General features: G+C 51.9%; 21 protein-coding genes across 21 annotated transcripts in view; 11 read left to right on the forward strand and 10 right to left on the reverse strand.

The window, feature by feature from the left end:
- Positions 1-1,564, forward strand: part of VTN31DRAFT_4628 (uncharacterized protein) — a gene marked incomplete at both ends in the record, with an annotated part of 2,423 nt that extends 859 nt beyond the window's left edge. Inside the window, 2 exons of the mRNA XM_069405037.1 lie at positions 1-891; positions 952-1,564. The exon at positions 1-891 is cut by the window's left edge and continues 163 nt beyond it. Coding sequence (XP_069260141.1) covers positions 1-891; positions 952-1,564 — 1,504 coding nt within the window. The remainder of the gene's footprint in view (positions 892-951) is intronic.
- Positions 1,565-2,418: 854 nt separating this feature from the next.
- Positions 2,419-4,534, reverse strand: VTN31DRAFT_4629 (uncharacterized protein; the record flags this gene model as incomplete). The annotated part of the gene is made up of 5 exons (XM_069405038.1): positions 2,419-3,701; positions 3,761-3,872; positions 3,929-4,119; positions 4,174-4,411; positions 4,490-4,534. 5 exons carry the CDS (start codon positions 4,532-4,534, stop codon positions 2,419-2,421), a joined length of 1,869 nt encoding a protein of 622 aa, XP_069260142.1.
- An 857-nt stretch (positions 4,535-5,391) lies between these two features.
- On the reverse strand, positions 5,392-6,199 carry VTN31DRAFT_4630 (40S ribosomal protein uS17; the record flags this gene model as incomplete). Its single annotated transcript, XM_069405040.1, has 3 exons — positions 5,392-5,460; positions 5,520-5,758; positions 6,025-6,199. 3 exons carry the CDS (start codon positions 6,197-6,199, stop codon positions 5,392-5,394), a joined length of 483 nt encoding a protein of 160 aa, XP_069260143.1.
- Positions 6,200-6,607: 408 nt separating this feature from the next.
- On the forward strand, positions 6,608-11,281 carry VTN31DRAFT_4631 (uncharacterized protein; the record flags this gene model as incomplete). The annotated part of the gene is made up of 4 exons (XM_069405041.1): positions 6,608-6,832; positions 6,888-9,749; positions 9,806-10,427; positions 10,488-11,281. 4 exons carry the CDS (start codon positions 6,608-6,610, stop codon positions 11,279-11,281), a joined length of 4,503 nt encoding a protein of 1,500 aa, XP_069260144.1.
- Positions 11,282-11,479: 198 nt separating this feature from the next.
- VTN31DRAFT_4632 (uncharacterized protein) lies at positions 11,480-12,659 on the reverse strand (the record flags this gene model as incomplete). The annotated part of the gene is made up of 4 exons (XM_069405042.1): positions 11,480-12,002; positions 12,055-12,142; positions 12,223-12,492; positions 12,563-12,659. The coding sequence occupies 4 exons, from the start codon at positions 12,657-12,659 to the stop codon at positions 11,480-11,482; spliced, it is 978 nt and encodes a 325-aa protein (XP_069260145.1).
- Positions 12,660-14,531: 1,872 nt separating this feature from the next.
- On the forward strand, positions 14,532-15,882 carry VTN31DRAFT_4633 (uncharacterized protein; the record flags this gene model as incomplete). The annotated part of the gene is made up of 2 exons (XM_069405043.1): positions 14,532-14,850; positions 15,296-15,882. The coding sequence occupies 2 exons, from the start codon at positions 14,532-14,534 to the stop codon at positions 15,880-15,882; spliced, it is 906 nt and encodes a 301-aa protein (XP_069260146.1).
- Positions 15,883-16,548: 666 nt separating this feature from the next.
- On the reverse strand, positions 16,549-17,871 carry VTN31DRAFT_4634 (uncharacterized protein; the record flags this gene model as incomplete). Its single annotated transcript, XM_069405044.1, has 4 exons — positions 16,549-17,192; positions 17,247-17,430; positions 17,495-17,628; positions 17,754-17,871. The coding sequence occupies 4 exons, from the start codon at positions 17,869-17,871 to the stop codon at positions 16,549-16,551; spliced, it is 1,080 nt and encodes a 359-aa protein (XP_069260147.1).
- Positions 17,872-21,185: 3,314 nt separating this feature from the next.
- On the forward strand, positions 21,186-21,644 carry VTN31DRAFT_4635 (uncharacterized protein; the record flags this gene model as incomplete). The annotated part of the gene is made up of 1 exon (XM_069405045.1): positions 21,186-21,644. The coding sequence occupies one exon, from the start codon at positions 21,186-21,188 to the stop codon at positions 21,642-21,644; it is 459 nt and encodes a 152-aa protein (XP_069260148.1).
- A 562-nt stretch (positions 21,645-22,206) lies between these two features.
- Positions 22,207-25,578, reverse strand: VTN31DRAFT_4636 (uncharacterized protein; the record flags this gene model as incomplete). The annotated part of the gene is made up of 1 exon (XM_069405046.1): positions 22,207-25,578. The coding sequence occupies one exon, from the start codon at positions 25,576-25,578 to the stop codon at positions 22,207-22,209; it is 3,372 nt and encodes a 1,123-aa protein (XP_069260149.1).
- A 318-nt stretch (positions 25,579-25,896) lies between these two features.
- On the forward strand, positions 25,897-29,488 carry VTN31DRAFT_4637 (uncharacterized protein; the record flags this gene model as incomplete). The annotated part of the gene is made up of 3 exons (XM_069405047.1): positions 25,897-25,914; positions 25,967-28,705; positions 28,757-29,488. The coding sequence occupies 3 exons, from the start codon at positions 25,897-25,899 to the stop codon at positions 29,486-29,488; spliced, it is 3,489 nt and encodes a 1,162-aa protein (XP_069260150.1).
- A 987-nt stretch (positions 29,489-30,475) lies between these two features.
- VTN31DRAFT_4638 (uncharacterized protein) lies at positions 30,476-31,584 on the forward strand (the record flags this gene model as incomplete). The annotated part of the gene is made up of 3 exons (XM_069405048.1): positions 30,476-30,613; positions 30,670-31,128; positions 31,186-31,584. The coding sequence occupies 3 exons, from the start codon at positions 30,476-30,478 to the stop codon at positions 31,582-31,584; spliced, it is 996 nt and encodes a 331-aa protein (XP_069260151.1).
- Positions 31,585-32,926: 1,342 nt separating this feature from the next.
- On the forward strand, positions 32,927-34,564 carry VTN31DRAFT_4639 (uncharacterized protein; the record flags this gene model as incomplete). Its single annotated transcript, XM_069405049.1, has 3 exons — positions 32,927-33,236; positions 33,321-33,638; positions 33,717-34,564. The coding sequence occupies 3 exons, from the start codon at positions 32,927-32,929 to the stop codon at positions 34,562-34,564; spliced, it is 1,476 nt and encodes a 491-aa protein (XP_069260152.1).
- Positions 34,565-35,259: 695 nt separating this feature from the next.
- Positions 35,260-36,323, forward strand: VTN31DRAFT_4640 (uncharacterized protein; the record flags this gene model as incomplete). Its single annotated transcript, XM_069405051.1, has 3 exons — positions 35,260-35,371; positions 35,439-35,936; positions 36,004-36,323. 3 exons carry the CDS (start codon positions 35,260-35,262, stop codon positions 36,321-36,323), a joined length of 930 nt encoding a protein of 309 aa, XP_069260153.1.
- A 252-nt stretch (positions 36,324-36,575) lies between these two features.
- On the reverse strand, positions 36,576-38,873 carry VTN31DRAFT_4641 (uncharacterized protein; the record flags this gene model as incomplete). The annotated part of the gene is made up of 1 exon (XM_069405052.1): positions 36,576-38,873. The coding sequence occupies one exon, from the start codon at positions 38,871-38,873 to the stop codon at positions 36,576-36,578; it is 2,298 nt and encodes a 765-aa protein (XP_069260154.1).
- A 23-nt stretch (positions 38,874-38,896) lies between these two features.
- Positions 38,897-41,624, reverse strand: VTN31DRAFT_4642 (uncharacterized protein; the record flags this gene model as incomplete). The annotated part of the gene is made up of 10 exons (XM_069405053.1): positions 38,897-38,900; positions 38,975-39,030; positions 39,094-39,259; positions 39,467-39,496; positions 40,180-40,524; positions 40,592-40,622; positions 40,681-40,748; positions 40,822-40,939; positions 40,996-41,377; positions 41,439-41,624. The coding sequence occupies 10 exons, from the start codon at positions 41,622-41,624 to the stop codon at positions 38,897-38,899; spliced, it is 1,386 nt and encodes a 461-aa protein (XP_069260155.1).
- Positions 41,625-48,178: 6,554 nt separating this feature from the next.
- Positions 48,179-48,718, reverse strand: VTN31DRAFT_4643 (uncharacterized protein; the record flags this gene model as incomplete). Its single annotated transcript, XM_069405054.1, has 1 exon — positions 48,179-48,718. The coding sequence occupies one exon, from the start codon at positions 48,716-48,718 to the stop codon at positions 48,179-48,181; it is 540 nt and encodes a 179-aa protein (XP_069260156.1).
- A 2,036-nt stretch (positions 48,719-50,754) lies between these two features.
- Positions 50,755-52,254, forward strand: VTN31DRAFT_4644 (uncharacterized protein; the record flags this gene model as incomplete). Its single annotated transcript, XM_069405055.1, has 5 exons — positions 50,755-51,009; positions 51,068-51,194; positions 51,255-51,378; positions 51,433-51,881; positions 51,941-52,254. The coding sequence occupies 5 exons, from the start codon at positions 50,755-50,757 to the stop codon at positions 52,252-52,254; spliced, it is 1,269 nt and encodes a 422-aa protein (XP_069260157.1).
- A 1,442-nt stretch (positions 52,255-53,696) lies between these two features.
- Positions 53,697-55,180, forward strand: VTN31DRAFT_4645 (uncharacterized protein; the record flags this gene model as incomplete). Its single annotated transcript, XM_069405056.1, has 2 exons — positions 53,697-54,972; positions 55,059-55,180. The coding sequence occupies 2 exons, from the start codon at positions 53,697-53,699 to the stop codon at positions 55,178-55,180; spliced, it is 1,398 nt and encodes a 465-aa protein (XP_069260158.1).
- A 257-nt stretch (positions 55,181-55,437) lies between these two features.
- On the reverse strand, positions 55,438-56,007 carry VTN31DRAFT_4646 (uncharacterized protein; the record flags this gene model as incomplete). Its single annotated transcript, XM_069405057.1, has 4 exons — positions 55,438-55,579; positions 55,790-55,832; positions 55,887-55,926; positions 56,002-56,007. 4 exons carry the CDS (start codon positions 56,005-56,007, stop codon positions 55,438-55,440), a joined length of 231 nt encoding a protein of 76 aa, XP_069260159.1.
- Positions 56,008-62,719: 6,712 nt separating this feature from the next.
- VTN31DRAFT_4647 (uncharacterized protein) lies at positions 62,720-64,742 on the forward strand (the record flags this gene model as incomplete). The annotated part of the gene is made up of 8 exons (XM_069405058.1): positions 62,720-62,837; positions 62,916-62,960; positions 63,021-63,067; positions 63,125-63,205; positions 63,265-63,386; positions 63,455-64,288; positions 64,351-64,432; positions 64,494-64,742. The coding sequence occupies 8 exons, from the start codon at positions 62,720-62,722 to the stop codon at positions 64,740-64,742; spliced, it is 1,578 nt and encodes a 525-aa protein (XP_069260160.1).
- A 1,386-nt stretch (positions 64,743-66,128) lies between these two features.
- The window catches only part of VTN31DRAFT_4648 (uncharacterized protein), a gene marked incomplete at both ends in the record, with an annotated part of 7,536 nt that continues 6,509 nt past the window's right edge, over positions 66,129-67,155 (reverse strand). The window contains 2 exons of the mRNA XM_069405059.1: positions 66,129-66,270; positions 66,328-67,155. The exon at positions 66,328-67,155 is cut by the window's right edge and continues 6,509 nt beyond it. Coding sequence (XP_069260161.1) covers positions 66,129-66,270; positions 66,328-67,155 — 970 coding nt within the window. The remainder of the gene's footprint in view (positions 66,271-66,327) is intronic.

The raw sequence follows: 67,155 nt of genomic DNA on the forward strand, positions 1-67,155 counted from the left end.
TTCGAAGATGGATCTCCCGGCTCGACGGATACCGTCGAGCAGCCCTGCACCTGATCCGGCACGGTCTCAGCCGGGGCCCAGCGGTTCCTCCGCTCACATTGTTTCACCGGCCCCATCCACGCCGGGCACACCCAGGACAATGAATCTACCCATGGATCCTCCTCCTGTGACCCATAGTAGACGCTCGTCATTTGGGTCATCTCCGTCCATTCGCCGCTCGGCGTCGCCGGCCCCGTCGTTGCCGTTGCCAGCTGTGAAGCCGATGGAGGTGTCATCTCCGAGTCTTACTGGCGGGTTGGGTGCCAGAAATGCCAATCTCTATGCAAACGAGACCTTTACATCCTTTTTCCGTCGTCTCACTTTTGCGCCTGATGGCAGTCTGCTCTTTACTCCTGCGGGACAGTATAAATCGACCCATGTCTCTCCCACTGACTCCTCCAAGACGATCGACGAAGTCGTCAACACCGTTTACATATATACCCGCGCGGGCTTCGGCAAGCCGCCCATCGCTCATCTCCCCGGTCACAAGAAGCCATCTGTTGCCGTTAGATGCTCGCCTGTTTATTATACTTTGCGGTCAGGGACCCGTCCGACCAGTCATATTACTCTGGACACAACTGGAGGAGATTCTTTCCACTCATTACCGGAACCTGTGGTCAATACCCCCACAAACGTGACGAGCCATCCTCCAACACCGAGTGATGCGTCCAAGCCGCAGCCGTCATCGAAAGTGGAGGCGGAAGCTGCCCCTACTCCGGCTTTTGCCCTGCCTTACCGGATAGTTTATGCTGTCGCGACCCAGGATGCGGTGTTTGTGTATGATACACAGCAACAAACGCCGTTGTGCGTCGTGAGCAATCTGCATTTTGCCACTTTTACTGACTTGACATGGTGAGTAACCAATGTCTTTAAGAGAAAGAAAAAAAAACCCACTCGCTGATGATACGATAGGTCTACGGATGGCCTGACCCTCATCATGAGTTCCTCGGACGGCTTTTGCTCGACCTTGGCGTTTTCTCCAGGGGAACTGGGCCAGCCGTATGTTCCATCTGCAACTGCACCGCAGGGACACGTGCCTGGGTCAGACGCGCAGCCAGCGCAAGCCTCGCCCAAGCCGACACCTGCGCAACCCGCAACCCCTGCCGTAGTCAAAGGACCAACCGCGACGCCGGCTAGGCAGAGCGTCGGGTCTCGATCCAGCAGTAACGACACCGAAGTGGTCAATAATCCGACACCCATTATGGGATCCGTCCCGCTCGTGACGGCGACCAACTCCGCTCAGCCGCAGACACTGCCTCTGACAACGCCACCTGAGACGCCGCTGCAGGCCGGCGTGTCTCATAGCACGGCCAGCTCCGTCAGCAGCGTCCTTGGCAAGCGAGACCTCGGTGGGATGGCCAGCGAATCCGAAAAAGAGGATACCAAGGGAGAAGAAAAAACTCGGGACAACAACAAGCAACAAGAGGGCAATGAATCCCAGCAACAAGAACAAGAACAGCAACAACAGCAGCCAACGAAGAAGAGGCGGATCGCGCCGACTCTGATATCGGGACCTCCCTCATAGCAGGTGATTGAGACCGCCCCGGCGGTGCAGCGAGCTAGGCTGATCTGTGGTAAACCTCCTGCGGACTCGCTACAGCCTGCTCTTTGCTTCTTGTGTAAAATGATTCAGAGATAGCAAGCAAGGTGTACGTCTTTCTCTCTCTCTCTCTCTGTGGGTGTTGGCTGCTCTTTGGTGCGTTCCGGGTGACTGATTATTGCTTCTTGCTGTCTGAGCTGGTGTTCTTGCTTTTTGAATTGGATGTCTGTTGGGTAGTATTATGACTCTTATTGGTTAATAGCTTTGATGATTGCATGGATGGAGAATTCGACGAGTTGGAGTGATGTTTTAAGCCAATATGTTGTTTTTTTTTTTTATAGCAATAGGTTATTGGTGTAGCATCGCGATATGTTCTCTCACCTTGGTGTCTTGCTTGACTGTAAACTCAATTGTCAACAACGTTAGGGAGATCTTACACAGCACGATAGGTACTGCAGTAGTCAGTACCCAATATGGATATATACTCCGTACACTTCGGCTGTTTCCGCGCCATTGTATATATATACTCGGAGTGCACCGATCGACTTGCATATATGAAGACGATGCGTATCAATCCTATGCAAGGCAAGGAGGACCATTATGATTACATCTCGACTTGTCTAGTTAAACTAGTTCTAGATGAACAAGATGCAACCCATCATCAAGCGCCCGCTGGAACACAACAAGTCAGAGACAGGAGAAATAAGAAAAGTAGAAGAAAAAAAAAGAAAGTACAAATAATATCAACTCGAAGATGATCAGATGCATATGTGTGTGTGTGTATGTTGTGCGTACAGAAGAAAAAACAAGAAAGGAACTGGAGGAGGAAGCAGATGCGACTACGACGTCATCCCTGGTCGAGGAAACACCGGCACCGTCTCCAGTTGCTCCAAGCCCCCCATCGTGCCTTGTTGTCCGCTTACATGCCATCCTTGACCCGTCTGTTGGTTGATGAATGCGCTCTGTCGGAACGGGTTCGTGCTGCCCGTCGGATTCGGGCGCAGCGGTTGCAGTCCCGTCGACGCGGTGGTGGCCGGCTGCTTCGCGGGTTGGGTATTGCGAGCAAAAGGGTTGGTTCCTGTGCGCTGCGGCTGTAAGGGCTGTGTGCCCTGGTGTTGCGTCATCGATTCGCCCATCCCAGCTGTCGCTGGCCGCTGCGGTACCATCGACAGACGCTTCGCAAAGGGGTTCGTGCTCTGACGCGACAGTGGACGGGCGGGGGCGGTCTGATTCTGGCCAATGCCCGTAGTGTTCGCCACCAGCATTGACTGTCGGAAAGGGTTCGTGGACTGCTGCGGAGACAACCCATTGGCTGGGGTCCCAGACGGCTGGAAAGGCGAGGCGCCGTTTTGAACCCCGGGAGACAGTGTATTCTGGAAAGTGTACGATTGCGGCCCATAGCCACCAAACCCTGCTCCAGTCGGTGTGGCTTGCAAGGGTTGCGGCTGAGGCTGGGATTGACCAAACGGAAACCCTCCCTGCTGCGGTTGCTGCTGACCGAACGGGCCGTTGAATCCTGTCTGCTGGGGAACGAAACCGGTTTGTGCTGGAAATCCAGTCGGCTGTGACACAAACCCAGTCTGTTGGGGCTGGAACATCGGTTGCGCAAAGTTGGGTTGTGAGAAGTTGGGTTGTGAGAAGTTGGGCTGTGAGAAGTTGGGTTGCTGCTGCGGCGGCTGCTGTGGCTGCGGTGCCAGCGGCTGCTGATTTTGCTCGATGGACTCGAAAAAGTCAATCAAATCCCCAGTTGGTTTCTTGGTCTCCGCCTGAGGCGCGGAGTTCTCCGATGTTTTGGCCGGTTCGGCCGGCTTGGAAGCATTGCTAGAGGATTTGGTTGGTGTCGAGGAATCACCCCCTTTGCTCGCCTTCCTGGCTTTGGCTTCTTTCTGAATCCGGTACTCTCTTCGACGGAGTTCAAAGTCTGGATCATTCAGGTCGTCCTCCAGAAGCTGAGCGAGGTCCGTTGAAGCGTGTTTCAAGTTGGGGATCTCCAAGCGCGTCGCGTACTCAAAGTGGCGAGCTACACCGAGAAATTTCACCACCTCATCCGTCAACGACGTAAACGTTTTATAGATGTTCAAAGCTCGTTCGCTGTCTGGCCGAGACATCTCGAAGTAGTGTTCTACATCCTCTGCGTCAGCGCCTGCCCGCGAGGTACACGAGGAGTTGATCAACACCCACCCAATACGTTGATTGTCCCCTCGTTCATCACCGAGTAGAGCGTGAGCAGGTCCAATGTAAGCAGGCGGAAGGCGCACAGGGTTATCTCGTTCTCCACCTCATCGGTGACGAGCTAGAAACTGTTAACCGATCTTCTCTCCTGCGGGAAACGGGTCTACGTCAACGAACATTGCAGCGTACTAGCGCCTTGATCTGCTTCTGCACGGCTTCCGTCTCCCGCAACAGGCCCTTGTCGACCGTGAGGCGCTTCAGCCGACCGGGGCCGTTGCGAACATAGTCCACACGGGTATCTCTGAAGCCCTTAATCCGGGCATTGAAATAATCGGCGTAGCGACGGATATTCTGTCCCTGCGTTTGAACTGAAAGACCATCAGCATGTGCCGGGGGGAACTCGCAAGTAGAGTAGAGTTCACCTTCAGAGAAGCCGCTGATCGCAACCATTCGTGGATTGGCAGCAAGAAACTCAAGGGTCGCATTTGGCGCGCCCTCTCGAATCATCAAGTGCAGCACGATCAGCGCCTTGAAGACGATCGTCCATGTTGAATCGCGCAGTCGGAACTGGAGGGTGCGAAAAATCTCCGCCACGCCCGCCTCACCGCTGTGTGTCGCGAGGAGAATATGCTCGATGTATTTGGCCTTGGGGGGTGCCAACTACTCGCCGCAATCATCGGTCAGCCTGCTTTCATGCCGGAGCTGCACGGCGCAAGCGGGAATTCGAAGCACACTCACTTTAACCTTGGTCGCCCCCTTTACCGACTTCTCAAAGTTGGTCATTGTGCACGCTCACGGCCAGCGGAGGTTCGACGAATCGCTACGGTTGTGACCAGAAAGCGGGCGACAGGGGCATCGAGCGCCCATCGCACAATTGATTTTTTGTCGCTGGGAGGGGTATTCGCGGACGGAGTATTACTGAGTTGGGCCAGCGGCGGTCATGGTCAGTACTCGGGCGCCATTGAAAATTGGAGTGTGGCGGCGGGTTTCGAAGGGAGAGGGCGTAGATCGCGGAATAGAAACCGACAGGTACTCCAGATTGACTATAAAGACCACAAGGACTCCCTTGCGGGGAGAAGACGAAAATGAGTCGAGAGTTGGTGATCTGATCGACTTTACGTATGGAGTTGGAGTCTGATTCGCTCTTAGTGGCCTGTGTTCAATCTTAGGTAGCGTCCAGCATATCAACGTGGCGGCTCACACGTGCTGTCAACAACGACAGCTATGTAGAAGCTTGATCTCAGCACATTATCTATCGCTGTTCTTACTGGTAGTCGAAAGAATCGAATTCTACGAGCGACGAGCCAAGCGGTGCCTGGTGATCCCATTCAAAGCACTTCAAACCAGTTCAATGTTAGGCATCGATCCTCGACTCTACAGTCTCGATGAGATTCAAACCCTGCGAGGATATCCTTGAAAACATGACGCCTCCTGTATCGAACTGAGTCTGAGTACAGTCTACAGAATGTACTGGAGAGAGTAGAGCCTGTCTTTCTCAGGGGAATCCTAATGCTTTTCGGAAGGCAAAACTACAGTAAATAGTTGCATTCATGAAAACTGAGCTTTTGCCATGAAAAATTCCATTTCTAGAGTCCCATAAGATCCCAGATCCGCCTTCCCGCCTTTCACCCAAGAGACGTCTAGAACTTGTTGAAGGCCTTGACAGCCTTGCCTGTGCGCGGCAGGACACGCAGGACGTTGAAGCGGACCTATTTATCGACATATCAGTAAACGCCCGTATCGAGGACATGGCCTAGATATCACGTACGGTCTTGCTGAGAGGGCGGCACTGGCCAACGACAACCATGTCACCTTCCTCGACACGGAAGGCCGGCGAGACGTGCGCAGCCAGGTTCTTGTGTCGCTTCTCATATCGGTCGTACTTGGGGACGTAGTGGAGGTAGTCACGGCGGACAATGATCGTACGGTGCATCTTGGTGGACACAACCTTGCCGGTCAAGATACGACCGCGGATCGAAACCATACCAGTGAAGGGGCACTTCTTGTCTAGGTTGAATTAGCATCGGATTTTATCACTGTCTCGGGAGAATTGGGACGTAGCAGGTGATCTGAGACCGGAACCGTGTAGCCCAACGATTCACTCCCGAGATTATCATGAGAGTCATTTCGAGGGAATCGAGAAAAGCTCAAGACGTCTCACTTCCGGCTCAAACTGCGCTCTCCGACAAGTCGTCTCTGACACGGCTCGCGATCCCAAGTCACTGCGGCGCATCCAACCCCGGACACAAAGCTCAAATCTGGGCCATCCATACCAATGTAGCTCCCCTCAATGGCAGTCTTGGGAGTCCGGAAACCCAGACCGACATCCTTGTACCATCGTCGGCCCTTGCCCGCCTTGCGGCTCTTGGTCTTGACCTTCGAGTTCAGGAAGATGTGAGGCTGCTTCTGGAACGCACGTTCCGACTGGACGGTCAACTCGGTCGCCATGGCTGCCAAATCTCGGTGCCGACAACTGCGAGAACGGGGTCGAGCTAAGAGTGAGGCAGCTGTCGAATTCGAAGGTCGACGACGTCGGGACTCACGGCGGGAAAAGAAATTGTTGCGGAGACTGCAGGCTTGGATATTCAGTTGTGGGAAGTTGTGCGATGGACACGCTAGTCCTTATTGGGATTAGCGCGACTCGGCTAGGGCTAGTCCGCTTTGTTTACATCTTGCGGGTCGAGAGACGCGCCAAGTATGACATCGAGCTCCTCAATCCATGCCATGACGCGAAAGAATTTTGTTTTCTTGCACAGTATCTTCAAATCTATTACACTGGCTCTTCTTTGAATGAATATTCAACTCAACGATTACTTACCGCGGCGCTACGTCTTCGCCGCGTAACGACCGGTCGCAATGGCCTCGCGGGATCCCGCAAGAGTGCGCTCTCGACGCTCGATTGCCCATGTGCCCAAAGCTGGTGCGGCAGCGGACAAAGAGGACTCGGCAACAGAGGGTAGTTCAATCCCGGGGGCTCCGGGTGTGGGCAAATCCGGGACCAAGGAGAAGAAGTCTCGCAGCAAGAGTCTCGGCCCCGGCGGTTTAGATGCGCTGCAAAACTCGAATGGCAATAGGCGCAAGGTACGTTGCAATCCGCTTTGGGAGGTCGCATTGCATACTTACAGGGACAAATTAGTCAACCGCCGCTGTTCCGCTCAAGTCCATTCTGAAGCCCAGTATTCCGCTCTCGCCACCAAGACAAATCCCGACCTACGATGAGGCGCGCAGGCGCAATGCGAATCGGAGCCCGTCTCGAGGAACAACGGGAAATGGCGCACATGGACAGGCCGGAGAAGGAACGTTGATTGATTTCTCGTCGCCGTCGAAACCTCCGGTGACGGGTACCGATCGCTTGGACAACCCCTTCGACAATTTCAACGCGGTCTCTCCTCTTCGCGATGCCAAAGAACGTGAAGAGCGCGAGCGCAGGGAGCGCGAAAGGCAGGCTATCCTAGAACAAAGGGAAGCGCGCCGCAAGTCCATGGCTAACCGACGCGTTTCATTTGCGCCGGAAGCAACCCTGCATACTTGGAATGTGGTTGAACTGAACGAAGATTCCACTTCGTCGTCGGTGTCAAATTCGACAAGGCGTGCATCTTTAACAGGTTCCACGCGTGGTGTGCGAGATTCTCCCTCGTCTGCTGGGTCAGAAGAGGATTCGGACACTGCATTTTCTCCTGTGCGCTACGGCGCCCAAGACATGTCGTCGAGTCCTTTCAGCGGAAGCTCAGTAGATGATAGTGAGACACAGAGCCCTGCTCGGGAATCAGGCAATGACGCAGGATCTGATATGGATACCGATCTTGACGGGGAAAGCACTGCTATGAGCCTCGACGATGTCACGGCACGGACAACCGGGTCGAATGCCTCGGACGGTAACAGTACAGATTCTAGTACTCGTCTCAATAGGGCGCTGGAGCAAGCGGCTCGTCATGCAGGGACGCGGGGCATTGATTTCGATGAAAACGGGGAGGCGCCCATGGAGATCGCGGATCAAGAGATCACTGGGGCCTTCAAACCTTGGATCACCAAAGGCCAAAGAATTAGTTTCGACATGGAGGACATAAGCGCTCTGCATGACCAAGAGAACATCAACCCGGTTCAGTCCCCAAGCAAGAGAAACTCGATTTCGGGAAGGAGTGATCATGAAGACGACGAATTCAATGAGGACGAGGAACTCAGTATGGACATCACCAATGCCGTTGGTCGCATTCTGGCCAACCGGGCAAATGCTGCGACGGATCGTCGCAAGTCCACTTCAGAACAGTCAGTTTACGACGAGAAAACTATGGAACTGACCAATGTCGTTGGGGGCATTGCCGCAGTAGGCTCACCCGCCAAATCTGACGCTGGTACGAGCGAGGTCAATGAGAACGAGGAGATGACTATGGAATTTACCTCCGTTGTCGGCCGCGGTGTCCTCAGCAACCATCCCTCAGCTGCTCCATCCAACGACGCCAACAATGGGAAGGATGGCGATAAGCAGCAAAAGGGCCGCAATTTCTCCGAGTGGGCCACCGATGATGATGATGGGGATGTAATGGATATGGAAATTACCGGAGCTGTTGGCGGCATCCTGTCCCCGATCGCAGAGAGAACGGAAGAGTCGCAGGATGAGCATACCGCGGGCATGGATTTCACGACCGCGATGGGCAGAATTCTGCCACCTACCAGCAACAAGCGAGGGACGCAGCTGGAAGATCCTGGCTCCGATGCGGCTCAGTCGATGAGCTCTCCATTCCGAGAGAATGTATCGCCGTCGCCGTCTCGACCGACTACATCGCCTCGTACGGCGGCAGTAGCCTCTGAAACTGGCAGTCCAAGCTTGGCTGAAGTTAGGACGCAACGACCAGAGAGAATCTCCGGTGTGCAATCACCGGCAGTCCGACTCACGCCCTCGCGACGGACTACCCAGGAGAAACCTGTGACTCCGTCAAAGCAAGTGACCCCTCGGCGCTCTCGCCCTGCCACACCTAGCAAGACGCCCCCGTCAAACAACGCTGCCCTAAAGAGCGCGTCGCCAAGGTCAATACGGCAGAAGAGTCAAGCCTCGCCGAACAAGGACCAGACGCCACGACGCCGGAGTCTCTTCGAAACCGACGCACAGACTGGTCAATTGACACCAACCGTGTTCTTTCCGAGAGCACGCCGGCCCTCGGGCCTTGGAGTTGACAAGGAAGGCCTCGGTTCGCCGAAGGTCGCCGCCATCTTGGATCGTCGCCGTTCAATTGGGGAAGATGCAAATGAATTTGTTCCCCAGGAACAGCCTCTAAGGCAATTACGTTTCGATGATCCCCTGAAACTTCAGGAGGAGGTTGACCGGGAACGTCAGGAAGAAGAGAACCGTCAAGGCAGGCATGTCGTTTCCGGAAACAATGATCAAGATACTACTTCCAACCTAAGGGAATTGATATCGAGTTTGACTCCCAAGAAGAAAAAAGTGGGCAACAGAAAAAGCCTACATGTCGGGACAGCCAAGGGCATACTGGGAAAGCGACCTGTTGAGCTTGACCAGTCCGATGATGATGACGACGAGCCTAAACGTTTGCGAGGTCGTCCTGCGAGTCCTGTGAAGAACGTCAAGCTTCCTGCACCGCCGTCGGTGGATGAGACGGTGGGGCGAAGAAATGCCGTCAGCAAGCCTGATCTATCCCCAGGAAAGATGGGTAGCTTAAGCCCGCGGCGGAATCTGGTTGCCCAGCAGACGAGTCCGTCGAAGAGTATTGAGCCTCCGAGCGGTACTCCTGCGGAGGCGCCACGGGATGAAGAGATGGAAGAGGGAGAATCCGACTGGGAGCCGATCACTTTGCAGGATTTCTTGAATATGACAAACATTCACTTCATGGAACTCGACACAACCAAGCGGCGTCACACGACTGCGCCGGGGGCTGACCAGAACTCGAAACGGTCCAGCCAGACTTCTAGTGGGGAGATCAGCCTAGAAGACTGTGTTGCGGCTGGGCTTTGCACAGTGCCAGTGTTTGAGTTGTATCAACATGTGAGTGTTGAAACTACCTTGAACATGAATTGTTGCTAACTGTCGTGATATTCCAGTCTTGCCGTGAGCTGAAGTCTTATATCTCAGAAGGAAGGCAAATTATTCGTTCGATTGAAACCGAGACCTACAACGATAACCCGCCGTTGTTCCGTGAATATGTGACTGCGCGACCTGATATTCGAGTGTTGATGGACAATCAGTTCCGCAACGTTAAGACGCACGCCAGACTTCTCAGCAAGGCCATGTGGTATGAGTGGCGCATGAAGCTTCTTGACGGACTCAAAGAGGGACTGGACCGTCACGCCGAGGAGGTCAAAGCCGATGACGCGGCTCTCAGCAAGCAGGAAAAGTTACTCGATGCCGTTGTTCCCGGCCTTGTGGAGAAGCATGCCGCGCTGGAGTCAGAAGCAAAGAAGTTGCAGGAGGTAGTCGACGAATTCGAGAATTGCGATCAGGAAGAACTGCGCCAGGCCCGCGGACGACTTGCTGCGGTTGACGCGGAGATCGCCGCGAAGAAGCAGCAACTTCAGGCGATGCAACAGGAGTATCAAGAGAAAGTTGACACGCTTGAAGCTGGAGCGAAACGAAAGGCCGAGCTTATGAACCAAATCAGCGAGGCGGAGCGCATTCAGGAAGAGTGCCGAGGATGGAGCTTAAAAGAAGTTAAGGCGCTGAAAGGTAAGTTGGTGGTGCCCCGTTTCACTAGCCAACGACTGCTAACCTCGATTTTTTTATTAGATTCTGTGTGCAAGCTCGAGCAGCAGACGGGATGGTCGATCATCTCGGCCCAGAACTCGTCACCGGAGTCTCCCGCTGGACCCGTTCTGACCCTGCTGTATAAGGACGAGTTGCAGTCGCGGATCTATCCAAAGCTGTTCAGGATTTCCATGTCCGTTGACAATGTCACTCCGTTTGAACTCACATACTCGCCACGGAATCGAGGCTCGTCATCCGCACCATCCTCGCCCACGCTTGCGAAATCGCTCATCCTGTCCCATCTCCGCAAGGGCATTGCGACGATTCAGCCATCTTCCGTGTCACTCAAGCAAGTTTTGCGCTTCGTGTCCGCAGGCTGGGACCTAGCCCACCGCTTGGAAGAGGAGATCCGTGCCCTGGACTTTAGCGGCGTCACGCGGTGCAATCTCACGGACGGTCCCGATGCCGGGGCATGTCTACGTGCAAGATGCATGCTCATTGGGCCGATCCAATCGGGAGAATCGCAAATAGCTCGCATCGACGTGGACTTTCAGGTGACGCCTCGGACCGGCACCTTAGGTACGGGATTGGAAAATCTGGAGCTGGAAGCGGACGTGACCTGCACCAAAGTCTATGGCTTCGGCAACGACGTTTCCCGCACGAAGGGCTTGACGGAGGCTCAGATGCGGGACATGATCCTTCGGGGACTGGGTGCGAACTCTACGGGGAAGAAGCAGAGAAGGACTGGTGAATTGTTCCGTGTTCCTGCTGGTTTTGGACAGGGGATCTGGAGCCGTTCTGTTCGGGGGCTGACTGAGAGCATCTTTGTATCTTGAAACTCTTTGGCATGATGCTTCTTGCGGGGGCGATTGTTACGGATGGCGTCGTGGATTGATTTTCTGCAGTTACAGGGTTTGGGGATGGGCGTTAGGGTGGACATCTGTTCCATGAATTCAGTCCTGCATCTTCAGTGCAATTGTGTATACACACAAAGTAATCGAGCCTGCTTGATATTTATTTCACATGCTCTCTAACTATACGCTCTTTCTGCTATACGCCCTCTCCGACCCCGCACTCCGTTCAGGATACAAAATCGCATTCTTGGACGTTGCGCAGTTCGTCGCGCTCCCCGAGGGGTGAACCGGCCGACTATGCAAGTCCTGCGGTCGCCCCAGTACATGCATATAATACCACGCCTCGGTCAGCACGGTAAACCCATCATCCTTGGAGCCCTTTCCGGCCTCCGTCTCGTTGAACCGCGGCCCCGAACACCCAAGGTAAGGCGTGGCGCCGGACTGGCGCCGCAGCGCGCGCTGGATGTGCTTAAGCGAGTAGCGGGTCGAGTTCGAGGGCCGGATCCCAGCCCGCGCCAGCCAGTCGTAGGTCGGATAGCGGCGGAAGTAGGCCACGGTCGTGGTGAAGTAGTCGAGGACGTCTTCGTATTCCACCCGCTGGGGGCCGTAGCAGGGGAGATCGAAGGTGGAGAAGCAGGTGGCGTGCTTGGAGAACTCATGGGCCCAAAGTTCGTGGTTGGGAGCGTTGAGGTTGACCCAGTATCTGCGTCTGGTTAATTGATTTTTTTTTTTTTTGACGGTGCTGAAAAACTTACTTGTTCATCCAATCAAGGAGGTCGTGGGCGCCAAACGGTTCGATCAGCTTGTCAATGGACGGGCCGGTGTATGGCGGAACGGGGGTGCCTACGATCTCATACATCAGCCCTAACCAACCTTGCTCTTTGACGCAGCCAAAACAATCATGGGTAGCAAATGAAACAAACCATCAGGTTTCCCCGTCGTAGTATTCGGCCACGGAACCGGATCATACTGGCGGTTCAGATCACAGTACTGCGTGTACGACCCATTGCAAAAATCCGGCCATAAGCCATGCACCGTCCAGCTGTTCTTCGGCAGCAACTGGCCCTGGTCCTCCAGACCCGTGTGGGTGTCCCAGAACTGCGTGATGAGAACCAGCCCGCCAAACGTCTCCGAACAGCAGGTATCGACCTTGTTTGGGGTTGCTCTCTTCGAGCAGGACCATACAGGTTCATCTGGGGGGTTCACCGTCAGCCGTGAATGGATTTGGGCAAAAGCATAGTATCTGTGAAGTATAGTACGGACCTAGAACGCAGGAATGATTGAGGTTGCTCTGGCCATAGAGAGAGGCAGCCACTGGACTGCCCAGGAGGGCTGCGATCACAATGGCTGAGGAAAACATTCTTCCTGCAAGAAGACAATTGCCTCGGTGCTCACCATGTTTTTTAAGAGCTTGATCCCACGGGTTAAATATATGCGGAGGAACTGGCAATGGTCACATCGCGTGTTGACTTGATAGAAGAGCCATGTGCGCAGATCATTGGTGGTACAGGAACGGTTCCTAGATTGTTCCCCACACTTGCTTAAGGAAGTACCGAGACTAGCCATGATTGGCTGACTCGACACCTAACACATTCTTGGCATAATCACGTGGCATGCACGTGACATAAGGAAACGACCAAACGCGCGGCTGGCAAATGCCATGAACCCGCGAGGAGAGTAAGGACGATTCGGATGCTTTTCGAAGAGCGTACAAGTACGTACAGAGCTCTTAGCATGCTGCGACTTAGCTCCCGACGCAGCCAAGGCCTGGTGAGTAGTATGAGTACAGTACTGTATGACGATTTCTGGTTGAAGGTTGAGGACCGATCGAATCGACACAAAAAATTCGGCGCAACTCTCACTGACCTAGTATGAATTAGGGCTTGCTGTCCTTTTGGAACCGGGAATGCTGGAGTCGATGAACCTGGACTGTCAGCCCGAGCTTATATCAAGCCACCTATCGTGGCTCAAAGTGGCAGTCTGGGATTGCTGGATGTCTTCTGAAACGCTGGTTGAATGAAGCCTGAGAGTCTGATGATTCCTGTCCTCGCTCCAGAAGCGACGCCGCTCGTTATGCTGCACACCAGAGGATGTTCCCATTCCTTCACGGGGGAATTGCCGGCGGTACTATATCGTGGCTTGATGGTGCGACGGAGAAGCTCAAGTAACGAAGGGCGTGTTCGAAATCACGGACCTTTCGCCCGGCTTCGTTCTCCAGTTCAGATTCTTCAGCACATTGCCGCGATAGCGCCTGGCCCTCATGGCCAGGTTACTTCTCGACCAGAAAATTGAATGCATGCCCCTTCATATACTGTACCAGGGCATAATCAGGGTCAAGTTTTGTCAGACACTGGAGCATTCTCCAGCGAATAGTCTACACAACAGCGCTTGTCATGCCTTTAAAGCGTACCACTGGATGACGGAAATGCGAGTCAAGGGCAAGACGCCCATCCCCGTCAAAACAGACGTTGTTGGCAATCCCTGCGAAAAAAAAAAAAGTCGACGCTTTTCACAGTCTATTGCGTTTGTCGGCAGAAATCCACAACCCCAGTACGCAGGGATCATGGCGGCCACATTGTACCAGCCAGTCAGGTCGAGCAGCGTGTCGCATCTTGCAGGATCTCCATCGAGCAGGAACGCGGTTCTATGCTCCAAGACGACAACTGGCGGGAATTCATCGCGGATCATGCCCAAGCTTTACCAATGGCCTCCCCGTTCCCCGCGGCGTTCAGTGCTGTGTGTATACAGTCACTTCCGGCTGCGCAGGCGCTGTATGAGCGGTATGAGGGTCTCCGCGACATGCAGAAGGTCAGAGAAAGAATTGGGCCGCGAGAGATGCAATATTGCAAATTGGATCGTTTCGCTTTAGGTTCCAGTACAATATGTCGTTTGACCGCTTTAACGTTACGCTCCGATTACAGTTGCTTACGTGAGCGTTCGCGATTCCCCCAAAAGCTCGTCCCTGATTGGCTGATCTCAGCCATGCGATCACGACATTTCCCCATCTTATGCAACCATCGAGCTAACCCGCTCGAGCAGCCATTGAGATGGCTCGAGATAGCTCAGGATGAACAACTTCGAGGGCCCTAAAGCAACAGGTGCACCAAAACTGGGATATGCCCTCGGTACGCACGAAACACGGCACACGGGTTCAAGAGTGGCCTGGATATGATGGATTGTTTGCTGCGTTCGGCAGCAAAGGGCTGGGATAAAGCCCCAATTCCCCGTCATCATGGCTGATGAACAGTCGCGACAGCCATTTCAGGCCGCAGTCAACTCGGCTGGGCTTCGTCCCTTCAATCGCCAGGCACCGGCGCAGCTACCGCCGCTCTCGCAGCAGCATCATCCGTCGGCTGAGGGCCGACAACAACATTACCCCATGGATGCTGGATCACATACGCGGCGGTATTCAATGAATACTGCGCCTGCGATAGACTACGATCGAACGGAAGGGTTGGGCGGAGTGTCCGTCAGTTCCTACGATAGCATGGAAGAGGACCGTGTTCCGGTTGATCCTTCCTTGAGGAACTATCCACCAACATATCATCACGGTAAGCGAGTCTTTTTCTCTCTCATATTCTCTTTGAGATGGCAGTTGGGAGGTAGATTTATTCGCCGCATGGATGTAGACCCTGGTTCCTCGATAGCCATCCTTTTTTAATCGCAAGAAGAGATTGGTTGAACTTCAATGCATGGCGATAGGTCGAATGAATTGGGCACGTTTCATTTGTCACCAGACCCATGTTGCAGTTGGGATGCCGATGCCGTCGTGTTCCAGCACATCATCGACGGTGGTTGAGGAGACACAGGGGGGAGACCTTTGTGGAACATTTCCTTGACCTGTACCCCTATGTCCCTCCTGAGATGATGCATATTCCCTTGTTTTCGCGCCTTGCTTTCGACATCAATTCAATCACCGCTGTGTTGAGTCCTTTCTAATTGTCATTGTTGGCGTCGCAGCATCTTCAACCATGTTCAGGGACTCACATCGTCCAGGGAATGAAAAGCCACAGACCAACTATCCTCTCGCCACCGACCACCACCAGCCAATGCTGCCCTACTCCAATCCCCCAGTCTACCCGCCCGTTTCATATCCCGTCGACGAAGCCAACCACCATAGACCGGGCCACTACACCCCCTCGTCAGAGATCTCCTCGTCAATCTCCCCGCCCAACGGACGAGTCGGCAGCACAAAATACAGCACGGCCCCTTCCGGGCAACAGATCGCCCGGGCCCTCAGCGCAGAGGAACAGGCCCGCCTCGCCGCCGAGGAGGATAAACGCCGGCGCAACACCGCCGCCAGCGCACGCTTCCGCGCCAAGAAGAAACAGCGCGAGCAGCAACTCGAGCGCACCGTGCGGGAAACCACCGAGATGAACGCCACGCTCGAGGCGCGCGTCTCCCAGCTGGAAATGGAGAACCGGTGGCTCAAGAACCTCCTCACGGAGAAGAACGAGAATGTCGCCTCCCGTATTTTGAAACTGCAACAGCAACAGCAACGGCAAAACAGTGCAGATCAAGGAGCGCAGAGCGAATCGAGTACCCGACAAAAGCGAGATGTGGGCGTTGGGACGGACGATTGAGAGTGCGTGACCTGCTCTTTCCAAACTTTTTTTTTTTTCTCTGTCCGGGTTTCCGGGTCTTTATTTTCATCCCACTCATGACAATGACACTATCTATTTGGGGCAGGTGAAAACGGCGTTTCTTCTTCTTCTTCTTCTTCATACATGATCTGGGGAGGGGGGTTGAAGAATCGATTTGAATTTTCTTGCCGGTACGATCGATCTTTTTCTGTATGACCGTATCACGTTCTGTTTCGGTTTGTTGTTTCTCGTCGGTTGCTCATGCAAGGGGTGTAGAAGCCGATTCTAAATGAGTAGTACTATTCTTCATTTCCCGAGAAGTTGTAGATATTGATCTCACTAGATTCGAAGAAGAAGAAGAAGTGGTTTTTATCGGTCAATTCATTAGACGCTTCCATTCAACTCGAAAAATCAAAATCAGAGGTAAACCGCGTACCTCTGGCATTAGGTTAAGTATTAGTTGCTATTCACTACAGCTCGAAAAGACAAAGAATCAATCCAACCAATTCCCAATCCACACCGTCACCAGCAACGCCTTCGTCTTGTATTCGTGATAATCTTTCATTTCGCAGTCGTTGCATATAGACATGTGGGTCGCTTGGGTGCCGGTTAGTTTGTTCAGCTTGGCTAAACATTGGCTTTGCTGCTGCGTGGCTCTAGTGAATCTCATGCGGCTACGGGCTCTCGTTCCGTGCCTCGGCCTCGCTGCTCCCCATTGGCACCGCTGTGGACAATGCTACCCACGTCTTCATCTTCGGCCCCCTCCTCACCGTCGACTTCCGTATGGTAACTAGCGTGCTGGTCCGCGGGAACCCAGGAATCCCGGTCCTTCAGCGATCGGTCCTGTCCGGAGAAATCAACTCCGTCCTCTCGGCTCTTGGCCAGATTGTTCCGGCGACGCTGAGACAGAGTGCGCGATCGAGTGGAGAGGTTCGAGCGGACTGCGGCTCGTGACGTCACCCAGTTGGTCAGAGCGTCCTCACAATCTTGAATGATCGCCTTGCTCGCCTCATAGCCATCATATGGCTGCCGCGTTTCGCCGGGGGTCACTGGAGTGTCATCGATGAGATCGAGCAGATGTTTGCCATATCCAGCGATGATAGCAATCTTCTCACAATGCTCACGGAGCGCATCGAATTGATAGTTGAAGGCCGCCTTGACCTTTTCGCGAGTGATGTTGGACAGCTGAGCCTCAGCAACCAGCGACTCAGCCTCGGCACGAACCAATTCTTGCTCCAGGACTGTGATGCGCGGTGAGTTGGGATCCTTGTACTTCAACTTGGCGATCTCGTCGGTGATCTTCTGCTTGCCTGTTTCTGTTAGCCCAAAGGAGATTCGAAGCAGGTCGGGCCCTGTGAACTTACGATCCCGGCTGGGCTGCACAGAAGCTTCAATATTGCGGATGCTCTTGATTGTGAGCCGGTACTGATCATAGCGATCCACGAACTGGTCTTCGAGTTCGCCAATCTCGTAGATCAGCACACCCAGCTTGTCCGTCACATCCGAGACATCGTCGTCACAGCCTTCGCCCCAGAGCGACAATTGTTGCTAGACAAGAGAGAACGGATTAGGTCCAGCGGGGCATGATACAAGGCAAGTTCAATCAACATACTGCAACTTCCATGCGCTCGCGTCCCACCAGCTCCATGCTGCGCATGACATTCTTCTCCATCTTCACCAGCTGGGACAGTTTCTTGGCGAGGTCGGGTCCAAAGGCCCCGGCTGTTTGTTTACGAAACGCATGGCCTAGGCGAGCCATCGCAGTCAGCAAACTGGTCGAGGATATAGGTTACCGCTAACAATGAGTGTCGTCGAGCCGCGATTGAAGGCTCGGCTCGATGCAAGAAGAAGCAAAGGTGGGAGCGACTCACCAAAGTTGCTTCGCCCAAAGATACGGCCGGTCTTTGTGGTGGAAGGCGGTGGCGGAGGGTTTTCGAGTTGCGAGGCTGTGGGTGCGCGCGACTGGCGCATAGAGTAGGTGCGATGCATGGTGGTTCTTCACAGGGCAGGAGTAAAACGTGCGATCGGAGAGAGAGGCGCGAGGGAAGGGCGGACCGGAAAGCCGGGCGACTTAACGGGGCGGACGAAGCTCAAGTGGTGACGTGAAGATGATTCCAAGCTGTTCTGTGCGATTGAGTGGGAGCGGGGTTGGCGAAGGAGAGAACCATGGGAAGAGGAGTTCGATGCGAAGGCTCTGATTGCCGCAGTCGGTTACCCCTCGGACAGGACGGTCCCTGTGTAGATGTGAAGGCGTTATAGCCCGCGGTTCTTCTTCACAGAACCGGAGGCCTTGCACTCGATGATGTCGGGAAATCAATCGTGGTTGGAAAATGGTGGTGACGTCGGCGATGACTGACTGGTGTGGCCAATGAGCAGGCGGCTGGTCCCTTGCCAGCCACGTTGGAATAACTAATAACTAGGTAGTAGGTAGTAGTAATTGTAGTATCAATTCCCAGCCACAGCTCATCTCGTCAACTGCTGTCCTAGATTGATCACGTCTCCCAGACGATTAGACGTACAGAAGCCGATGACTCTGCCATCAATCTCAGTACATCCAGTAGCACAGTGCCCGACCCTCGTGGAGCGCGCTGACGTCATAGTCATAACCTCAACGCATCTTTCCAGTCCAGTCCAGGAAATCTTCACATGACCTCAGATCTTTTGTGATCATCACGCGCGGAATCATTTCAAATTACTCGTCCAAGTCACGTGCCCCGTTTTCACCAAGTGACCTCTGATTGGCTGTCGAAGTGAGAGGTTACTCTCGTCCGTATTCGGCTCCCAGCGTTCCAGTCCTCCACTCCTGACGTATCGGACATGTCATCGACGACGACGACGAGTCCTACTTCCGAGATCCGAGCCGGCATTTGAGGATACTGCTAGTCTGCTACCTCGACTAGGCATCAGGTAGTTCTCTCCGTACTGTTACTGCACATTTCCTCAAATCGATGATGGCTTCGTACTACGACTACTCCGTGCCATGTAGTACGAGTACTTGATCTCCAAACCTGTACTCTATGTACCTTGCATGAGATTGAGAAAACAGCGAGAGCTTGAGCTGCGGGCGTGATTCATCGAGTCGGAATGTATCAATGGAGCCAGCTAAGTTCAAGTTGTTCACCGGTCATGAATACATACATAGTCTCCACGAATGGTTCAAGCCGAGTCTGTATTACGAGGTTCCTTGTCAATGCGAAGAAATGGGTTTTGTTCTGCGGGCTAAATATCTTTCTAATGATGAAGCCCCATGAAGAACTCGAGCAGGACAGACATGATATCGAACTGCTCTCGCATACCGCAGAGTCAAGCTTGACAGTGGCAAAGGTGACAACCCATTGCTGGAAGCTGGCATCGTTAATGCGGGAACCTAATCTGGGACACTGCAACTTGCTTGTTCTTCCATACCCAGCTGAAAAAGAGGAAATCATAATCTTCGTCGATTTATTCAAATGAATCACCGCCGAGAGTGACCGAGGAAACATTCTTGACATAGGGCATTTCTTCACCACTGGACAGATCTCTCATCCTACATACTTTCTGGTCGAGGTTGATACAAACTCTGATGACCATGCTCCAAGAGTTGACGATTTGCACTGTATTTGTGATTGGCGTTGTTTCTTGCTTTTCCAAATGCCGCAGACTGGCAGTCACTCGTTCTGCCTGGTGATTGGTGTCGTGTTCCAGTCTATGCATTGCACCCTTATCAATCGTGTGATTGGAGTCCAAGACGGGATACAGCTACAGTAAAGTGCAGAATATACACAATGATCACAGCGCCAACCTGTCAAGTCAATCCACATGTTCAACCTTCAAGTTTATTACTTGTTGAAGACTGAAGATTCAGTTTCCGTGCATGCAATCCCGAGTCCTTTTCATCTTTACTACTAGTTATACTATTCTATGTGTATTCTAGCCAAAGCAGAAATTCGATAATTGACGAGAGAAACCTCTACCGTACTACTAGTTAGTACTAACGTCCTCGTACTTGTGGCCTGCATGTGTAAAACTTGCCTCCAACTCCTCGTACCAGTACGAGTCATTCTCCATGGACATTAGTAGTATGTATTCAGTTATTCATCTTCAACGTCAGAGTGATGTGTCGTCGGTTCGTCGGTTACCCCCCAAGGAACAAGAGATCGCCAAGGTTCCTTCCCGATGTGGTACCTGCGAGTGGAAGAAGATACCTAGCTGTGATTGGCCAAACGAGATATAACCTAACTACCATGGGTCACAGAAAGCATGGCATTTCTATTTTGGTCTTTTGGGAGTCTTGGGTCGGTTATGTAATCTCAATTCCACTCAAACTTCCCCCACAGCTCTCGAAGCGTGTTTACCTTGGACAGCTCGCTCGCAGCTCTGGGGATTGAATACGAGAAACGCGGCAAAAGTGAGTACTATCTTAGTGGATCAATATGGTCGATGGATCAATGACTAAGTCTTGTGGCTTCAGTGATTTGGTACCATCAGCAAAGTCCTCAACTCTTTGTTTCAATGGACACAGCAGCCGAGTGTGCAAGGAGCCAAGTACTCGTATACTGCTCCGAGATTGCCTATGGAGGACGCCTTGTACTGGGTTTTCCGATGGACCAGCCAAGATGATCCCAAAAACCATCCACAATTACCAGGCTCGTCGCGCCCTCCATTCAGACAACAGCACTTACTCGTACCATATATGGCATGGGAAAAAGAATGGGATACAACCCTCGTATTCCCAGCATAAAGAACAAGTACTATCATCAAGTTAGGTTAGTCGCAAGATGATGTACTCTGTTTGTCTCGGTCCGTCGCCCGAAATCGCGAGCCAATTCATGACCGAACTCTCCGCTCCCCGCATTATCCGCGTTTGCGACTGGGGAGGTCTCACTCTGTCTTGGCATGACATCGTCGGTGATGGCGATCCTCGTCGTCACTAAGACAGGACGGGTTAGTTCCATGGATACTGGCGGCCTTGTTAGTGCCCTATCCAAGGTGCGCGTTCGTCTTAGCTAAGTTCACAAGGTCTCCAGAAATGCGGTGTCTCCAGGTTGACTCGATGCTCTGTTTGGTTGGCATCAATCATCGACGATATCGAAAGCGACGTCCTGGTTGAATTCGCGCCCAATAGGCTACAACATGTCTCAGTTCAGCGTGGACCGTGTGGGCTCGATGATGAACCGATGTTCACCGGGTTCGTCGACAGAGCCGTGGATGCCGGGTATACATAAAGTGACGCAAGGAGCCGGGAAGTTGGACTTTTATCAAGCCATCATTATCAATTGTCAGCTTTCATCGTCCAAAGACTGAGAAACATTTCCCCGTCCATCATGCGTCTGACTTCCCTTGTTGCTGCTGCCGCCGGCCTTGTCGGCCTTGCCGCCGCCGGTGATGCCATTGTCCACAACAGCTGCGAGGAGTCTGTGTATCTGTGGTCCGTCGGCGGCTCGATCGGAGAGCGCCACGAAGTCAAGCCCGGCGAAGAGTGGTCGGAAGAGATTCACCGTGATCCCTCCTCGGGCGGTGTTGCAATCAAGATCACCCGCGGGCCCGACGGTCTCTTCGACGGCAGCCCTCAGCTCATCTTCGCCTACACTCTCGAAGATCCCACCTTGTGGTACGATCTGTCCACCGTCTTTGGCGATGCTTTCGCCGGGAGCCCGGTGACCCTCTCTCCTTCCAAGGAGGAGTGCGGTGTGATCCATTGGCCCGATGGTGTTTCGCCGCCGGGCAGCAATGTCAAGACTTGCAGCTCTGACATTGATCTGGCCCTGACCCTGTGCGGATAAATTGTATGCTTTTGCCCCCATTCCGGAAAAAAACAAAAAGTCATGCACTTTGCACGCATGCTGACCAGAAGTAGGCAATCGGTGACATGACTTGGGTGATGGGGACAGTTAACCAGGTTGTGACAATGTAGTTAATCAAGATAATTCGGTTGAGAGGTACAATCTGTTCACAGGACAATCTGAATCTAATTCTCTTATTGTCACTCGTTGCTGCAAGTAGTGCTGTACATACGGAGAATAGTCAGGGTATTGGAGATACTGTAAGACCATTTTAGGGTGAAGATATGTATGTCCTGGGAGCTCAACATCACGCGGAAGAGCCCAACCATACTCCGCCAGTTATCCCACGGTGTCTTTGACGACCTCTAGTTCCAGCCAAGGCTCACCCTATCCGTCGCTGGACGGTACCGCATAGATTAATCTAAAACATCTTGAGACTGGCAAAGAACCGGTGTTTCCATATGGTTGTCAGGCCAAAATACCATCTACTATGCACTTCGACAAGGGCGGCAGAAAAAAAAAAGCCTCCCTGTTATTGAATACTACAGCATCCACCGAAAAGCTATTTCGCCGCGGTCTTTCCTTTCCGACGCTTCTTGCTGACCGCCGAGTCTTGACTGTGGTCATCATTGGACTGCTCGTCATCTGCACCTCGCTTGCGACTCTCTGCCTCGGCACGCAAGCGGCTGAATGCTTTCTCCATCCGACTTTTGCCCTGAGACCGCACCCGGGGCGCGAAAGCGCCGGCACCCTGCCCTCCGCTGATAAAGCGTGTGATATTGGACTGCGTGCCCTCGCGCTCCCGCTGGTTCATGTCGCGGATCACCGGTAGTAAGACTTGATCCGTTCGTTCTTGCGACCATCCGATGGTGGACATCAGGAACGAACGCAACCCATCCAGGTCCGGCACTCCCCACTGAAACTCGGACGGATCCGAGTCAACTTCGGGTTCGAGATACGCAGCATCCACCCGGGGATCGGGAAAGTTGGGTGGCAAGAATAGCTTGGATGCACGCTTCTTGAACTTCTTGCGGAAGGCAGAGTGAGGGTCGTTCGGGATGTCGACTCCCATCTGGATCTGGGTCCACCAGTCTCGGAATTCGACGAGATCCCGGAATTCGGTGACAATCTCGAGAGCCGTAACAGGCCCAACACCGGGGATGCCCTCAGTGTAATCGCTGCCCAACAGGTGAGCGAATTGGATGAGCTTTTTGCGGTCCAGAGCATATTCCTTCTCCATGTCGCTAGTCAAGAAACACTCCACGTATTTGTCTTGGTTAAACATATTCTTGTAGACCCGTGTCCCTCCAAACAGGAAGATGTCGCTATCATCCGTGATGATGCCATCGACCAGACCCAAGGAGACAAGTTTCGCACACTGCGCCTCGGCTTCCATTGGCGCTGTGATGTACGGTACACCAAAGAGACGAAGCAATTGCTGACATTCAGTTACCATGATCTGGGACACTTCGTCGGCGTCGCGGCGGTCTCTCCGTTGTTGATTCCGAAGCTGTTTCAGTTCCTGCTCGAAGTCCACAGCATTTTCAGCCGTGGCATTGTTATTTAACATAGACGCAAATCGAGCGTGTTCTTCCGCTTCAGCAGCAAGCTGCGCCATGAGTTCTTCGTCCTCAGGGTCAGAATATTCCACATCGTTGTCAACGGGTGCATTGTCATCTTCCTCGATAAACAGTGTTGCGTTGGTCGCGTCATTGGCGGTAATATTGGCGTTTGAGGGTTGGGCTTCCGCTGCATTGGAAATTCCAACATCTTCGGCGCCAGGTGAGACGACTGACTTTTGCGATGATACGCCGACTGCTTGTTTCCCTGATGCCTGGGCGGCCGTTTTCCCTTCGTCATCACTAGGCTCCCAGTCGTACGGCTCTTCGTCGTCAGAAGCCTGATTTCTCAGCAATTCACGTTCATTTTCCACTGCGTCTGCTCCTTTCGGGGTCGGAGAACGCGACTGCATCTGCATTGCTTCAGAATCCTTCATGGGAGGTGGGCTCCGTGAGGGTGAATCTTCGACCTCGACCTTGTCATCGTCTTTGTCCAGGTCGATGACAGTTTTCGTATCGGGTAATTTATCCACATCAATCACCTCCGGAGATTTACGAGCTCCCATAAATATGTGCGTAGTTGAGGTATTGTCTCGCGGTCTTAGGGGTGCTTCCACATCCTCTTCGTCGAGGAAATTCGCCTTGGTGGAAGGCTCACCCGCAAACCACGGAGGTATCGAAACCGCCTTCTTCTCCTTCTTCTCTGCTGTTTCCTTTGCTTCGTTGGCGTCATCCTCCCTCACAAAGCCTCCAGCAGTCTCCGCGATAGGCTTAACCTCCTTATTCTCGGCCTTTCCTCCTCTGGTGACCTTCAGAGGCTCAAAAGGCAATGGCCCCTCGAATGCATATTGCTTGATATCCGGTGCCATGGAGACGGGCTTCTCCGCGGGCATGGTTCGCTTTGACTGCTTCAGGGCAGCGCTGAAATCTATATCGTTTTCATCCTCGGAATCGGGTGTGAATTCTCGCTGCATACTGTCCACTCGAGGCGCGTCCTGAGGCTCTCGCTTGTGTGTTGACTCATCGCTGTCGGATGGGTTCTCCAGCGATAATGCAATTGCTCTACGAAGATCCTCATCTTCCTCATCCGCTTCCTCGAAGAGGTCGTTTGTTTCCGCGTTTTGCGCAAGAGTGTCTTGGATGAACAAGGCATCGTCACCCTCCTTGCCAGCGAACCTGTCATGTTCGGCCTCTTCAGGCTCTGCTGGGCGTATTTTCGTCTCCTGAACTTCTCCTGTTTGATGATGGGGAATCTTGGGCAGTCGATTGAGACCTTCGATGGGGACATCCTCGAAACCATCCCCATCTTCCTCTTCCGAATCTCTATCTTTCCAATGAGCAGCATCTTTTTGGCCGTAATCATCGACATCTATAGGTTGGTCACGCTGCCCCGCCGCTTTGTTGCCGACGACGCCAAGCGCCCAACCCCCTTCGACATCGGGATCCTTCACCAAAACGTACTCTTTACCTCGCTCTCCAGCTATCCGTTGGCCAGTAGCTGAGAGCCCATCGACACCATTCATACCATTAAGGGTCATGAGTCGCTGAGTGAGGTCATTGCGCTCACGAACCCGTTCGATCTGGAACTTCGAAAATGCCATGCGGTCAGGAAACATGGCATCCAACTGTTCTTTCGAATATCCCATTCGTAAACGACTGCGAACTCTGGCAGCATGGAGGATGTTATATTGGTCAGTGACTGGAAGACTGCGAAAGAATGGGCTGTCAAAATCAATCTTCGAGAAGTCGTAGACGCTAATATCTTCCCCCGAGTAAAATTGCCGAGCATATTCTTCGAGTTCCTCTTGTGACATGATCCTGGGATCATCTGGGGCGCCCATTTGATCCAGTGAAACATCCAGATCAGGCAGATGGTATGCATCTTTCTTCCGAAACTTGCGGTTTTGCCGCTTCTCTTTCTCCGTCATGAAGATTTCATCAACGTAACTTGGCTTCTCGGAAATCTCCTCTTCGAGCTCCGCATGTTGTTCTGGAGCCTTTCGTTTCTTCTTTTCCTCTTCCGCCAGACGCTGTATCTGGATCGCAAGCAGTTTGCCCGCTGTCCTGACCGCATCCTCCCTTCGGCCTTCTCGTCTTTTTCTTCTTGCCGCGATGGTCTGCCGCTTCAGAACCGGGGCGCCCCCGTCGAACACGAAAACCGGCTTGATGCCGTAATACAGGAGTTTGCAGATGCGTCGGAAGAATCCTACCACGTGCGCATTTCGCAGCGCATTTCCTTCCTTGTCTCGGACGGCTTTGAGAAACTGGTAGATCCAAATCGACGCGTCAACGGCAAGCCGCTTTCGATTCAGCGTCTCGAGTTTGACCGGTCGAGCGCAGGGTTGGACCACAGACCACAGTCCGGTGACACCCATGGCTGGATCGCAGCTGAGCAATAGTCAGTCAGCCGGTCCGTTGATGTTCCTTCATGTCATCGCGACATGCAGTTTCTGCAGCTTCGATGGCGAGTGATTTTGCCTGGAGCTTTCCGACGCCAGTCGACCGCGAATCGCGCTATTGTAATCACGAGGTCACGTGACGATAACTTTCATATTGCTCCTTCGGTAAGCGGGGAGTACTCGTCTTGGCATCAAAGAAATTCACAGCAACGACGGACAAAAGTAGGTCCATGTCACACATAGTATGGGTGTTTTTGAGTTCGATTGACGTATTAGAGTTTGCTACGTCGCTCAATGTCCAGGACCTTTGAGGTATGTCGAGTTCTGAGCGCTTGTCGTCGTGATCCATGCCAACATATCGCAGCATGCCGATGCTTGGGTCCCCGTTACTGGGCTGGCAGAGTTCAAATATGGCACCTCGAGCCTTCTCCTCCAGGGCCAAGGCCCGTTTATGTCGGTGATCTCGAATGATAGTGGGAAACAGATTGCTCGCCTTAAGGTGTTCCGGCGAAACAATGTTCATGGGTTCATGATTGATCGCGCCTGCAACGATGGTGTCTACATTCTGGTTTGGGGTGGTCAATCTCTTCGTGTCGTTCAGTTTTCTGGTCAAAGAACGAAGCCAGATTCGAACGGTGCATATCTTGTCAATTGTACTGCAGAATATGCTGCTCCAGATTGGATCTTTGACGCTTGTGCTCCGCATACGGATGATCGGGAGGCTTTCGCCTACCTGGTCACGGCCCATAACGCTGTACTTCGCGTGAAGCTCTCAAATCTCGATTCATCCAAGTATCCGAGGGCTATATTTTTGCAACAGCTAGTAATGGGTGTGAAGTCAATACTCTACTCTGCAAATATTGTGGCTTTCGGTCTGTCACATATCGTGATTGCGGCTGGCACGGTTTTCGGTGAGATCATCGTGTGGTCTTGCTTCTTGGACCAAATTTCAAGCTCCCAGCCTGATGCCACTGCGGCTATTCATCATTTCTTTACCGGCCATGAAGGCTCGATATTCGGTGTCAACATATCTCACGAAGTGTTAGACAAGGACGGGAAGCGGAAAAGGTTCCTCGCAAGCTGCAGTGATGACCGAACCATTCGGATCTGGGATATTTCCGACTGTTGCCATGCCACATCTGCCGATCCATCGGCTTACTGGACAGACGGCTTCGAACTTCGGAGCACAGGCTTTGGCAGCACGGCAACGGAAAATGTGACAGCTGGCTCCGAGAAGTACGTTGCAAAGGCTTATGGCCATCTTTCACGAATTTGGAAAGTGAAATTCCTCCCGACGATGACAAAGCAGGTGCAACGAATCAATCTTATTTCTGCTGGAGAAGATACAACATGTCAGCTCTGGATGCTTGAACTGCCCTTAACCCCGGCGGAGCAACAATATCGGTTGACGAATGTCACGACTTTGCACCGTCATGCGGGAAAGAACATCTGGTCGGTGGCTCTGTCTAGCCATCCCCTGGAGATTTATACAGGTGGTGCCGACGGAGCAGTGAGATCCTTCCGTTTAACTTTCTTTGGCGACGCAGAAACAAAGCATCCGGCTCGGCAGAACGAGTCAGAGATTTCATCTCAGACTTACTGGAGTTCCAAGGCTGTGGAGAAAGCGGGCCGTTCCAAGGTTCAGACAGACGACCAGCCAAAAGTGTTTGCTTTTGTCTCACAGGACAGCTTTCTGCGGATCAGTGCTTCCGGTGTGGTGCAAATCGGCCGCATCGAAAATGGAGAGAATGACACCCAACCATCGATTGTGTGCGAACCGATAGCAGTTGTTCCCGACCTTAAAGGTTTCGCATCCCTGTCAAGTCTGCCTCGGACGGGAATTGCCATCATTGGTAGTGGCAGTGGGCTGATCCGTTTGTTCGACTTCTCCTCAAGACAATTGTCCGACCTGGTCACTGTTCAGTCCAGGCCGGTTACGATATTTCTTTTCAGGGCCCATACCAATCAAGATGGGAATTCAACACTTAGGCGGCGTGTGAAATTTGCAGTCACGTACCCTAATCTGCCCTATGCCGATTTGTTCTCCGTTGAGCAGGTGAACAGCGAGACTAGGCATGTGGACCGCGCGAGGCTGCTCCTCCCTGTTCCGTTTGCCGTGTCGTCGTCCTCGCTTTTGCTGGACGGGAAGTATATCATGTTCGGGGGCAAGTTCGGGGGGATGGTCTTATATAAAGTGGAATACGGGAATGACTGTGAACTCGTCTGGCGTGATCATCGAGCACATGGGACAAGCCTCGTCAGTTTCATGGGCACTATACCGAAAGATAATGATCTTGAGGAGTTGACAACAGACTACCTATTGACTTGTGGTCGCGATGGGAATTACTCTGTGTATATGTTCAAATCTGGCTTCTCGGAACCTCCAATGATTCATCGCGCGTCCCTTCCACTTGGCCAAATCGAGGGATTCTATTTTGATCCCACGTCGGGGCATCTAATGTTCATTGGTTTCCGTGGAACCATGTTTGTGCTATGGAACGAATCCACCCAGAGCGAAATCATGACATCCGACTGCGGAAACGTTCATCGATGGTGGGTTTTCCAACCCTACGAGGATGTTCCTGAGTGTGGAGTGATATTATGGAACCAAGCACGCTCCCTGCACGCCATCGATATTCGAACTTCGGAAAGTCGGATCATTCGAGTGGGAAGCCACGGACGAGAGATCAAGGATTTGGCGGTATTCAATCCGCCGCAGGAGAATGCAGTGCCCTTGATTGCCAGTGGTGCAGAGGATACGGCGTTGCGGATATCAACTCCCTCGACCTGCGACACAGATCCAATGTGGGGATCTCTTCGGTCCTTGCGAGTGTTCACGACGCATCAGACCGGACTGCAAAAGGTATCTTGGTCCAGAGACGGGAGGTATCTGTTTTCCAGCGCTGGACAGGAGGAATTCTTTGTCTGGAGAATGCGATTGATTCCGGTATTCGGTCTAGCTGCAGTAGTGGAAGCCCGGACCGAGCCTGTCGACAAGAACGCGGACCCGCGCGTGACGAATTTTGATATCCGCGAAATCGAGCTGTCCTCTGGGACTGATCGATTCTTGATAGCCCTTGTCTATTCCAATTCGGTTGTAAAGGTATGTTTGTGCTTTCTCTTTCTCTTGTGGCCAGTGAACTAAGGCGTGAAGGTCTACTCATACGCCTCGACCGAAGCTTCGCACACGTTTACACTGCTGGCAACGGGAACTTATACGACCAACTGCCTCACCCAGGTTCAGTTCCTCGATCTAGGCTCATCGACCGTTCTGGTGACTGCTGCGACCGATGGCCATTTGGCAGTGTGGCCTCTCAACCCATTGCTCGAGAAGATTACTGACCATCACGGCCGCCTTCACATCCCGGAGGGTTTCCAACCGGATGCGCTCACATACCCGACGGGTTACCGGATCCACGCCAGTAGTGTCAAGGCCTTGGAAGTCCAGAAGCTTTCAGGAGACCGTGTGCTACTGATTGGAGGCGGCGATGACAACTCCCTTTCGGTTACGCTGTTCTCGGCTGCAACCGACGGCGCCACGTTCTCTGCAAGTACAGTCTCTGTGCCGAATCCACACGCTGCGACCATCACGGCCGTGAAGATCGTGGGGTTTGAGCCCGCGTCCGTCGACAAGGCATACTCAACAGTGATGCTTGCGTCGGCCGGTAATGATCAGCGTGTTAAGATCTGGACCATCACTGTTGACGTCGTCCATTGTGGCGTCGATGCAATCTCCGTTACACAGCGACTCGACCGAGCGAGTTCTATTGCCGACATTTCGGCGATGGACGTTCTTGAATTGTCGGCTTCCAACAGGCAGCTGATTATCGCTGGCGTGGGTCTGGAAATGCTGCCGCTGAGCTCATTGATGGGAATTGGAAAGTGAAGATCTGAATCGAACCGAGCGCTTTCTTCGCGTCAGAAGCTGCCCCGGCTGCTGATTTACGGGCATGGGATCTGGAATTCTTGCCGAATGGACATGTACAGTAGTTATACTGTGTTGAACCATGATTGTCTTTCAGAGCACCACTGTGATTTACACCAAGATCATTCCTGCCACAGATTGAATTTTGGACTGCATGTCTCCCAGTGCCATGTCATTCTTGAAAGCTGTCCATGCGGAGTTCAGCTGGGATCCGACAGGTTGGTTAGTCTCGATCGGGTTAGAACTTGGAAGCAATGGGCGACTGGGCTGTCCAGATCCCAGCGGGGAAGGCTATTCCTATTGCAGTAATTTCGGATAATAACCTTAATTTTCAGCGAATCAGATCGGCTTTGAAAGAATCCAGCCAATCATCGCAATTTCCTCCCAGCCTTGGCAGAGATTCTGGGGAGACTAAGGGTTGCCAGGCAGCTGAGCCAGGCCAGAGTGAAGAAGACGACCATCAATGGGAGAGACATGATCAAGAGAAGAATTCAGGAAAATCAAGGAAGAAGAAACATTGTACAGTACTATGTACTCCGTAGCTGACAGGTATGAATCTCCCCAGGCACCGAAGGGAATGGTACGGTATGGCACACAGCCACTGTTCTCTCAAAATAGAAAGATTCGTATCTTCTGCCGAGCCACGCAAATATGGTCCAATCAGCGTGCGTCACTCTCTCAGCGGCGGTGCAGGTTTGTTATGGCTCTTCGCCCGCTGAACTGATTGATGACGACGAGCCCTGGTCGGTCATGTCATTCCTGCATATAAAGACCTGGTAGTCACAGATCAAACTTTTCCATTCCAAGTCTTCAACGTTCTTACTCAAAGCAACCCGCCGTTCATCTCCCGTGGCATCGCCAGACACCGAGACAACATATTCATTTCGCCACAGTCCAGAAGGAACGTGAAGATCTCGGAAAACTTGAATCGATAAAACCACCGCAAACATGGGCAAGGCGGGCCGCATCGCCTGTATTTCCCTTCCTTACCTCCTGACCATCGGAGCGTTGGTCCCCTTGATTTTGGTCTATCTGGGTGGCACCAACTCCGGCTCGAGCACTCTCAATAGCCTCTATTTCTTTCGAGTAAGTCTTCTCCGGCAACACTGGCTCATGGCAATCTCACGCTGACATCTTCCCAGGCAGATTTGTCCAATCTGACATCGCAAGAAAATGCCCAATCTCTGGGTGAACAACTCCACGATCTGGCGGGCGATGTCGCCGGCTTGGACGGTGACCAGCTGGGTCAAGCGCTGCAGCACGCCCGGGAACAGTTCAATCTGCGCGATTTCTACACAATTGGCCTGTGGGGATACTGTGCCGGTAACAAAACCGACGATGGCTTCGAGGTCGACTACTGCTCCAAGCCCAAGGCCAATTTCTGGTTCAATCCGGTCGAGATCTGGAATCTGAACGACACGGGCGTGGACAATCTGCTTCCGAGCGACCTGAACCGAGCCCTGGACATCTACGAAACCGTGTCCAAGTGGATGTTTGTTGCCTACACTGTTGCCGTCATTGCAACGATCATTGAATTGCTCGTTGGCTTGTCGGCCATCTTCAGCCGTCTGGGTAGCTTGGTGACCAGTCTCGTCTCAGGGGTATGTGCTTGCCCCGCTTGGGCTATCCATTAGCAGAATCGCTAACCAAGATGGTAGGTTGCTGCGCTCTTCACCGTCGCCTCGTCCGTGACTGCCATCACGCTCTTTGCGGTACTCAAGGGCACATTCAACAACGTCTTGGAAGAGTACGGAGTCCATGGCGATTTGGGCCGCAACATTTATGTGGCGACCTTCATTGCCTCGGCGTTCGCGTTGGCCGGCACTCTGTTCTGGCTGGTCAGTTCTTGCTGCTGCTCCGGTCGCTCTCCGTACCACGGCGACCGCAAGCGTGGTCTGCTCGGCGGCGAGAAGACGCCTTACTCCTACGAGCGCGTTGGCAGCCCATACATGGGTCCCGGTCACTCTAGCCCGATGCCGTCCTACAGCCCTGGTAGTCACGTGCCCATGCAAACATATAACCGCAGCGAGGCATATGAGCCTTATCGCCAGGTCTAAGCAATGACTTTTTTTTTTTTCTTACGATTTTTCTTTGCATTCAAAAGGTCTGGTTTCATGAATGGCCTAAAACCGACTCCATGAAAACGCGACGATTTTGCAGTGATGAATCAGGATCGATGAGTCCATGCCGAATCGCTCTCTGCAATGACTTGATAGACTGGCTTTTTGGTTCTGGGTGGCCCTGGGTTTATGTACTGTATGTTCGTTTTTCTGATGAGATATGATACCCATCAATGCCAAGAATCGTTGGACAAATTGTCCGCAAGACAAGCGCCATCATCCTAGGTGTGGTCAGCCAGCATCGAGTCCTTATGCGGCTCTGTCCGGGATATCCGTCGGTGACTTTTGCTTCGATCCTTTGGTCCTAATCCAGCAGTAGAGTCATATACCGAGCTTCCAGCACTCGTACTCTCGTACTCATAGTGAGCTCCCCTCCCACACCATTACAAACGGCTGATCAGCGGTCTCCTTCGGAGCATATGCATGCCAGCATTCGAGGTTGGAGCATTATCAGTTATTCAGCAGGGTTGACCGTGGCTCAGTACGGAGATGTAATAAAACTACTCGTATGTGTGATCGCACTTGACAAGCTTTACTCAGTACGGACTTGCACAGTGACACTGAAAGCCAAGGCTGCCAAGCCCGCTGCACGTTGCCAGAGCCACAATTATTACGCGTACACCGGACTTAGTAATTAACTTAGTCGCAATTGACTTTCCACGTTGTGGCACGTTCTCTTCTCGATGGAGGTTGAATTGATTTTGAGTTTTTGACGCGGGTGCGTTTGAACTGTGAGCTCCAAGGGCATGGATTTCATTGGATTCTGGCCCATCTTTAGCGCCGTTTGGCTCTCCAATTTTACGAGTGCCAAGTCGCTAAGAAAGCCCTAATCTGGACATTGCCCAAGCGAAATCGCTGCGAGAAAGCTCTCACCTAACCCCGGCAGGGTCCATACGGAGGAGTAACATGATCCTTTTCTCTGATCCGAATCAGATCCCGCCAACTCCGTACTGTACATAACTAGTTCACTGTTCTCGGCGAATTTGTCAACACTTTCTGCTGCAGTTCGTTGGTAGAAGCTCTCCGTAGCCAAGCATCGAGCTGGAGTCACATCCGCGGCAGTGTCTGCAGCCATCCAGCATCAAGGCTTCACCAACTCACCTCCGGATAACTCCGGAGTACAAGTACGTCCGACTGGATATTGAAATACCAGATCAAATAGCCCGCGGTCGATCGATCAGATTGATCTGGAGCTCAATTACTCACATTGCATCCGGTGTACTCCCGTATCGTTGATCTTGGAACCCCCTAACAGCAGATCTTGGAGTACGAAGTACCCATGTCGACAATCAAGAAGGCTGTCGCTCTGACAGCTCTGCTGTCCACGGCTCTGGCCGACCCCAAGGTCGTCGAGATGTCCATGGAAAGGCGACCGAGTACGCAACGCCTGGCCAAAATCTCAAAACGTGACGATGTTGCCAATGTCACGATCAGCAACGCCATCTTTGATGGCTTGTACTTTGTCAATGCCACCGTTGGGGAGCCGCCGCAATTGGTGCAGCTGCAGCTCGACACGGGAAGTAGTGACATTTGGTTTTTTGGCCCGAGGTCGTGCGATTCGAGGACCTCTCGATGCCTGGGTGGTATTTGTGAGTGATCTCTCTCTCTCTCTCTCTCTCTCTCTCTCTCCGCTCTTGCAGTCATTGTCTGCTAACGAAACGTTTTTTTTACAGATGACCCGTCAGACTCCGACACGGTACAGATCATTGCCAAAGGCGAATTTTTCATCAGATACGGTACCCCAGGCTCCCGCGTCGAAGGCGACTATATCCGCGATTCCTTGTCCGTGGCAAACATCACCGTCAACAACCTTACCATGGCGTACGCAACCCGGGCGCGATACGTAACCACAGGTATCATGGGAATTGGATTTCCTGAGAACGAGGCCATTGTCGCACAAGGCGGAGACCAATACAAGAACATCATCGACTTGATGGTCGAGCAGGACCTGATCAACACGAGAGCGTACAGTCTGTATTTGAACGATCTTGGTAAGTGCCGGGCCACACTGGGAGAAAGAAACCAGAAAGTGAGAAAGAGATTGAGCTTCAACTGACCCCGGACCGTAGATTCCAAGCACGGTACCATTCTTTTCGGTGGGTACGACCGGGCGCGATTCACCGGCGCCTTGCGGACATTGCCCATGCAGCCCGACAGCGACGGCGTGATCCGGACCATGACGGTGGCGTGGACCTCGCTCGCGGTCACCGATGACGGCGACACCACGCGGCTCACTTTGGATCGGTTTGCCGAGCCCGCCCTGCTCGATTCCGGCTCCACGCTAAGCCTGATCCCGGACGAGCTCTTCGAGGCAATCGTCGACCGGTTTGACGTGATCACCGACGACGAGGGCAACGGGCTTGTGGAGTGCGATACCCTCGAGGACGAGGACATTACGCTCGATTTCGGCTTCGGCGGGGAGGATGGTTTCATCATCAGGGCCCCCCTGCGGCAATTCAGTCTGCCGGTCTGGGATCTGACGGGACAGCCCCTGGAACTCGCCAACGGTGACCGAGTCTGCCAGCTCGGGCTGATGCCGCAGAGCGCTCTGGGACTGCCCATAATCCTGGGAGACACCTTCCTGCGGGGCGCATACGTGGTCTACGATCTGGATAATCATCAAATCTCCATGGCGCAGGCGGTTTACAACGCCACCGGTAGTGAGATTGTCGAGATCACGGAGGACAACCAGATTGGTGAAGGGCCCGTCATCACCGGGGTTTCCGTCACGCAGACGGCCACTGGCGCTCCGGCACCGGGATTCGAACCAACCAGTAGTGGAACCGTCTCTGAATCCGACGAGGATGATGACGAAGATGCCGGCATTCCATCCGCTCAAGTACCGGGTCTGCTGAAGAGCGTCGGTGTTACGGGGTTATCCATGCTGGCGGGAATGGCGCTGTTTGCGTTGCGCTGAGATACACTGACGTCAGTTACAGCCCGATTTTCCTTTTCCTTTTACTTCTATCATGATTTTGTTTTTGTTATATATATATATATACATGCTTTCTTTTCTTTTTTTCATGTGTTGCATATTGCATCATGTTGTAATTACATATCGGGGTGATGGGTTAGGATTTGTCGAATGTGATTAACGTGTGGATGCGAGGCGATATTATTGAATTTGAGAATTCCCTCGGAAGAGCGTAGAGTACGGGGTACTCCGTAGCCCTAATCCGATCGATCGGGGAGGATAAAGCGGCAATCCCCCGCACGGATCTAGCATGAGATCTGGGGATGGAATGCACAGATGGATCTCTTGGAGTCCAGCACCCCACATTCTCAGAGCTCTTGTGAAGGCACTGATACTCCGTGGTCTTTTGTCATTGTCAAGGAATATTTTGAGGGATGCTTGCTCGAGATTCGTTATTCTCAGGATGGCCGCTTCATAGTTTGCCCCAGTGTTGGTACGGCGACGAAACCCAAAAGGATGGATCTTCTCCGACTTCAAAGCTACAAAAAACAAACGATAATCGACGAAAAAGCATCAGATGGAGACTGATGTGGGGCCTCGATGCAGGCACTTAAGTATAAACTCGGAGCCCTAGATAGACCGCTCAGCAAGCATACTATCCATACTCGCACAGTAGTACTATCAAGCCGAGCAGCACCATGTCGCTAGTCGAGTTCAACCCGGCGCTGCTTCCCACGCTCAAAGACCGGGTGGTCGTTCTGACGGGCGGCGCCATGGGCGTTGGCCGGGCGGCCGTCAAGCAATTCCACGGTAAACAACATCAACCTTGCTAGATTCATCCATGAACTCCACACTGACATATCCATGTACATGCCAGCCGCCGGTGCAAAGATAGTCTTTGGCGACATCGACGACACCCTAGGCGAGTCTTTGGTGTCTGAACTCGGCACCGAACGCGTGCGATACGTCCACTGCGACACATCCCTCTACGCAGATCAACTGCGGCTCTTCCGCACCGCGGTCGAGGCGTTCTCGACCACCGGCGGCGTCGACATCGTCGTCGCCAACGCCGGCATCGGGATCCACAAGGATCCTTTTCTGCCGGATGCGGATGTGACCGTCGAGCCGCCGATGAAGGAGGTCGACGTCAATCTGCGGGGTTCAATTTTCACTACCCGCATCGGCGTGCATTACCTGCGCCAGAACGGGGGTGGCGACTTGGTGCTCGTGAGCAGTATCGCTGGATTTAAGGAGTCCGGGGGCTTGACCATCTACACCGCAACGAAGCACGGCGTGATTGGCATTCAGCGCGGCTTGCATGTTAATGTGATCAAGGAGAATATTCGGATTAATACCATCTGTCCGTGGATGACGAGTATGTTGGCTTGTGCGTCCATACTACAATTCCAGTTGGGTGCTGACGAGGGAAAAACGTGTCATAGAAACCCGTCTCGTGCGTGGCATCGAGGAGGGCTGGTACGAAAGAGGCCTCCCGACAAATGAGCCCGAGGATGTCGCTCGGGCAATCCTAACATGTGCAACGGCCAACCGGGGCGATGGTAACGTGCGGCATCCCGGCGCAGTATCCCCCTTTGCCGGGAAGATTCTCTGGATTGGCGGCGGCAAAGCGTATGAAATCGAAGACCGCATCCAGGCACTCGAGCCGGAGTGGTTGGGCAAAGAGAACAGTGCCGTTCTGGCCAAGGGGCAGGAGTATCTGGCGTCGGAGGGAACGAGTTGGGATACTGATCGGAAGAAGTGATTTCTGAACGCGCATCATTTTTTTCAGCGGTTGTACAGGGTGTTGATTGAATGGTGCATGGTTTCGTTGGCTACTTGTATCGATCGAGAAAACACATTCTCCATTCGGCACTCTGTCCACGTTTAATCCAGACAAGAAAAAGTAAAGAGAGACCCAACCGATATTAGTACAACCTTAGACAAAGGAAAATCGATGAAATGCACAATGTTTGATTCGTTCTTCAATCAGCCACGGACCAGCTCGCCTCGCGCCTCATCCAGTCCTGTTTGAAGTCGTCTTATCTTGACAATCCGATTCCTGGGCGGAGACATCCTCATTGTTCGATTCCAAGTCGTCTTCAGTAAGGATACCAATCCCGCTGTCCAGACTCTTGCGGTCCTTTCCGCGACCAATCCGGACTTGTCCAAACGGTCTCGTGCTGCCACGCACGGGTGAAAAGGGCTCGCTCCCCGGAAGCATCGGTTCGGCATCCATTTCATCGGACGCGATCTTCCAATTCGCGTGGCGGACCTTGGCAAATCGACGCTCGGCACGCATCACCCCCATGATCTGGTCGATCATCCTCTCGCGTGACTCAATTTCCAATTCCACTTGCTTCTCCAGGCCCTCGTTACGCCGTCGGAGCTTCTCAAGCTCCACGTTCGCAGTCTCCAGTGCGGTTGTAACCTCGGCGAGCCGCGCGTTCATTGATCCGACTTCCTTTTCGGTGCGCTGCTGGTATTCCTCTTCCGCATTCTTCAGCTCTTCCTCGAGCTGGGCAATCTTCGCTTTCAATTCAGACTCATGCATTCGTCCGGCGTCGATGGTCTGTCGTAGTTGATCAATTGTCTTTTCATGCTCGGCCACCATGTTCTCTGCGGCTCGACGGCTCTCACCCTCGGCCGTGATCTGGACTCGCAGGTTGCTGATTTCCTGCTGGTAGCTCTTCTCTTCGTTTGCCTTTTCCGTCTCCAGCGTAGATATGATCGACTCTAGATTCTTGATGTCAGAGCGATACTTCTCCAGCGCCGCCCGGAGGCGTTCGTTGCCAAGTTCGTTCTCGGCAGCCTCGGCCTCCAAGCGCTGGATCTTCATTCTAGCATGCAGCATATCTTCGGCCGTGGAGTCGATCGTTTCCTCCAGTTGCTTGATGCGTGCCGTTGCAGACTCGAAGCGAATCAAGCAGTTGTCAAATTGACGTCGCAGTGCTTTCTCAGTATCACACAAACTGGAGTATCGTCGGCGTTCTCCGAGCAGCGCGTTTGCAACTTGCTTTAGCCGACGGACCAGAATCTCAAGGGTTGCAGACCCATCGTCTAGCCGCGCTGTTGTCTCACCGGGAAAGATGCGTTCAAGTTCCAGCCGTGTCTCCCGGAAACTCTGGCGGAGCTTTTGGACGGCTTCCTGAACGTTCGCTCCCGGAAATCCCATTGACGACAGCGCTTCGTGGACATTGTCCAACGTCTCACAGGTCTCTGTCGCCTGCTTCAGCGTTGCACTCAACTTGGGAACAAGTTGCTCCATGAAATCTGGAGGAGGTGTCGCGGCATCTGGATCCTCATCTGACGGACTGACATGAGCCCGCCATTCCTGAAACAGTTTCAGCTTTTCTTGCCGAGCAGCTTCGAGCTCAGCAGTCACATCATCAGGTTCGTAACCGCGGAATGAAGTCTGAATGGCTGCATCAACGACCGAGGTCTGCGGAGCGTTTGGATGTTCCGCTTCAGGCAAGGCAGGGCATTGCGACGTTATGGCTTCTTCGGTGGTCATAGCGCACCCATCAGCCATGATGGTGTCATCGTCTGTAGCATTTTCAACGGGGCCACTTCCAGTGAGTTCCTGGCGTTGCTGCTTCAAGCGACGGATTTCGGCTTCAAGCTCTTCAATCCGATGCGCTGGCATTGACGCGTTGACGTCTGTAACGGAAGGACCGGGTCGCGTTGCCTTGACGGCTTCCAGCTCCCGTTTCAGAGCTGCGAGCTCGGCGTCTCGCGCTTTGTCACGTTTGATTGCTTCTCGCTTTTCTTTCTCGATTCGATGATACTCCTCTCCAAGGCCGTTCCTTTGCAGTCGCCGGCGCGTTCGCGCATCAAGCACCTCTTTGTACGGTGTGAATTGGACTACACGAGGCAACTTGGGATCATGTCCAGAAAGCACCGGATCCAAGACCACCTCGACGCTAAGTGACGGCGCACTTTGACGACGCCGAGGCTTCCGCGTGGGCGACGGTGGCATCGGTCGAGGCGGTTCATCTGTATCAGACTCGTGGAAAGATGTGCGCATAAGCGATGGAGTGAGACCAGTGGCAAGATTCTCTTCAGCCGACTGGTGGCCCTGACGGGGACCAGGATCTGAGAAGCGCACTTTCTTCTGCTGCCGGCGAGGGGTGGCTTGCACTTGCTCGGACACGTCCTCATTCTTGCTGCCGCCGTGTCCGGTTTGACGCGCTTTCGAGCGGGTTGCTAAGCGCGTCTGTTTTTTGCCCACTGGAGATGAATAGCGAGAAAGAGACTCATGGCTCCTTTTGCGATTCGGTCCGCTAGGACCCGCTGACAATGATTCAACAGTCATGGCTGATGACCGCGTGTCTTAGGTCAACTTGCCCCAAATCGTTAGCATGAAGACAAGTTGCTTGTAAAATTGGAAATGTAAGTATCGCTGCGGAATCTCACCTCAGCCAGGATGTTCCGAACAAACAGCGATCATGCCGTCCTCGGACCAGTGAGGTCTATGGGCGGCAGGATCAAGCCCAGAAGGCGAAAATGACGAGAAGGACAGCCGAAACAATAACTCGAGGTCGATTATCAACAGAACGAGGCGCAACAGCCAGTAAGAAGCAGGACGTGTTAGGTACTGGCTGACGTAGGCCTACCCCATACACAAACGGGATACCGTACGGATAGATCAGTGGCGCGCGCTCCGGGAGAGTACAACACACCAGGCAGAAAGGAGTGATTCTTTCACAATGAAAAGAAAACAATGAATGACGCGGTGATCACAGCTTACTTCAAGTCACAGGGCAGAATCCAGTCCATCCATGCCTACAGGCTACAGAGCGCGTTTTGTCGTGTCCAGCGAGCGGAGCACGACTGAATATTTCCTGTTCGAGAAAGGTAAACAAACCCCCTACTTTGCGGTGGGGACTGGATAAATGCCGTACTTACCGTGGTAGGATGATGATTGCAATACGTAGACTAGGCCAAATTAGATCAATATCAAAACACAAGATAAGTGCAGTACCAATGGTGAGACTATACTGTACTAAGATATTTTGTCGTAGGATACTTGCCGTACCATCTAATTGAGTCTCTCAGGACACGACGGTGAGAGGAGTTGTGTATAACCCAGTACGACAGCATAATAGTGACGGGATATGGGTCAATTGCCTTCTATCACGGTACAACTGATTATTTTACGCTTTCCCAGGGCTCTGAGAACTTGCGAGAGGCGGTAGTATGAAGCCATGGATTGCGTTGGGAAATTCTTTTTTTAGGGCTTGGATGTTGGGAATGAGATACCGTAGATTGGCCCTAGACCTACAAGCACTCTGGACAACACAATAGTTCGATTCGACAGTCAAGTTCCTTTTGGAAGACTTTTTCCTGGCAAGTCGTGAGAGGCAATGAAATTCTAGCTCCAGGAATGACAATAGCAACAAGAAAGAAAGACGCTGAACAGAACACAAGAACAAGAAACCAGAATATTAGCCCAATGAAACCCGTCTTTCGAGAAACCGTTTGGCGCTGGTCTAGGTAAATTCATAGTAAACAACTGACTGAGATTCCCGATCAAAAGCTGAATTTCCCGTAACCAAAAGAAATATATACAGAAACTCCCGGTTCTTTTTTTTGTGAAAACGAGCGTGCCGGATTGTTACCATGCCTCTCTCGGCCCATTGGAGCTGTACGCGTCTGAGCGCGACTCGTAGTTGACAGTCACGTTATCCGTCCGGCGGATCTGGGTCAACGGATGAGCGTTCCCATTCTCGAGCTGGTTGTCACCAAGGATGCTCTCCTGGCTCTCAACTGTGGTGAAGCCAGCTTCCTTCCGACTGGCCATCGATCGTTTCGCGCCATACGACGAACTATTGTACCCGCTGTTCTTGTAGTGATCGTTGGTGCCACGGCCGCTGGACGCCAAGGTACGCTTGCCCAGGATGAATTCAAGGAGCGGCTGCAAGGTCGGGATGCATGACGCAATAACGACGACGTTTGCCTCGACACTAGAAGGAAAACAATTGAGTAAGCGGATGATGCATGTGGACAAAGAGACTGGACGGCGTGACTCACCAAGTCCACAACACCAGATCGGCAGTGCTATCTGTCGCACGGGTCAGTTTTGCGGCCAATCGACGGATGTCGTGGAATCGAAAACTCACAAGTGAAGTCGGATTTGTCCATGAGCCCAGGCAGTTGGACGCATTTGATGATAGCCATGGCAGAAGCCCTTTAGTTTTCCAAGTTAGCCATTCTCTTACAGCCCCAAAAATAGATCATAGGTTGAACGCAAGGCCCCGTACAGAGAACCAAGCCCCAAAGCGCCGCACAGGGCAAGTTTCTTCCGCAGTGACATGTTCAGCTTCAGCAGCACGGTGCTCGGATAGATAGCAAGGAAGAGATCGACAAATGCAGAGACAGCTGGACTGCATCAGCACATGACGCAAAGCAAAACCCTGCCATCAAGGGGGACCTACCTCCCGTGAAGATCGCGTAATCGACGAGAAGCTTTTGTTCCCGGCAAACAGCGCCCGCCGCTACAAGCCGAGGTTTCCACAACGCTTCTGGCGGATCACACATGGTAAAGAGGATGATAATGCAGATGCAGGACACAGCACCGGCGAACCCGGTCAAAAACCACAGCAAAATCCGATGGTACCGGTTTCTATTCATGATGCGATTCAGCAGGGCTGCGATGGCCAGCTTCGGGATGGTGAAGGCGAGAATGCCGAATAAAAAGCTGAGGTTATTGAGAAGAAGAACCAATTCGACCTTCTCTTCGGAGATGGTCGCGAGATGTTGCCCGAAACCGTTAATGATGGCCGTAGTCGTTATACCGCAGAAGACATAGCCCATGATCTGGTCAAACCTGTTAGGATCGCGCAACTCTCCCCGCGTTCGAAGGAGATGAAGACCGTACCATGCCAAGCACGATCAAGTGGTCATCGAGACCGAAGCTGCGCAGCAACACCAGCCGAATATACAAGCGGGCCGCAACAATCAAGGTGGTCAAGCCTGTCAATGCCCACAATGCGGCCATAATCCGAGGACCCTTGTCCTCGGATGGGTCGATTTGGGGCTGCTGTGGCTGCGGTTGCTGGCTCATCTCGTCAACAATGCCGTTTCCCTCTGAACAGAGAGTTGACTGGAAGTGACAGTTCGGCCTCGAGGCCTCCGGAGAGAGATATAGATGTCTTCCTCAGTCAACCATGGGGTGAACTGTCAAGTTTGGAGAGTGCTTTTTTCGATTTAAACTTCGAAATTCATCAGGACTAGAACTTGCTGATCCAAAAGACCCAGGTCCCGGGTGCTTGTTTAAGCCACTTCAAGGAGCATCCCCATAGTCTCCATAATGATGCTGCCAACCTCCTTGTCGGGGCATGACCTGCACTCGGAACCTGCAAAAACAACGGTGCCAAGCCCTACCGTTACCTTTGCCGTTCCCATGGTAAAAGTTGAAACATTGATGGGCCCCTGGATTGTGGACACAATGGGCTCAAGGCTTGACAGGATTGGCCGTAAGAAAGTTTACACCGTCGGCTTAGGGCTCGAGTCAAGATGTGTCAAGGTTTGCGATTTATATACATAGTACGACACGCCATGGATGCAGAAGGGCTCGCGGGCCAGCGGGAGTCGCAGCCGTAGGCGCTTTTCTCTTTCTGCATGTCTACTCCGTAGTTCGGTCTAAAATGCTTCTCATCTTGGTTCTTGGATGTCATCGACAGTTCGGCCTTCCAGACAGAGTGTTAGCCTTCGAGGATCAAAGGACCAGGATCTCAGCGCCCTGTCAGCATGATTTACTAGCGTCCGCGGCAGCCGAGGGAGATGCTCGAAGAGCGCACTATGCTCACAACACCATGTTGTTGACATCTCTGATTCTTTGAGGGCAGGCAACCCAGTATGGTCCGAAACCCTGATAGAACAATACGGGCTGCATAGGAACACACTGACAAAGGACGAGTCCTGCGCCTGACAGACGCTTCATTGTCGGTTCATAATGGCCCAATAATGGTTTTGAGAGCACGCTGACTTGGATACAAAACTAGGAGGGAGTCGGGAACTTTCACTCAAGGACTAACCCTTCCTAACCAACTTCAACGGCGCTGTCTGAGCGGCCAGTCTCTCCGTCAGTCTGGAGAACTGGACACTCAAAGGACCAGGTCTATTGACCATAATCCATTTGTGGATTAGTGTGACACTGTCTTGGTAAGTTGGCATGTCGATTGACAAAAGTGAACACAGTGGGAAAGTCTCGTAATGTCCATTAACTTGGTCCGGCCAAGTCCGACCTCCGGAAATCCGTCATAGCTAGTAACTAAGTAGTTACTCGTAATAGTAGTTAATGTAGATTCTAATTAGCTAATAACTCTGTCGGTGTGACTCAGAGTGTCAAACTGTCAAGGCATGAGACATTGGACGGTGCTCAGGTCCATGACTGTTTGACGGAAATCCAGAAGAATTCCAGACTTGATAATTTACCAACTCAAGTTAGTCACACTGTCGGCACATGCTATGCAGAATTGCAGACATGCCCAGGGATGACACTATCTCCTCGTATGTCCTCAGTCCGAGCTACAATATTTTGGTTCGGTTACGGATAACGAGCATGCAGGATTTGTTTTCCGAACTTCTGGCAACCAACCTCAACACTGACAGCCCAACTCCCGTTGGGTTCGGGTCCAGGCTGGAAAAGACGGAGCCTGCTGCCTGGGGAGTTCGGAAGCAGTCCAGGCCGAGGACTAATCCAGTAAGGTCGTGACCTCAAGATAACCAAAGTAACTTACTACAAGGGGGACAGTTGGACCCTTCGGAACGGAGTTGGAACAAGACAGGATGACCGCATGAACTTGAGCAGATGCGCCTACGGAGTACTGTATCCCTCAATTTGTCTCAAGGTAGGTCCGGTTGCAACTAGTGGCCAGGATTGAGAGGTTGAGAACAACGCAAAGTTCGTACTCATCCATAGGCCACACATAAGATAAATGCTCGTCGTGTGCGAAGATCCGATTCGAAAAATGCACAGTACAGTATTCCGGAGTCTCAACTAACCTGCATTGTACTCTTCCACCGTTCCACTAAAACTGGAAAGTCGATTTGGTGGTCGGAAGGAACGAGTGCAAGTCTTCCGGCCTGGCCGACTGCTGCGTCTTCTCGTAACTGAACCTATCTGAACCTAACCGAGTTATCGACACCAGCTGGTGGACAGTGAAGCACAGTCACCCAATAAAAGCTTCAAAGCTGGCGCTAAGCTTTTAAGAACCTTGGATAGATTTCCGATTGGGCTTACTCTTCAACGTTCCGACGGTTCCGTCAATGCTCGGACTCCACACTCTATTTTCGGGCTAGCCAACCTCACTAGTGTATCCTCTTCGTACGGGGTACTCCATGCTCGCACGGTGAGTTGCTGAAATTGCTAGATATCATACGAGGACTCGTAGGCGAGTCGAGGTCAGGCAACCCTTCGGCGAATTAGCACCAGAACTCCATAACCTAGGTAACATGCACGCAATGATGCAGGAGGCTTATTATCTGCCTCCGAGGTTATGGTGAACTGAACGATTTCAGGAAACTCCGAGACTTCAAAACGATCACGCAATTCCCATCTCGAGCCAAATACATACACAATACGAGACGGTCAGCCGTTTAGGGAGGTTCAATTCGGTAACTGGGTGAATGTTAGAATTGGATAACCGAGAGGTTAAAAAAGGCGGACGGTACGGAGGGAAGTTGTGATAGGCCTACATAAATAGTTGTTTAGGGTTTTTGATTCTCTCTTTTCGGTGTTTCCGCGCAAAATAATACATAGATCTCATGGCAAGGCACACGGTGTGAGAGCTAGCAGCCAATTGCAAAACAGCAAAAGAATGGATACATTTGGCCAATCATTCTGTGTCTTGTCTTGCAAAGCATATCCGCTCACAGTGATAAGTAAGTTATGTACATTGTTATGACATGACGCAGGATCAACACTCTTGGCTTACAAAAATGGAAAGTACTCTGCAGTCTACAGGGCGACGACAAACCTGATTGGTGACTTGGCTGCGATTAACCTTTGATGAAGTGACGTTAAAGTTAAGAGGTGAACCAGGGTTACCAGACCCACGGAAAACTCTATGTGCGAGTTTCGAACTAGTAACCTTAACTTTTGCATGCAAATGCCCTGACCGTCTGAATGGTCTGAATCTGATACTTCATGCTTGAGGATCCGTGCCACCGCAATGGCCTTCATTTCTCGAGCTCGGTTGGAAATTAACTCCAGACTGTCGAAGTTTGCTGGGGTCCGAGGATAGGCAACCTTTTCATCAGTCGTCAGCTGTCTTATTTGCCATTCTAATTGAAATGTTTTACGGAGTCCTCGTATTGCAATTGAATAACTAGACAATGTACTCCGTACTCCGTAATCAAGTTGTGGTCTCCACTCGCTAGCACTTAGCAGTCACTGGCGGCGACGGGCCGACGGCTCACGGCTGTCAACCTTGGCATTGGTGGGGAGCTCGCTTGTCTGTCAAAGACTGAAAATCGTCAATCATGATATCAGAGACTGCGTGGATTCCCGAGTTCCGAGCAATCAAAATCGTCAGAAGCATGGAATTCGTCATCGGCAAGTCGTCGGTGTGGTCATCCCCGGTGTAGGATCATCGGATACGTTTTTGACCCAGTCCGAACTTGGACCTTGGGCTTCTCGATAGGTTAACACCTTGGCAAATAGTTAGGTACTCCAAAGCTAGGCACCTGATCAACGGAATACCGTAAATCCGTGAGACTGATCACCTCGCCACCTTCACCTTGACGATCCACGCCATGCCCTTGTTGGCTCATGCAATTCCAGTCGCAACTTTGGCCGATGATATCCAGAGACTCATCTGGTACCTGGAATTTCAGGTGCACTGTGCAGGGTAGCATATATCGCCGGTTGACATTTTCAGACCTCCGTACTCCGTATTCATAGATGTTTTTCTCCCTTTTCGACCGACCGAAAAACTGCTCAAGCTCACCATGATCGGTCCACAAACTGTTTCCCTGGATGTCCTTCTGACCAGCAAGACCAATACTCCGTATATTATCTTGTCATCCGGCAATGAAGCCATGCATACGAGTAGTAGTACTGAACATAACCAAGGTACCTACCGAGGTATATTCCCGTCGATATGAATAGGTGCACCCCGTGGCCCCGCGTCAGAATGACAATCGCTCAAGCTAGCGCTTGCGTACTGTTTAGAAATCGAGACCACGGCCATGTGCACCATCGTCTGATTAACTTATCCACATCGGCATTCACAAGAATTAACCGCCAGGACCCGGATTGCGTTTACAAAACCATTCGCTCGTCTACGGAACACAGCACCCTGCCTTCCAATGAGTACTGTTTTGAAAATCGGGATGGCCCAACACAAGCCAGTTATCTTCCACTGCCAATAACTTACCTCCTTGTGCGATTCCATCAAGTGCTACGCTGGCGTAGTGATTCCTGGAACACACCAAGAATCGGCCGCTGCTTTTGCAGTGGAAAGAGGCGGGTGAGTTTCCACATGCTGACATGTGACAGTGGCTGGCGTCCTGCCAATGTGTGGACATGCCTCATTCTCCAACCCAAGTGTACAGGGTTTTGCAACTCAGAAATCATTGACAGCGCAGACCCAGCTGCCGAGTGGTGGCGTTTCGAACGACCTCTCCATTCGCGTATATGATATGTAGCCGAAATATGAGTGGCAGCGTGATGACATTTGATGCGAGAAGACTTGCACATGCCACAGATTCAGGACGCCCAGCAGTCTATCATCGAGTCGTCGAGAGCGTCTGGCCTTGGATACAGCTTTCTGGAAGCCAGAAAATTGGCATGGCAGGTTGGACATGCGAGCTTAGTTGCTGCATTTTGAGCAGCATAAGTTTTGGCTTTTCTGCAACCCAAACAATTTGCCTTCTGCATAATATCGGACTGCGAATTGTCCCGCAAGAATGCGACAATATCAAAAGACGTGACCTCGATTCGGATGACTCGGTCTCCCGCCTGCACGTGCTCTATTACAAACATGGGATCCGTTCTCAAGGAGGATCTTACGGAGAAGAAGAGTAGTTATCATGTACAGTCTCTATCACCCTCGGTTTCCTTGTCCAAGTCCGTTGCCACATTGTCATCATCCTGGAATCAGCTCGTTGCATTCCGCGAATCCGACTTGGACTGTCCTTGTCCTACCTCTTCCGGAGTTTCTGCCTCAGAGCCACTGCAGCCTTTTTGCTCTCAAGCTTGCGTTTGGCATCATTTGGCTAAGGGTTTCATGGCTAAGGGTTTCATGGCAAAGGGTTTCATGGCAAAGGGTTTCATGGCAAAGGGTTTCATGGCATTGAAGCCCAATCCGGAGTTTTAGTGTGGCCTTTTCCGGCTTCTTAGGGTGGCGATTTCCAAGCTCTTCGTGTGGTGCTCCTTCGAGTATCAGACCACGGCTGACGTAAGACGGATCGAAGGGGTCAGCCGAGGGTATATGGCTCGCTCATTCGCTTGCAATATTCCCTCGTGCGTTTTTTGGCCACAGAGTTTCGGTGAGAACGGTTATGGCAGCAGTTTCCGCGCTTTCGATGCCGAGAAGGAGGTTCGCAACCGTCATCTCAGAGCTGCTAGGAAAGGTCCGACTGCGTCTCTCGATCTCTGTGGAACATAATGAGAGGCTCTGGCTTGAGCTGATCTTTTGAGCACAATTGCTGGGCTTCAAGGGAAAATTCCTACATCTCATCATCCCGTGCGAATAACGCGAGCTCGATTATGACTGCCTCCGTATCTGGCCAATCCAATTGAGGCAGTCGAAATCGGCATGATCCTCCTTCGCCTGCTGAGCTGCTTATCCAACAACCAGACCCTGATCGACATGTGCTCATGGACGTAACCAAGTCAAGCGGTTGGAGGGGGAGTCCATCAAATATGCCGAAGAGAAAAAGATAAGAATGTTACGTTGCCTGACGAACTCGATGAACTACAGGGTAAGATGACTACTCTGCCATGGTGCTCTAGCAAGAGTACCAGCTTCCCGCCCCCCTGATTCGGTTCTTCATACACTCTGAAGTCAGTGAATCCGGTGGAGAGCTGGCTCGTCCATGATGTACTCCGTCCCCGGTTCCCATTATTAAGTTCGAGAGCTATCGTCGATCCTGGACCACCTTACCATCATTCTCCTGCCAGGCAAGATGATCATCGGCACAGTCGCAGTAACTATTTGCACCCGGACGCATTCAGACAGTGACCAATTTCCAAGACGAACTGCTGTGGAACGCATTATACTGACATTATGACATGACTTGAGCTCCACAGTGACCACTTCATTGCGTCCTGCCCCACTTGGAAGCCAGATATTCATCCACATTGCACGGAGTACGGAGTACTAGTAGTTATACGTGTCTTGCTGAATTTCGAATACGTGGACACGGTCGGCTTCCATGATCAGTGGCAGCCGGCCCGGCCGCCCGAGCCGGACAGCACAGCCGGATCGTCCGGCCGTCTTGCTTGTGAAGGCGCTTTCTTCAGTCAGGGAACTGAGCCGCGACGATTTGTACTCCAAATCGTTTTGAGGAAGAGAGCGAATGGTCCGACATTTCTTCCAGAATCGGCCTTTGTCCCTTCTTGCCAGGACTCTGTTGAAGGTATTCATAGCGCAATAGTTCATGAGAGCATCAAGAGCGTTGCTGGAGTACCGTAGCTCTCCAATCAATCCGATACCCGGACCAAGCAACGCATTGCGCATCATCGAACCGTAGGTTTAGTTTGCTCCGCTCGGTGAGCTGGTGGATGCGACGGCCGAGTCGTTCAGACGGTGAGTCTTTGTCCTTGCCAATTCTGAGATAATGCATTGACCAGAAGCTTTTTCTGTCCGGAGGACACGTGTACCACGCCCTCAATGATCCGTTCGAAGTCTGTTGCAATTTCCATGCCACTGTTGTGTCGGTGAATAGTACTTCTGCGGGCACGCGTTCAGGTGGGAGCATCTGGGAAGACATTAGGGTTTTAGGTACGGAGTACGAAGTCCGGAGTACATATGTAAGCTGGCAAGCATACTCCGTACTCGCAGTCTCCGCATTTGCACTCGGAGGATAGCTAATCCAGACCGATGCCACGTGCAGGCATGCAGCCTTAGGGCTGCAAATATACTCCGTTGTATTAGTGCCGATTCGTAGCCACGAGGCAAGCTCATTCTGGAATCCCGCATCGGGCATTCGATAGTTATTGAGATCATCGCCATCATCCACTTGGGCCACACCGGCGCGTGTCAGCAATTTGTATGCTGCGGGATTAAGTTACTGGCTGCTGCGCACGGCCTTGTCGTTGAAAGGGCACTGCGAGAAATTGAGAATATCCTTTCGCTTCTTGGCATGACGCTTGAGCTTAGCCAAATTGGGATATATCACCTAATGGGGAATAGTATAGTTGTAATAGCTTCCATAATCCCTGACAGATTAGGAGAAAGTCATAGTTTAGTTGGGGTACGGAGTAAACGGTTAGTCTAACCTTAAGCTCGGCCCCTGAACGAACTTAAACCCAGTCCTGAAAACTAACCGAGACTTTTTTTAGGGCAATCTGCCCTTACTTCCGGACTAGTTAGGTTTGAGTATCGACTTGAAACGTCGGCTCAGACCGTCAGACGTCGGACTCGGACAACTTATCACCGCTCCATGAGTCCAGGCCCTGAGCAGCATTCAAGTATCACTCCTCAATCCACTTCGCCCACTCTGCAATGCTTCCCCTTTTTCACACTTGAACCTAGTTCCCATTATGCTTACAAGTGACAGCCTAAGGACAACTGAACAACACCTGGGTATTGAAATCCTCGAGCAAACGTTGGGAGGATTCACACAATCATCCACGGACCACCGGCGAACTGGATAACCTGTGGCTTGTGCACAACTGCACAAGGAGTCCGAGTATGGTGGAGAAAACCGCTCCGCTTGAGGGCAGGGGACGCAGGGCACGCCTGCCACGAGGACTGCGAACGGAGTACAACGACACTCGCGTGGTTCGTAAAAAATTGATGCAGAACTCAATTAGGTTAACTACCCCCCGGTCCCCCGCAACCTAACGGCCCTAACGAGTCTGAAGAAAGTTCTTGGTCAAGGACGAACATGGAGGGACAATGTCTTCCAAGCTGAATCGAGTGATAACGTGCTGAAAGTCTGAAAGCTCCAAGAATTGGACGTCGCAATCGAGCAATCAAGGGTGCAGAGTCAAAGTTGCAGTAGTAGGCTAGTAAACGCCACTGGGTTCGGTTGGATGTTTCCGTAGCTAACTTGACTGGGAAAAGTTGACATGAGTCAAAATCCTTGAGACGACCAACGTGTTGAGCTTCAAGGCGGACGTGTGGACCAGGCGGTCAAGTCAGCATTTGTGGGTAAGACTAACTAGTTATTTATCGGCCAATGATTGTGGAATGAAGAGTCAGTCTAGACAACGGACTCGGAGGAGATGCGACTACCAGTCAACCAACCTAGGTTAGGTTTCAATTAGTTAGCGGGCTTCGTTGACACTTCAGCAAATCAAGCGAAGAAAGCCTATCAAGTTCTTGTCTTGTTTGTCTGAAGAGTTTGAACGGGGCCCAGGGATGCCGGCAAAGGAGAACGGAGTACGGAGTACTCCATATATACATATGGACACGAACAGGTCCTGTACGGATCCTCGCGCAAAGACCAGCAGTTTCCAGCGTTTCTCTCAGAGATTTCCTACAACTTCACCAAACGCCCCAGATTGAATTACTGTACTCCGTACATACTGTGAAGAAACGCAGTAAATTTGTTGGCCAAGATGGCGAAGAAGTTCAAGATAACCTATGCTAATCTGTACTCTGTACCTAAGTCAGGTTCGGTCAGTCACCGACTTGTATTACAATAAGGTTACCCTGCCACGGGGAAGGCGGACCCTCACTGGGACGGATAATGGAGGATCCATAGGTTAACCTACTTCCATAGACTAGCACGAGGGGCTCCGGCACGACCTATGGGTACTCCAGAGTCCAGCACGTCCATAGTTTCGCGCAGAATGTCCAAGCTTCATCAAAGCCCGCTTCTTCAGGGATTTAGCCCAACCCACCTATATAATGTTGGTGCCGGCCAGTGGCTTGTCAGAGGGGTACTTGTAGTTCATCATCATCCCTCGACTCAATCATCTACTTGAAGTGCTCCTGGCAGGTCTACATCCTGATTACTGAATCTATCTTGATAATAAACTGTCGTTGAAATTCGTACATTCCGAGAACAAGAAAATGGCGGAGACTCGTGCGAATGGAAGCGCTCAACCCCATGGGGCCGACTCCGAGTACCATAACCAACTCACAGTGCCAGTCTCGCCGAATGTGCCTGAGCAAATCCCTGAGCTCCTGGAGAAGGTTCATAACCTTGGGAAAACGGTAGATGTGAACAATACCAAGGAACGGATTGCCCTTTTGGATACCGTTCGTGCCCTGATGTTTGCATTGGAAACCCCGCGTGAGGCTATGATCAGACATTGTTGGTCGTGGGTATGTCTATTTTCCGTGTTTTGCAGTTCAACATCAGCAGTAGCTCAAGTTCATTCAGACCACATGTTTGGCAGCTGTTGAGGTTGCCGTTGACTTGGGACTTTGGCATATCCTGGCAAAGGACGACAAGCCAAAGACTGTCGATGAATTGGCCCAGGCAACTGGCGCTGAGCCATTGCTCCTCAGTACGATGCCCAAGATAAAATTCTCAAACTACGGCAGTCTTATCTGACAATCCCGATTAGGTCGTATTCTGAAGCACTTGTGCTCAATGGGAACCATCATCGAGACTGGTCACAATGAATACCGCCGCACTGGTTTCGCCGTCACCATGACAATGAAGCGCTTCGCTGACAGCTATCCGTGCATGTAAGATTTCAATCCGTGTTTGGAGTTGGGATGTGCGCGCTTACCTCTCACTAGGACGAACTGCGTCAGCGCAGCCGCGCTTGCCTTGCCCGCTTTTCTCAAGAAAAATGGCTATCGCGTTCCTATGAATGGCAAAGACTGCCCCTTCCAGACCGGTTACCGTACAGACCTCCATTTCTTCGAGTTCTTCCAGAAGTTCCCAGAGGTCGCGCGTCAATTCAACAACCACATGTCTGCCTACCATCAGGGACGCCCTAGCTGGATGGACTTCTACGATGTGCGCAGTTTGTACAACGGCGTTGGATCGGACGATGTGCTTCTCGTGGATGTCGGTGGGAACGTTGGCCACGATATTACCGAATTCAAGCGCAAGTGGCCTGATGCACCTGGACGTTTGGTTCTCCAGGATCTTCCCGAGGTCATTAGCCACGCCAAAGACACGGGTCTTCCTTCGTACATCGAGCCCATGGCGCACGACTTCTTCACTGAGCAGCCTGTCAAAGGTATGTGAATCCCTGTTGTCTTATGTCAGTTGTCATCTAACATTGAGTTTTGCGTATAGGTGCTCGTGCATACTTCATGCACTCCGTCCTCCATGACTGGTCCGATGAGAAGGGCCGTGAGATCCTGAAGCAGCTTGCCAAGGCCATGAAGCCAGGATACAGCAAAGTGTTGATCAACGAGAACGTCATTCCCGAGACAGAGGCATCTTGGGAGTCCACGAGTATTGACATTCTGATGATGACCCTTCTGGCTTCCCAGGAGCGCACGGCTTCGCAGTGGCAGCAACTGGTCGAGTCCGCTGGCCTCAAGATCACAAAGATCTGGACCGACTTGAAAGGTGCTGAGAGTCTGATCGAGTGCGAATTGGCATGATTCGCTCGACTATCAGATGAGGGGAACTATGAGCCCTTTTTGAAAGGGTTAAAAGTTCTGAACTGCGCTGGATTCGCTAGACTTAAACCTACATCAGAAGGTGTATATACGATTTGAGATGGGGAATGGGCATGATTCGGGTACTTAAATCAAGACCTGACTCTAAGCATCCAGTCCGGCAGTACTCCCTAGTCTTCCTTTACTGCACCGCTTGTGGATGTATCCCGGAGCACAAGGGGGATCAAGGTCAAGCGACAAAAACCCTTCGCACAGAGTACACTACTAGTACCTATGTATTACTCACTATCTGATGAGATCGCTCTTTGTTCGACAAATGCCGGGCCTGATGACTAGGGCTCCAGGCCCAAAACAGGCATGACGCAGCGCTTGAGATATCCATTGACCGACATACAACAGCCGATCAGGGTGTCGACTTTGTCAATACTACTACTACTACTACTACGGAGTACTATTCTGGACCAAGAAGACGCAGGTTGTCAAATCATAAAGCCTCACTGCTGGAAAGATTTTAGAGGCTAATGCAACGTCGCCTGCTGGACGTGAGATGATTTCCTGGGGGTTATATTACTTGGAAGTTCTCTTTACATTTGGTCGCGGCATGGCATGAGCCAGGATACATAGTAGCCTACCTACTCGTACTCGTAGTCCTTTCTGACTTGGAAGGCTGCAGCGAGAGTACTATTATTGGTATCTTTGTCCTTGTCCGCGACTCCGCGAACCCCTTGTGGGTAAAGTGCTCCGGGTACATAACGCATTCTACTGGCGTTTGACATTTGTACGGAGTATCTCATATTCGACAGTCAAGGCATACTAACTGCATGGATGGACATGCCATGTTCAACGGTACTGTTCTTCGAGGAATATGGCCAGATGTCCCGACTCCCGCCGACATGCTTACATAATCTACTCCGTATGACTCGCATCGAATCATGATGCGACTCTGTCCAATCCATTCCAATACATGTCAAAAGTGAAGGCAGACGAGGCCATGGATTGGGGCCATCAACAGGTCAATACTACATGATCTCCTTTTGTGTGGCTGCAGGTTTTCAGTAAACATTTCGTTCTATCACTTGCACAAAGAACACGGAGATCGAAAGTGAAACTGTTGTCAATCATGATACCAGGAGCCAGGCATTGATCGACCGGTCCCGGTGCCAATCCGTATGATGACATCGCAGGTCTGACTATCCTATCTCTGCATTATCTCCAGTGACTTTGTTTGACATGACAACTGCAGACTCAAATGATGCTAACGCTGTCCCTAGGATGTGTGACTTGACATGTCGTATGTCATTACGACGTTGTATCAATTGGTATAGCATTGGCGGGCTTTAACTATCGACGATGATCCTCTGAGATACTTCATTTTCACAGTCTTCAAATAGTTCCAAGCGGATTGCATAGACTTGCCGTGCACAATGGCTCCGGAACCCTGTCCGAGAAGTCGCTGTCGGTTGCTAGAGTTACCGGCAGAGCTCATCGACCTGGTGCTGACTTTTCTCTCCGCGCGTGACCTGGTGGCGGTGTCATCGACATGCCACACGCTTCTCTCACATGCGCGCAACGATATTCTCTGGGCGAATCTGGTCAATGAAAATCTTCCTGAGAAGATTGCCACCCCCGGCCAGTTCGGCTCATTTCGTGAGCTTTACGCCTTCCACTACCCGTACTGGTTCATTCCACGGTATCGAATATGGTTTTCGGATTCGGCCCATACGGGACGCATGGTCGTTGCTCGATATGACAACCGAAGGGGCGTGATCGAGGCGTACCGCGTCGTAGCAGAGAGAAGCCCTAGTATTCAGGATCTTGTGTGGGATGAAGGCGCGGTGTTCACCACCTTCAATCCACGAGTTCGTCTGTGGTTCGATGATCCGGTCATCAATCTCAAGGATTGTCGATTTCGAGGCGGCCAACAGCGTCTACCTGGCGAAGTTCGGATGCCAATGGTTACGGAACGTATCTTCAATTCCATTGCTGTTTGCGCTGCCACTTGCGAAGAAGACTGGACTGCCGAGTTAAGTCCTGCGTTATGGCCTCCTGTGACGATTCCAAGTGCAAAGAGGGTATATCGGAACCCAGCTGATGAGCTGAGGGCACTCACCCTCAAAGAAAACAAAGCGAACTCTAGACACGTCTGTGAGATAGCTTTCCGTTTGATACAATGGATTTCCCTCGGCCCGGGTTATCCTGCCTTTCTGGCACATGACAACCCTTCTACGTTTGCAACCTTGCACCCGAGTCTATATACACCGACAAATGAGAAGCCTTATCAGGGAATCTGGGTTGGGGATTACTCCATGCACGGATGTGAGTTTCTCCTCTTCCTCCAGCGCGATGAGGAGACATTACGAGCGACATCGACGCGGGAGCACTACGAGATTCCCGATCTCCCGGAAGACAATGAAGGTAATGATAACATTTCATCGACATCGGAGGAGAACCACACCGGCGAACCGGGCGAATCCGGAGGGCAAGGTGGCTTTCCAGCGGAAAATCTGGGTCCAGGCGAGTCAGGTCGCCTGGAGGCCATCAAGCTCACGGGCGATCCGAACGTTCCTCGAGGGGAGATCTCCTTTGTTGCTAGAGACATCGGGCCGAAAGGAACCCTCAAAATCGCCGACAGGGAGCCGTTCAAGGGAGCCAGGATGGTGCGGAGTTGGGGCCATGTTGCGCATCACAATTTCGGTGACCGTAAGTCTGGATTTTCTCTGCCCCCCTTTTTTTCGATGCAGATCGACTGAATTCAAAATGTGTTCTGACCACTCCGTGATCAATAGCGCAATGGATAAAGGGGCAGCTCATTCTCATGTCTCACGATTGCGTCGCACATTATTGGGAAGCTATGAATCACATCTCCTACTTTCGACGAGTAAATGTAGATAAACTGTTTGAGAGTTGATAGGCTCTTGGGAGTTTGCAGGCCTAAATCAGAAACCGTTCATTCCAGCAAATCCGAAGCTGACGAAGAGAAAACACCTAACGCCAATTTGCCTTATTCATGTCGACAAGCAACGAGGGGAGAATCTCAAGAAAAAAAATAAAGACATGTACAAAGTACTATGATCTTCCCTGACCGAACCCCAGAACCCGCTATTCAACGCAGAGGGCAATCAAACAAAGACAGCCGGACACCATATAAACAGAGCTTTCCATCCATCACCGTCTTCGCTCAAACCACGACGAAGAACCGAGTACGGCGACGGACTGGTCAAGAACCCACTCGCCAACGCCGAGATAGTTGTTTAGCCAGCGCTTCACCTCTTGGTTATCGGTGATCTTATCGGAGTTCAAACTGGGGCTGTGTAGATGGGTCCCTTGAGCGCACCGACTGCCCCACCCCAGAAATCACAATGTTGTGAATGCTGGGGATAGGGGCATATGACAGTGCGTTGGGACAGAAACATGTCAGCCATGATACTCTGATCTTTCCAAGTAATTTTGCTTTCATTTTGGCAAAGGATAGCTTATCGGCGGGAGAGGGAAGGGGAAGAAATCGGTCGAAACATACGTGAGTCCCGTCGATCGCTTGATGCCAGCGAGAAAAGCGGAAACTGTACATACTCGTTAGTTCGATGTCCGCCCAGTGTCACTGCGACAAGACGTACTCAGTACCGCGTCAAAGGCGTAGTGGGTGAGCCGGCCGAGCTGGTTGGAAGATCCGGCGGTCAGTCTCTCCCCTTGCGGTTGTGCTGGTCGGAAGGAAAGACACTTCTCACATACCACCATGATGTCTGTGTCGCGGGACGCCTTGCCGTGATGCGTCGCAGAGTCAGCTGCTGTCAGATCGAGACGAAATCACTTGATGAACGCTTGGACGAGGCCGAGGGTACAACTGCAAGGGTTCAATTATATCTGCTGCCGGACTCGTTGGAGCCTGGAGGTTGGAGAAACATGACCCACCGAGGATCACGTGAAATGTGGCCACAAGGCCACAACACGTGATAGAATTACACGTGACTGAGTGATTTTGGGAGTCACGTGATATTTTCCGATCTTATCGATATCGATAGGGCGATTGGGCACCAGTCAACTACTCAGTGAGCCGGAGGTACGTTCGGATCGCACCTCGGAATAGGCTTTGAGCAGCCTGTCAAAGGTATGTGAATCCCTGTTGTCTTATGTCAGTTGTCATCTAACATTGAGTTTTGCGTATAGGTGCTCGTGCATACTTCATGCACTCCGTCCTCCATGACTGGTCCGATGAGAAGGGCCGTGAGATCCTGAAGCAGCTTGCCAAGGCCATGAAGCCAGGATACAGCAAAGTGTTGATCAACGAGAACGTCATTCCCGAGACAGAGGCATCTTGGGAGTCCACGAGTATTGACATTCTGATGATGACCCTTCTGGCTTCCCAGGAGCGCACGGCTTCGCAGTGGCAGCAACTGGTCGAGTCCGCTGGCCTCAAGATCACAAAGATCTGGACCGACTTGAAAGGTGCTGAGAGTCTGATCGAGTGCGAATTGGCATGATTCGCTCGACTATCAGATGAGGGGAACTATGAGCCCTTTTTGAAAGGGTTAAAAGTTCTGAACTGCGCTGGATTCGCTAGACTTAAACCTACATCAGAAGGTGTATATACGATTTGAGATGGGGAATGGGCATGATTCGGGTACTTAAATCAAGACCTGACTCTAAGCATCCAGTCCGGCAGTACTCCCTAGTCTTCCTTTACTGCACCGCTTGTGGATGTATCCCGGAGCACAAGGGGGATCAAGGTCAAGCGACAAAAACCCTTCGCACAGAGTACACTACTAGTACCTATGTATTACTCACTATCTGATGAGATCGCTCTTTGTTCGACAAATGCCGGGCCTGATGACTAGGGCTCCAGGCCCAAAACAGGCATGACGCAGCGCTTGAGATATCCATTGACCGACATACAACAGCCGATCAGGGTGTCGACTTTGTCAATACTACTACTACTACTACTACGGAGTACTATTCTGGACCAAGAAGACGCAGGTTGTCAAATCATAAAGCCTCACTGCTGGAAAGATTTTAGAGGCTAATGCAACGTCGCCTGCTGGACGTGAGATGATTTCCTGGGGGTTATATTACTTGGAAGTTCTCTTTACATTTGGTCGCGGCATGGCATGAGCCAGGATACATAGTAGCCTACCTACTCGTACTCGTAGTCCTTTCTGACTTGGAAGGCTGCAGCGAGAGTACTATTATTGGTATCTTTGTCCTTGTCCGCGACTCCGCGAACCCCTTGTGGGTAAAGTGCTCCGGGTACATAACGCATTCTACTGGCGTTTGACATTTGTACGGAGTATCTCATATTCGACAGTCAAGGCATACTAACTGCATGGATGGACATGCCATGTTCAACGGTACTGTTCTTCGAGGAATATGGCCAGATGTCCCGACTCCCGCCGACATGCTTACATAATCTACTCCGTATGACTCGCATCGAATCATGATGCGACTCTGTCCAATCCATTCCAATACATGTCAAAAGTGAAGGCAGACGAGGCCATGGATTGGGGCCATCAACAGGTCAATACTACATGATCTCCTTTTGTGTGGCTGCAGGTTTTCAGTAAACATTTCGTTCTATCACTTGCACAAAGAACACGGAGATCGAAAGTGAAACTGTTGTCAATCATGATACCAGGAGCCAGGCATTGATCGACCGGTCCCGGTGCCAATCCGTATGATGACATCGCAGGTCTGACTATCCTATCTCTGCATTATCTCCAGTGACTTTGTTTGACATGACAACTGCAGACTCAAATGATGCTAACGCTGTCCCTAGGATGTGTGACTTGACATGTCGTATGTCATTACGACGTTGTATCAATTGGTATAGCATTGGCGGGCTTTAACTATCGACGATGATCCTCTGAGATACTTCATTTTCACAGTCTTCAAATAGTTCCAAGCGGATTGCATAGACTTGCCGTGCACAATGGCTCCGGAACCCTGTCCGAGAAGTCGCTGTCGGTTGCTAGAGTTACCGGCAGAGCTCATCGACCTGGTGCTGACTTTTCTCTCCGCGCGTGACCTGGTGGCGGTGTCATCGACATGCCACACGCTTCTCTCACATGCGCGCAACGATATTCTCTGGGCGAATCTGGTCAATGAAAATCTTCCTGAGAAGATTGCCACCCCCGGCCAGTTCGGCTCATTTCGTGAGCTTTACGCCTTCCACTACCCGTACTGGTTCATTCCACGGTATCGAATATGGTTTTCGGATTCGGCCCATACGGGACGCATGGTCGTTGCTCGATATGACAACCGAAGGGGCGTGATCGAGGCGTACCGCGTCGTAGCAGAGAGAAGCCCTAGTATTCAGGATCTTGTGTGGGATGAAGGCGCGGTGTTCACCACCTTCAATCCACGAGTTCGTCTGTGGTTCGATGATCCGGTCATCAATCTCAAGGATTGTCGATTTCGAGGCGGCCAACAGCGTCTACCTGGCGAAGTTCGGATGCCAATGGTTACGGAACGTATCTTCAATTCCATTGCTGTTTGCGCTGCCACTTGCGAAGAAGACTGGACTGCCGAGTTAAGTCCTGCGTTATGGCCTCCTGTGACGATTCCAAGTGCAAAGAGGGTATATCGGAACCCAGCTGATGAGCTGAGGGCACTCACCCTCAAAGAAAACAAAGCGAACTCTAGACACGTCTGTGAGATAGCTTTCCGTTTGATACAATGGATTTCCCTCGGCCCGGGTTATCCTGCCTTTCTGGCACATGACAACCCTTCTACGTTTGCAACCTTGCACCCGAGTCTATATACACCGACAAATGAGAAGCCTTATCAGGGAATCTGGGTTGGGGATTACTCCATGCACGGATGTGAGTTTCTCCTCTTCCTCCAGCGCGATGAGGAGACATTACGAGCGACATCGACGCGGGAGCACTACGAGATTCCCGATCTCCCGGAAGACAATGAAGGTAATGATAACATTTCATCGACATCGGAGGAGAACCACACCGGCGAACCGGGCGAATCCGGAGGGCAAGGTGGCTTTCCAGCGGAAAATCTGGGTCCAGGCGAGTCAGGTCGCCTGGAGGCCATCAAGCTCACGGGCGATCCGAACGTTCCTCGAGGGGAGATCTCCTTTGTTGCTAGAGACATCGGGCCGAAAGGAACCCTCAAAATCGCCGACAGGGAGCCGTTCAAGGGAGCCAGGATGGTGCGGAGTTGGGGCCATGTTGCGCATCACAATTTCGGTGACCGTAAGTCTGGATTTTCTCTGCCCCCCTTTTTTTCGATGCAGATCGACTGAATTCAAAATGTGTTCTGACCACTCCGTGATCAATAGCGCAATGGATAAAGGGGCAGCTCATTCTCATGTCTCACGATTGCGTCGCACATTATTGGGAAGCTATGAATCACATCTCCTACTTTCGACGAGTAAATGTAGATAAACTGTTTGAGAGTTGATAGGCTCTTGGGAGTTTGCAGGCCTAAATCAGAAACCGTTCATTCCAGCAAATCCGAAGCTGACGAAGAGAAAACACCTAACGCCAATTTGCCTTATTCATGTCGACAAGCAACGAGGGGAGAATCTCAAGAAAAAAAAATAAAGACATGTACAAAGTACTATGATCTTCCCTGACCGAACCCCAGAACCCGCTATTCAACGCAGAGGGCAATCAAACAAAGACAGCCGGACACCATATAAACAGAGCTTTCCATCCATCACCGTCTTCGCTCAAACCACGACGAAGAACCGAGTACGGCGACGGACTGGTCAAGAACCCACTCGCCAACGCCGAGATAGTTGTTTAGCCAGCGCTTCACCTCTTGGTTATCGGTGATCTTATCGGAGTTCAAACTGGGGCTGTGTAGATGGGTCCCTTGAGCGCACCGACTGCCCCACCCCAGAAATCACAATGTTGTGAATGCTGGGGATAGGGGCATATGACAGTGCGTTGGGACAGAAACATGTCAGCCATGATACTCTGATCTTTCCAAGTAATTTTGCTTTCATTTTGGCAAAGGATAGCTTATCGGCGGGAGAGGGAAGGGGAAGAAATCGGTCGAAACATACGTGAGTCCCGTCGATCGCTTGATGCCAGCGAGAAAAGCGGAAACTGTACATACTCGTTAGTTCGATGTCCGCCCAGTGTCACTGCGACAAGACGTACTCAGTACCGCGTCAAAGGCGTAGTGGGTGAGCCGGCCGAGCTGGTTGGAAGATCCGGCGGTCAGTCTCTCCCCTTGCGGTTGTGCTGGTCGGAAGGAAAGACACTTCTCACATACCACCATGATGTCTGTGTCGCGGGACGCCTTGCCGTGATGCGTCGCAGAGTCAGCTGCTGTCAGATCGAGACGAAATCACTTGATGAACGCTTGGACGAGGCCGAGGGTACAACTGCAAGGGTTCAATTATATCTGCTGCCGGACTCGTTGGAGCCTGGAGGTTGGAGAAACATGACCCACCGAGGATCACGTGAAATGTGGCCACAAGGCCACAACACGTGATAGAATTACACGTGACTGAGTGATTTTGGGAGTCACGTGATATTTTCCGATCTTATCGATATCGATAGGGCGATTGGGCACCAGTCAACTACTCAGTGAGCCGGAGGTACGTTCGGATCGCACCTCGGAATAGGCTTCACGACAGCTCTCCTCTTCTATCCCACAGCAATTTACCCGAATCCCCCGCTCACCCATTGGAATGGGGGCCGCCGGGTACCAAAGCTCCCCAGGGAGCGACGAAAGGGCCGACGATGCTCAGCCCAACCAACCCACCGCACACGCTGCGAAAAGGCAGCGCGGGCAGACCCGGCTCAACCCCCGCAGCCGATTCCCGAAGGTGGCAGCGTGACAACACGAACCGCTGGCGTGGCGAGGGCAGCTCTGCGTAGTCAGCTTGACGAGGAGGCGCGCCAAGCCCAACTGAAACGCGACGTGCTAGACGCGCTCGCCACAACCATTGACGAATTCGTGGCTGCACAGCCCACGAAAGAAAAGCAGAAGTACGCGTACGAAGTCTGCAAGAACTTCATAAAATTTATCTCGCTAGGCACACTTCCTTTCTGAGGACGTCATCTGACGTGGGTAGCCTCGCAAATTCGTCCCGCATCAAGCAGGTCTCGAGCTTGAGGTTATATACAACATAGATCATGAATTCGGTGATCCTCTTCACCTTCGCCAGAACTGGATAGTCTGCACCACGCAAAACGATGGTACACCCGAGATCCCTTGGGCATCCCGAGATGTACATATAAGTTTTTCTGCGACCATTGTGCACATAGGTCTTCAGATCCACACTGCCGCAATGGCCCGTTTGAACAGGAGTCGTGACAAGTTTGTCCATAGAGGTAATGATCCTTGTCTGCGTGCATCTTGAAACCGCTTCGAGAACCGAAGGCTTGACGTTGTATACATCCCGTCCGCCAACTCCCACAATGCAAAGCCCATGCTCATCCATGTCATCATGTCAGCCCATGTCATGCAGTAAAACCAACAAGAATGTAAGACCAAAAGGAACGTTGAGATTCATCATTCATTGCTGTTCGTTATTTGCCTCCGGATGATTGTTGCTGTTGCTGCCGTTTGCATTCTCCTCCGGTGGAGGCTTCATGTGCGAAAGGTGGTGTTCAATCCGTCGATTGTCAAAGTACGTAGAGTGGAACTGGTGCCAGCAACTGGGATTTCAGAGGTGCCTTCTGGGATGGAGGTGATGGTCACATTGTATAAAACAAACATGTGTACATAAACCCTTCTACTAGCTTGGCACGCCGCCCATACCCCTCGGGAGGTTCCGGGCCAGCCCTCGGAGGAATCCGGGGCAACCCGACGCGGCGTTAATTAGTAATAATAATAATAATAATAGGGCGATTGGGCCAATCAGAATGTTGGAGCCTGAAAGCGTCCAGTCATCATTCAATACGGTGACATTTCCTCGAGAAATTGGCTGTCATTGCTTGGAACCAGGATTCGTTGGTCAATTCAGAATGTGTGTGAGCGCAATGCCAGTTCCAACAAGGATTTTGTCATCCAGGCTTTCAGAAGTGCAGATTCGTGGCGGCTTGAAGGTGAAATCATGGTAGATAACTGTACGGAGTAGGGGTAATGATCATGGAAGTACAAAGACCAAAGATCAGTGTGAAAAAAATCGGTGATTGATCAAACTTTTTCTGCCATTTCAGTTTGAACCAATTGATAAAATCAAAGAGTCAACACTCAACATCTCTCAACAAAATCCAACCTTGGCCAGCTCCCTAGTCACCTTTTCTTTTCCTTCGAACAGGATCAGACGCCATCCCTATCCCTATCGCTCCTCGTCTTCCTAGCTCCAGACTTCCTTGACAACTCAGATCGGGCCCCCCCCCTTCATTCCTGGTGCTTTTAGCGGCTAACGCCAACTGCCCCTCTCTTCCCCTCAGTGAACAAATTGTTTTTCCCCTTCGACGCCAGCTACTAGAGACAACTGCATCGATTGCGGAACAAAAATTTGTCCCTTTTCGTCAAAATGGGCTCTCCTTACGATCATCTCAGCAATCAGCTGAAATTGCAGTGGCACTCAAAGCTGCGTATCGACATGGTGCCTTCAAGGAACTTCCGCCGCACTTCCATCATCTGCACCATCGGTACGGTCGCAATGCGTCTTCCCACCCCCCCCCCCCGGCTTCTGGACATGGAACATAGCTGAACCAATCCAATTGTAGGTCCGAAGACGAATTCGGTCGAGAAAATCAACATGCTGCGAGAGGGTATATCTTCATCGCCAGTAGACTCAATAAGTGCTCGTCGTCGCTGACACGACCTCCCAGCTGGTCTCAATGTCGTTCGCATGAACTTCTCGCACGGCTCATATGAGGTGCCTGCCTCACTACTTCATGACTGCATGATCGTAGAGCTGACGTGACGGCGGTAGTACCACCAATCGGTGATTGACAATGCCCGCGAGGCTGAGCGCATCATGCCTGGTCGCCCCCTTGCTATTGCCCTCGATACGGTTAGTCCCGGAGCATCCGACTTGGTGGTAATGTATTCTGATGAATCTGAGGGGAACAGAAAGGTCCTGAAATCCGGACGGGCAACACCGTAGGAGACCAAGACATCCCAATCACTGCCGGTCATGAATTCAATGTCACGACGGATGAGCGATACGCGAAAGCCAGCGATGACAAGAACATGTTCGTTCCATCCGCCGGTACCCCCAATGGACGTAGTGCGTGGCGCTGACAACAAACGTGGTTGCTAGGTATGTCGACTATAAGAACATCACCAAGGTGATCGAGCCCGGCAAGCTCATCTATGTCGATGACGGAATTCTGTCTTTGAAGGTCTTGGAAATTGTAGATGACAAGACCCTGCGCGTCAAATGTCTCAACAGCGGTAACATCTCGTCCCGCAAGGGAGTCAACCTCCCCGGCACGGATGTCGATCTCCCCGCGCTGTCCGAGAAGGATATTGCCGATCTCCAGTTCGGTGTGAAGAACAAAGTGGATATGGTGTTCGCGTCGTTCATCCGGCGGGGCGATGACATCCGCCAGATCCGTAAGGTCTTGGGTGAGGAGGGCAAGGAGATTCAGGTGATTGCGAAGGTCGAAAACCAGCAGGGCGTCAACAACTTTGACGAAATCCTGGAGGAAGCCGATGGCGTCATGGTCGCTCGTGGCGATCTGGGTATCGAAATCCCGGCACCTCAAGTGTTCCTGGCCCAGAAGATGATGATTGCCAAGTGCAACATCAAGGGCAAGCCGGTCATCTGCGCTACTCAGATGCTGGAGTCCATGACGTACAACCCGCGCCCGACGCGCGCCGAAGTGTCCGATGTTGCCAACGCCGTGTTGGATGGTGCTGATTGCGTCATGCTGTCGGGTGAGACGGCTAAGGGTAAATACCCCAAGGAGGCGGTCACCATGATGCACGAGACCTGCCTGTTGGCCGAGGTCAGCGTGCCTCACTTTAGCATTTTCGACGAGTTGCGCAACCTGTGCCCTCGTCCCGCCAACACTGTTGAGGCCATTGCCATGTCTGCCGTCAGTGCCAGTCTGGAATTGAACGCTGGCGCCATCTTGGTCTTGACCACCAGGTGAGTGTGTAGTGATGACACGTCCTTGACGAGGTGATTCGAAGCTAAACTTGGTCCAACAGCGGCAACACGGCTCGTCTGCTGGCCAAATACCGTCCAGTGTGCCCTATTATCATGGTGACGCGCAACCCGATCGCTGCCCGGGTAAGTTGAAAGTGATTCCTGCCCAAACAGGAAGTACATCTTGCTGATTGTGCGCCCACAGTATTCGCACCTGTATCGCGGCGTGTATCCGTTTATTTTCCCGGAGGCGAAGCCGGACTTCAACGTTGTCCCCTGGCAGGAGGACGTTGACCGTCGTCTGAAGTGGGGAATTGCTCAGGGCATCAAGTTGGGCGTGATCAACCGCGGCGACAGCATCGTCTGCGTGCAAGGATGGCGCGGTGGCCAGGGCCACACCAACACGATCCGCGTTGTGCCTGCCGAGGACAACCTTGGCCTCGTGAGGGATTAAATGGGCCGCTTCGAATACGAAAGGAAACGGAGCAGGTCTCGAGAGACGGAGGAACGTTCACTTGGACGACCGGTCAACCGGCCGACCGTCAGTGGGACACCATGGCACATGAAGGGCTGAAGGAGCAACCTTTTGCGCAGACCCTGGGGGTTCTAATCATTCGCCGTAAGCGCATCATTGTGTAATTTGCGATCTGTAATGACGTCCACAGTTAGCACTTCAGTCCGGCTTTGTGCATTGGCTCTGATTTGTTTTCATAATAGATAGACAAAATGACATGCTTGCCATTTGTTTAGACCATACCGATAAAGTATGTATAGAACTTGTTCAGCATCAATCCAAGAGATGGAACTTCTCTGGCCACCGTTCTTCACATTTAGAAGAGATATCAAAGGCAAACGTTTTTCTTGGATTCATATTCCGACGATTAATGGGATCTCCGCGTGAGGAGAAAAAGATCGCAACATAATCCATAGTCTCCCCCCGCCCTTATCGGCTTACTTCGGGAAAGGGGACTTGGGACACGAGACGGCGTACACAGTACAGTATGGAGTTAGGTTAGGTTAAGCTGAAGATCCGACATCATCCATTCGCTGATCCCGATCGTTGTCGATGCAATGTGACGACAGATTTTGCCGATTTATTCGTCCTGGCTCACTGCAAGGTACAGACGGGATATCTTAACATTTCACAAGTCACTACAAGCCGAGGTTGGAAAAAAAAAGAGAAGAGACGATGAGGAAGTTCCATCAGCAGAAAAAAAAAAACTGCAAATATGCCACGCTGGGTTGATCCTCTTTTGAATCCACGTAGGTAATGTCGGATCTGGACTCATCGGGAGAAATCTGAGGATCGAGTGTTAGCCTAGGTAGGGGTAAGCCCTGACCCGAGGATGTATTCTCCGTCGATCCGATCCGGAATCTGCCGAGACTTACTAACTAGATCCGATATATACAACTCCAGATTCCAGCATACCGAGCTGCCAGCATGCTAGAATTACCTGATTCGTTCGTCCGGTAACCCTATATCTCAATGCATTTGTCTCAAGTCTACATACCGATATTGTAATAATAAAGTCAGACTCTGAGCGGGATGTTGGATAGTGAACGTGTTCGACGTGAAGAGTGATCTTGGCTGCCATGTACTCGTACATGTACTCCGTACCTCTAGTTACATACAGATCGATTGAGAACAGAAAAACAATGAACAGTCCGTTAAGCCCTTGCCATGGAAATATCACACACATCCTCATGCAATTGACATCACATCCCGTCCGCCAACTCCCACAATGCAAAGCCCATGCTCATCCATGTCATCATGTCAGCCCATGTCATGCAGTAAAACCAACAAGAATGTAAGACCAAAAGGAACGTTGAGATTCATCATTCATTGCTGTTCGTTATTTGCCTCCGGATGATTGTTGCTGTTGCTGCCGTTTGCATTCTCCTCCGGTGGAGGCTTCATGTGCGAAAGGTGGTGTTCAATCCGTCGATTGTCAAAGTACGTAGAGTGGAACTGGTGCCAGCAACTGGGATTTCCAGTTAGTCCGAATCTTTACAACCGGTGACAAACAGGGAAGACCTACTTTGGCGCCTGCAGTACATAGCGCGCCATCGCTTCGCGGAAGCGACTCTTGTATTCCTTTGGACTGGTCACGGTAGGTCGATTCTTGCCTCCACCAGCAAACCCGCGGTCTTTGATCCAGGACTCCAACTTCTTGTCCCATGTGTAGGTTCGAATGCAGTCGATGATCCCGACGACGAGCTCGTGGCGTTGCTCGTCGATCGCAATCATCAACGAATAGTCCATGACGTTTTGCCGGCCAAGGAACAACGTGTCGTTCCACACACTCTGGCTGAGGAGTTTCTTGGAGTGCTCCCGAGCGAATAGCGGCGTCTCGTAGATGTAATCTACCATGTTCTCGTCGAGCAGGACCTCGTCGCGCTCGCCCGTGCTCTGCACCTTCCGGTTCCGCATGGATCCCTTCAGATCAAAGATGCGTGTCGGGGATCGGTCGTAGAACAGGTTCTCCATGACGAGCAGGAACCAGTTGAACTCCGTTCCCGTCGCTGGATTCTTGATGATGACTTGGTAGAAGCCAAACATCTTGGCGATGACGGACGGCAGCTCGTGGAACAGCGCCTCGGACATGATTTGGAAGTAGGCGGGCGCGAACTTGAGAAACGCCTGAGTCTCGATGTGTGACAGCGATTTCATCACAAATCGGTCATCAAGCGTCTTGAGGAACAGGGACTTGGTCTTGCCGCCCTTGGAATCCCACTTGGCGCACCGTGAGAGGGATTCCACTATGCGGTCCGCCACGCCACACTTCCTGCGCAGGGCATCGAATTGCTCCGCATAGAACACCTTGCATAGCATCTTCGCTTGCCCTTCCTGCCATTGGTATTTGAGG

Source organism: Thermomyces dupontii (genome assembly GCF_041956625.1).
Source record: "Thermomyces dupontii strain NRRL 2155 unplaced genomic scaffold VTN31scaffold_4, whole genome shotgun sequence".
In the NCBI taxonomy this organism is placed as follows: domain Eukaryota; kingdom Fungi; phylum Ascomycota; class Eurotiomycetes; order Eurotiales; family Trichocomaceae; genus Thermomyces; species Thermomyces dupontii.